At 48.5% G+C, this 60,948-nt stretch overlaps 1 protein-coding gene across 1 annotated transcript; it reads left to right on the plus strand.

Annotated features, from left to right (window-relative positions):
- The first annotated feature begins 7,600 nt into the window (after positions 1-7,600).
- Positions 7,601-47,616, plus strand: FAM166B (family with sequence similarity 166 member B). Its single transcript, XM_030191874.1, has 6 exons — positions 7,601-7,823; positions 21,604-21,842; positions 28,653-28,828; positions 38,982-39,111; positions 41,868-42,089; positions 46,787-47,616. The coding sequence occupies exons 1-6, from the start codon at positions 7,750-7,752 to the stop codon at positions 46,879-46,881; spliced, it is 936 nt and encodes a 311-aa protein (XP_030047734.1). The 5' UTR covers positions 7,601-7,749; the 3' UTR covers positions 46,882-47,616.
- The last annotated feature ends 13,332 nt before the right edge of the window (positions 47,617-60,948 follow it).

A 60,948-nucleotide genomic window follows, 5' to 3' on the forward strand; every position in this document is an offset into this window, starting at 1 on the left:
ATTAAGGCGCATAGGCCCCTACATGTGTACAATGTGCGTCAAATTAGAAGTAGCACCCAGCTATTTCGTGTGCCAGGTGGTAATTCTATTTTGATTCATGGCGTTAGCCTGGCGGTAATTGGCAGTGTACGCGCGCTGATAATTACTGCCTGGTTAACGCACGAGACCTTACCGCTAAGTCAATGGCTGGCGGTAAGGTCTCAGGGCCAAAATGGACGCGCACCAATTTTAATTTTTCCGCGTGTCCATTTTTGGCCAAAAAAAAAATAGAAAAGGCCCTTTTTGCAGGCGCGCTGAAAAATGGACCTGCGCGCATCCAGTACAATCGCCGACACCAGCGCAGGCCATTTTTCACAAGCCTCCCCTCACTGATTAAGTAGAAATACCCACTCTCTGCCATCAGACATTCCCCTGAAGTCAAAAATAAAAAAATATCTTTTAACGTGTGGGTAGCACTTGCACATTTGCAGCTTACTGCGTGATGCCACAGCACACCTCGCTGTTCGCCATTTTATGCTATGGTAAGTGCGTGTTCGTCAGTGGTATACCTAGCTTGCTTGCCATATGGGGTGGGTTGCTGCCGCGCTTCCCCTCCATGGCACCCCCCCCCTTTCCTCCTAGCAAGGGGATGCATGGACCAGTCAAGCAGCTGTCAGCTCTACCGGTTCCCTGCCCCGGAACAGGAAGTGACAGAGGGGCAGGGGACCGGCAGAGCTGACACCGTGCAACTGCTCCGTTCACCCCCTTTCTGCCTGCACCTGGGGCGGACCGCCCCCACCGCCCCTTCCTTGGTACGCTACTGTTGTTAGTGCTTACCACTGCTTAGTAAAAGGACCCCTGAGGGAGACAGTTTAACACACATGATACAGACTCTTCTTTGATGCACAAGTTACCTCAGTGGGTCAAAAAGCATTTGTTAAAAGTAGAAACGGTTGTGATTGGTTCACTCCTATTTTCAGAAGGAAGGAAGGAACAACCACAAAAGTGGAGGAACACTCAGGGGTAGATGCATTAAAAAAAAACGAGCCATTAACGTCGGTTTTAAACTGGTTCAAGCCAGTTCAACGAGCAAATAGTAAACCGTACCATGCACAAAAGGGCATTTTCCTGTCACGGTAGCAGCTAATGAAAACGGAATGCAAATGATCCAAAGGCTATTATAATGAGATGCACTACCGTTTTCCGTTTTCCTTACCGTGGAAAATCTAACGAGAGGTCTGCACCTCTCGTTGGGGCTACCTGGGATTTTTTCGCCTCTAAAGACTTCTATAAAAAAATTTTAAAAATTGGGGGGGGGGGGGGGGGGGGGATAAAAACGTCCAAGTGCTCGTCAGGGACGTCCTTTATGGACGTCCTTCACTCAACAACAAAAAAAGGACGTCCCTGACAAGCACTTGGGCAAGCTGGACATCTTCCTGCAGCTTTTGTGATGGGCAACCTTTTTTGGACGTGTTTTTCTTACCTGCCTGAATTGACCAGAACCACAGTTCTCTCAACAGCCCCTCCAAGGTTGTTTTGAGCTCGCGCCCCCCCCCCCCACACACACACAGGATAGGGACGTGCGAGGACGTCCAAATCAAAACTTTTTGGACGTCCCGCCCTTCAGGTCTCTCTCAGCCAATCACAGCGCGTTTAGCTGTCAGCTAAATGCACTGTGATTGGCTGAGAGAGACCTGGAGGGAGGGACGTCCAAAAAGTAAGAAAAACATGTCCAAGAAGGACGCCCATCACAAAAACTGCAGGAAGACGTCCACCTCATCCAAGTGCTTGTCAGGGACGTCCTTTATGGACGTCCTTCACTCAAAACGACAACAAAAAAAAGGACGTCGTACCCACGGCCTCTCAGCCAATCACAGCGCTTTTAGATGACACCAGTGACGGCTAAACACGCTGGGATAGGCTGAGAGAGACCTGGAGGAGGGGCATAATCGAGCACCGGCCAACTGTTTTCCGAGGGAATAGAGAATGCAACTGAGCTACAACGAGCAGCTCATTTGCATTCCAGTCCCTTGATGCATGGCCATTCCCTACTGATTCGCTATGGAATCGGGTAAGGGAAGGGCTCTTCCGACGACTTTAGTGCATCTGGCCCTCAATCCCTACGGTAGTCAGTCAAACGAAAGAAGGAGTAGGGGTAGGCTGGCTCTTTCCAAAGCACAAAGGAGACGTATGCGCCATTAAGGGTCTTTATTGAAAAATAACAAGTGACTCGACACAGCTGCTGTGTTTCGGCACCAGAGCACCTCCCTCAGGAGTCTATAAAGCATGTAAAAGCTAGCATAAACATAATACAATAATAAGAAAATGAATAAGCATCTTCTCATTATTGTATTATTTGCTAAGCGATGGTAAGCCCCGCTCGGGCTTACCGCTTGCTAAACTGGAAGTTCTTCCCACCCCTAGCGTGCCATCATATCCGGCACCAAAGTGTACCCGGCGGAAATTGGGCAGTGCCGCACGCTGCCCAGTTACTTCTGGGTTGGCACGGGAGCCCCTGCTGCCACTTCCATGGGTGGCGGTAAGGGCTGCCCCCGAAACGGCTGTGTGACAAGTGCTTTACTTGCTGCACAGCCATTTCCTGCAGGAAAGCGAGACTTCTCTTTTCCCCACTGCGATAAAAGGGGGCCTCGGCATGCGTGAAGGACATAGGGCCCCTTTTGCCACAGCTTGGGGAAAGGGGCCCCCTATGTTTGTAACCCGCTTTGAACCTAGAAAGGGATTTTGAGGGCTATAAAACTTCAAGCATAGTATAGCACAAGGTGTGTGGCTCTTGACAAAATATATAGAAACTAGTAAAAAAGGCCTGTTTCTCAGACAAATGAAACGGGCAGTAGCAAGGTTTTCCTTGGAGAGTGTGTGTGAGAGAGAGTGAATGTGCAAGTGTGTGTGTGACATAGAGTGAGACTGTCTGTGTGAGAGTGTGTGTGTGAGAAAGAATGAGAGTGTGCCGCAGGGCCCCCCCTCCACCTCCCGCCCTCCTTCCCCCTCCTCCCTTCCTTCCCCTCCCCCCTCCCAGCTTCAGGGTCGTTGCCCCCCTCCCTCCCTCCCTCCCTCCCACGTTCAGGCTGCCTGCCTGCCTGCCTCCCTCCCTCCTTCCCACGTTCAGGCTGGCTCCCTCCCTCCCTCCCTCCTCCCTCCCTCCCTCCCTCCCACGTTCAGGCTGACTGGCTAGCTGGCTGGCTCGCTCCCTCCCTCCCTCCCACGTTCAGGCTGCCTGCCTGCCTGCCTGCCTCCCTCCCTCCTTCCCACGTTCAGGTTGCTTTCCTCCCTCACTTCCTCCCAGTTTCAGTGAAACGTTCCCATTCACCGTGCGCTTTTACCCGGGTTCATCTATTCTTCGCGACACTCTGTTTTTCTTTGAAGCTACACCTCCGCCCCTGTGCCTGTACCCGTGTTGTATTGGTCACGACACTCTGTTTTTCTGTCTAGCTCCGCCTCTGCCCCTGTGCCTTGTCCCTTTCGCCACTCCTCCTCGCACCTCCAGCATTGTAATGAAGCTTTCGGTGAGTGTCAGTGCTCCGCCCTTGACGTCATCACGTTGTGACGCGAGGGCGGGGCAGACACTCATGGGGAAAAAGTGATCTACACAACTACATCTTCCAGTTTCAGGCGTCCTTCCGGCTTCATTAGAACGTTGGAGGTACGTTTTTTATAGAGAGTCAAGCAAAAAAGCCCGTTTCGGAACAAATGAAACGGGCTCTAGCAAGGCTATCGTCTAAGCGTTTTCTAATCTCTCTCCCCTGCCCTCCCTTCCATGTCCAACGATTCTCCCCTCTCTTCCCTGTCCAGCGATCCTCCCCTCCATACCTGAGGTCGCAGCGGCGGCAGCCTCGGCTCGCCTCCAGCCTTCCCTTGCCTTCCCTCTCAGTGTCCCGCCCTCCTCTGACGTCATTTCGTCTTTCCACGAGGGCGGGACACTGAGAGGGAAGGGAACGCCGGAGGCGAGCTGACGTAAGCTCATTAGCATACGGTTACAAACCCAGCCATCCAGGGATGCAGATTGAGAGAGATATACAAGATCTGATAAATACTAGAATCCAACTTTCTTTGACAGTATTTATTTTTGATTTCTCATAAGTACATAAGTAATGCCACACTGGGAAAAGACCAAGGGTCCATCGAGCCCAGCATCCTGTCCACGATAGTGCCAAGGGCACCTGGCAAGCTTCCCAAACGTACAAACATTCTACACGTTATTCCTGGAATTGTGGATTTTTCCCAAGTCCATTTAGTAGCGGTTTATGGACTTGTCCTTTAGGAAACCGTCTAACCCCCTTTTAAACTCTGCTAAGCTAACCGCCTTCACCACATTTTCCGGCAATTAATTCCAGAGTTTAATTACACGTTGGGTGAAGAAAACTTTTCTCTGATTTGTTTTAAATTTACTACACTCTAGTTTCATCGCATGCCCCCTAGTCCTAGTATTTTTGGAAAGCGTGAACAGAAGCTTCACATCCACCTGTTCCACTCCACTCATTATTTTATATACCTCTATCATGTCTCCCCTCAGCCGTCTCTTCTCCAAGCTGTATAGCCCCAGCCTCCTTAGTCTTTCTTCATAGGGAAGTCGTCCCATCCCCGCTATCATTTTAGTCGCCCTTCGCTGCACCTTTTCCAGTTCTACTATATCTTTCTTGAGATGCGGCGACCAGAATTGAACACAATACTCAAGGTGCGGTCGCACCATGGAGCGATACAACGGCATTATAACATCCTCACACCTGTTTTCCATACCTTTCCTAATAATACCCAACATTCTATTCGCTTTCTTAGCCGCAGCAGCACACTGAGCAGAAGGTTTCAGTGTGTTATCGACAACGACACCCAGATCCCTTTCTTGGTCCGTAACTCCTAACGTGGAACCTTGCATGACGTAGCTATAATTCGGGTTCTTTTTTCCCACATGCATCACCTTGCACTTGCTCACATGTAGGGGCCCTTTTATTAAGCTGTGGTAAAAAGAGCCCTGCGTTAGTGGAAGTGGCCCTTTCTACCACGTGCTGAGGCTGTTTTTACCACAGTGGGGAAAAAGGCTGAAAAAAGACATGGCCACGAGGTAAGATTGCTCTTACCGTGTGGCCATGCAGGGGGGGAGCCCTACTACTACTACTTAACGCTTCTAAAGCACTACTAGGGTTACGCAGCACTGTACAGTTTAACAAAGAAGGACAGTCCCTGCTCAAAGGAGCTTACAATCTAAAGGACGAAATGTCAAGTTGGGGCATTCTAGATTTCCTGAATAGAGGTATAATGGTGGTTAGGTGTCGAAGGCTACATTGAAGAGGTGGGCTTTGAGCAAGGATTTGAAGATGGGCAGGGAGGGGGCTGCGAGTGGAAAGCCCGCGTTGGACTTGCCGCAGCTTAGTAAAGGGCTCCCTTGAATAGCCCTTTCTGGTAACGGGTTAAAAGCGCTACTGCGGGGTTCACTCAGGGATCCTGCAGTACTTTTGGGATCGGCGTGTGCTACCTATGCGCTAAAATATAGAATTTAATTTTTTAGTGCTGGATGTGAATGCTAGGCGTGATCTGCGCTAATCGGTTAGAATAGCTACATCGCCACATGCTTACCGATTAGCGTGTGGTTGGCGAATGAGCCCTTACCACCTAGGGGTCAGTAAGTGGCCACATGGCCATTAATAGGAATAATGGGCCATTTTACCGCCAACACTAAAAGTGGCCTCACCGCATGGAAAAGAACCGCACTGGGGACAACGCTGGCCACTTCTTAGTGCAGCTTAGTAAAACGGCCCCTATTCATTTAATATAGAAATATGAGATTAAAGGTAAGAAAATAGCTAATAAAATATTGGAACATTTTCCTTCAAAACAATAAAGTCCATTATCATATAAGGACTTTAGGTACCGTTTCATGATTATTTAAATACCATATACAACTTTAAAGGCTGATCTTATTATGTTCAAGACGTATTGCCCTTTGTACAATGATTACAATTACGTCTTATTCATTTCTGTTACGTTATGTTCTCTTACGTAGTATCTGTTGATGTTCATCGAAATAAAATATTTGAACTAAAGGTAATAAATAAAGTTAACATTACATTGTAAAAAAAACTTCAATCAAAAAAACTTAGGGCCCTGTTTGTTAAGCCGTGCTGTAGGCACGCTAGCATTTTTAGCGCGTGCTTACACTAGAGACATCCACAGGTGTATCTAGCATTAGCGCGTGGTAAAAAAAATGGTAGCTCACCTTATTAAACAGGGCCCTTAGACTAAAAGAAAAATTATCCCGTGCATATTGAAAGTGATTTAAAATTGCTTATTTGGAGCTAACCGTGGATATTCTGCTGAGTAAATTTAGACCCCCTTTTACTAAGGCGCGCTCACGTTTTTAGCGCATGCTAAAATCGGGTGTGCGTTAAACAGAGTCGCCAATGCATTCCTATGGGCATCTCTAACATTTAGCGTACGCTAAAAACGTGAGCGTGTCTTAGTAAAAGACCCCCTTAAAGATTTGAAACTGGCTAATTTGTGGCAGGTCCGGGGGGGGGGGGGGGGCAGAGTCAGCATTTATGTGGTTAAGGGCTGATATTCATAAGTGTTAGCCAGCCATTGCCCGGACATGGCCAGGCTTTGAATATCCAGGGATAAAGTCTCCAGCGGCCAAAAAAAACACCTGCCATTTGCATGCGCTTCTCTTCTGAATCCCTCTGTTTCTAAATCGGTACGTTTTTACCGATTTGGAAAAGCAGATGGATTCTTAACGGGACCTTTGTGCATCTGGCTCTGAATGTCGCCAAGCAGGGGCGTAGCTACCCCCCTCCCGCCACCAACCCTCCCCTGTCGCTGTCGGGTACCTTTGCTGGTGGGGGTCCCCAACCCCCGCCAGCCGAAGTCCTCTTCTCCGACGCGGCCGCATTGCTGATCTGCAAGGGCAGGCTTCTGTTTCTGTGAGTCTGACGTCCTGCACGTGTGTCAGAAACAGAAGCCTACCCTTGAACGTCAGACTCACAGAAACAGAAGCCTGCGCGGCCGCGTTGCTGATCTGCAAGGGCAGGCTTCTGTTTCCGTGAGTCTGATGTCACAGAAACAGAAACCTGCCCTTTGGACGTCAGACTCACAGAAACAGAAGCCCGCCCTTGCAGATCAGCAACATGGCTGCGCCGGAGAAGAGGACTTCAGCTGGCGGGGGTTGGGGACCCCCCCGCCAGCAAAGGTACCCGGCAGCAGGAAGAGAGGGTCGAAAGGGTTGGCGCTGGGGGGGGGGGGTCAAAGGTGGTGGTGGTGGCGGCGGGGAGGTCAAAAATGGCAGGGGGGTTAAAATGGGGGGGGGGGACAAAATGTGCCCCCTCACCTCGGGCTCTGGACCCCCCTCCCGCCGAAGTCTGGCTAGCCCAAGTACCAGTAGAAAAAAAATATCCCTGAACATAGTGATGTTACTTAATTCTTATATTTAATTATTGCTACTTAAGAATAAGGAATTCCTTCAATACAGATCTTTATTGAAATTCTTCTATTAGTCGTGTCCTTCTTGTTTAACCTAGGTTATTCTGTTTGAACAGGGAGTGCATCCCACCCCGCCTGCTGACTCCACGCCTTGTTTTGCAGAAGTGTGACCGACTCCTCCCCTGCTGCCCTGGAGTCCGATCTCATTGCAAAGTGCAACAACACAGACCTCAGGGAACCTGGGATGTCCTGTCTCTCCCCTTACCGCTGCTGCAGTGTTTAGCCCCCCCACCAAAAGAGAGAGAGAGAGAGAGCAAGGGGCTTTGCAAGCAAGAGGACTGGAAGATGACAGCACAGTTTGCCTCCAAGTTCAACCCCGCCTCCCCTTTGCTGACTCCAGAACCTCATTACATACCAGGGTGAGTGAAATTCACAGATGAGGGGGAACCAGGTAGTTTTGGGGTATCATGAAAGATGCTTGGCCTCCCCCCTCCCCCTGTGCTAGTAGTGACTTGGGACACCTGCTGCTGATTTGCAGATCAGGTAGTGGCAGGGGGGAACAGACAGGAGGAGTTTCACACTTTTTTTAGTATAATAATTCCTTGGAAAGTGTCATTCATGCCTTTTATTGGTGACCAGAGCAGTGGCTCATGTCTAAAACCTACATTTAAATGCAAAAGCTAAAGCCCCTCCATAGTGCCTCTGGTGGCTGTGAGCCTGGGGAGAGGAGGAGGGGGGGCGCTGGAGAGAGCCAGGGTGCCTCTTTCCCCATTCCCACTCTGCTAAAGTGACACACTCATGCTGGGAATGAGTGTGTCACTTTAGCAGAGTTTTGCACCAAAGCTTTGGGACCTGGGATTGTCCTACCCGGCAGCAGCCTTGTGTTTAATGGTCTCCCAGGGAAACCAGCTCTGCCCACAACCTGACGTATTATCACTGCTCCCTTCCACAGACATCTAGGATTAATTAGATGCTCCGGCAGAATCCAGGCCAGGTTTTTTTGTTTTTTTAAATCACCCACTCCTGCAGAATCGAGGTTTCTGGGCATCACATCTAGGATTCATCACACAGTGGAATCCAGGCCTGGCTTTATCACATCTAAAACTTGCGCCCCAGGGCAGTGTGGGATTTGTAGTGCCTGAATCTCGCCCACTGAAGTCAGTGATGCGAGTTCCAAAATGTTCTTGATGGATTGGTCAGAAATCCTGGACTGGCTCAAAATCTCCAGCCTGGAACTGGGTAACTCGGCATCTCTGTACCCACCCCGTCAAAGTGGCTGACAATAATAACATGTACATCAATTAGAAAGGAACTACAAAATGAAAGAAAGGCTTAAAAATCACATAGGTGCATCCCCCACCTCAGAAGGCGAATGTGTGTTTTCTGTACCGTATCCCCCCCCCCCCCACCCCGTGACAAGCCTTGGGAATTGCACCTGGAGTGCAGTAAGTTTAAAACAAATAAGAGAAAATGTTTCTTTACTCAGCGCGTAATTCGACTGGAATTTGTTGCTGAAGAATGTGGTTAAGGCGGTTAGCTTAGCAGAGTTTAAGAAAGGTTTGGACGGCTTCCTGAAGGAAAAGGCCATAGAATGTTGTTAAAGGAATGTAGGGAAAAATCCACTATTCCTAAGACAAGCAGTACAAAATGCTTTGCTCCATGGATCTTGTAGGGTGATTGTGACTTGGATTGGCCACTGTCGGAGACAGGGTGCTGGGCTAGATGGACCTTTGGTCTGTCCCAATGTGGCAATGCTTACGTCTTATCTAGGTTATGTAAAGCAATCCTATGGAGGCATTCGGAGAGGTCATTTCTATAGTCCTCAAATGTGCTGATATGTCATTATTGCATATCAATGTGAGTGACTAATTTATGGAATTGTCCTTAATGGCATTTCAGAGATGAACATATGAATCTCAGAAGTATCCTGAAATCTCAGGCCATCGGGCCAAACTTGGGGCCAGTGGCATAGCCATGGGTGGGCACTGGCCCCACCTACTTTGAACTCAGGTCGACCCAGCAGCGGCAAAGCTGTGATGTGGCTGTTGGAGATTCCCAAGCTTTTGCCTAGTGGTTAGTGCAGCGGACATTGATCCTGGGGAACTGAGTTCGATTCCCACTGCAGCTCCTTGTGACTCTGGGCAAGTCACTTAACCCTCCATTGCCCCTGGTACAAAATAAGTACCTGAATATATGTAAACCGCTTTGAATGTAGATGCAAAAACCTCAGAAAGGCGGTATGTCAAGTCCCATTTCCCTTTCTCTTATGACATCACAATATCTGAGCCAAGTATCGAGCAATCAAGCCATTGTGACATCACTGATGAGGTTGGCTCTTATTGGTGGAATGAGTGGAGGAGTAGCCTAGTGGTTAGTGCAGTGGACTTTGATCCTGGTGAACTGAGTTCAATTCCCACTGCAGCTCCCTGTGACTCTGGGCAAGTCACTTAACCCTCCATTGCCCCTGGTACAAAATAAGTACCTGAATATATGTAAACCGCTTTGAATGTAGTTGCAAAAACCTCAGAAAGGCGGTATATCAAGTCCCATTTCCCTTTCCCTCCCATCTCCCCCAACCCCCTGGTACATTTGAAGTCCTTCAGTTTTTCACAGGCAGCGAGCAATGATTCATACCTGCTGCTCATACTGCCCCTCCCCCCCCCTCCCCCGACGAGCCTTCTCTCTGATGCAGCTTCTGTTCGCAGGACCAGGAAGTTGCATCAGAGGGGAGACTTGTGGCTGGCGCTAGCATGAGCAACAAGTATGAGTCTTGGTTTGCTGCCAGCAAAGAACTGAAGGAGTTAAAATGTACCAGGGGGTTCGGGGAGTGGACTTAAGAGACTCCCCCCCCCTCACCAATATAAACAATAAGAAAGCACTGTTGAATCAGGGTGGAAAAAGATACAAGCAAGAATAAATCAGAGCAGGGCTTCTAGCCATACCTCCATGTCAACAGAATGCACCCTATTACAATGAACACCTCTTCCCCCCTCAAGTAAAATAAAATAATAATAAGAAAAATAAATAAACAAATCACAATAAGCTGAGGATGCAAACAGCCAATCCAGACCAGAAAGATACCAGCTCTGAGCCCTTGGTGAAATAGAATGTATTTATGGATCCCAAATAGATGAAATCTGTTTCTTCCGTCTAAATCAGTGGTTCCCAAACTTTCTTGGGCCACAGTGCCCCTAGGCTATACATTTTCTCTCGTCTTCCCCCCTCCCCCCCCCCGCTGCCACCACCACCAATGGTATCAAGTCCTTCCTTCCATCCACCTTCTGCCCACCTTCTCTCCCCCCTTCAATCCAGCTTCTGCCCTCCTTCTCTCCCCCTTTCCATCCAGCTTCTGCCCTCCTTCTCTCCCCCTTTCAATCCAGCTTCTGCCCTCCTTCTCTCCCCCCTTCAATCCAGCTTCTGCCCACCTTCTCTCCCCCTTTCCATCCACCTTCTGCCCACCTTCTCTCCCCCTTTCCATCCAGCTTCTGCCCTCCTTCTCTCCCCCTTTCAATCCAGCTTCTGCCCTCCTTCTCTCCCCCCTTCAATCCAGCTTCTGCCCACCTTCTCTCCCCCTTTCCATCCACCTTCTGCCCACCTTCTCTCCCCCTTTCCATCCAGCTTCTGCCCACCTTCTCTCCCCCTTCAATCCAGCTTCTGCCCTCCTTCTCGCCTCCTTTCCATCCAGCTTCTGCACTCCTTCTCTCCCCCCTTCAATCCAGCTTCTGCCCTCCTTCTCTCCCCCTTTCCATCCAGCTTCTGCCCTCCTTCTCTCCCCCTTTCAATCCAGCTTCTGCCCTCCTTCTCTCCCCCCTTCAATCCAGCTTCTGCCCACCTTCTCTCCCCCTTTCCATCCACCTTCTGCCCACCTTCTCTCCCCCTTTCCATCCAGCTTCTGCCCACCTTCTCTCCCCCTTCAATCCAGCTTCTGCCCTCCTTCTCGCCTCCTTTCCATCCAGCTTCTGCACTCCTTCTCTCCCCCCTTCAATCCAGCTTCTGCCCACCTTATCTCCCCCTTTCCATCCACCTTCTGCCCACCTTCTCTCCCCCTTTCCATCCACCTTCTGCCCACCTTCTCTCCCCCTTCAATCCAGCTTCTGCCCACCTTCTCTCCCCCTTCCATCCAGCTTCTGCCCTCCTTCTCTCCCCCTTTCCATCTAGCTTCTGCACTCCTCTCCCCCCTTCAATCCAGCTTCTGCCCACCTTATCTCCCCCTTTCCATCCACCTTCTGCCCACCTTCTCTCCCCCTTTCCATCCACCTTCTGCCCACCTTCTCTCCCCCTTTCCATCCACCTTCTCTCCCCCTTTCCATCCAGCTTCTGCTCACCTTCTCTCCCCCCCTTCCATCCAGCTTCTGCCCTCCTTCTCTCCCCCCTTCAATCCAGCTTCTGCCCACCTTCTCTCCCCCTTTCCATCCACCTTCTGCCCACCTTCTCTCCCCCTTTCCATCCACCTTCTGCCCACCTTTTCTCCCCCCCTTTCCATCAAGTTTCTGCCATCTTCTCTCCCTCCTCCATCCAGCTTCTGTCCACCTCTCTCCCCTGCACTCGGGGCTGCTCCTCACCCTCCAGTAGCAGCATGGCCCACGATTCGCTGCTTTTTCATCCTTTGGCCTTCTGGGTTCTGTTAGTCAGCCAAAAAAGACTCTTCACATTTCTTGAATAATGTAACTCTCCCTCCCCCTCCAACCTTATGTCAAACATTTCTCCCACTCTCAACCCCTCTCCCTTCTCCATGCAGCATCTCTCCCTCCCCCTGTACCCCTATGTCCAACAATTCTGCCCCTTATCAACCATCTCCCCTCTCCATGCTGCATGTGGCCTTCCCACCCTCACAGCCTGGTTTATAGTGAAAAAGCATTTCAAAATATAAAGACCATGCCCCTGCTTCAACGGGTCCATGACAGCGATTCACACACGCTGTCTGCCGCAAGCCTGGAAACAGGAAGCGGCAAGCAGCATGTGAGAATCGCTGCCGCTGATATGCTGCAGTTACTTGAAAAACCCCAGCGTTTGAAAGTCTAAATAACATGCAGACCCTTCAGGTAACTGAAACACAACAGCGGCAGTGATTCTGCCTGCAGCTTCCTGCCCCCTGGGGTAGCGGCAAAGAGTGTGTTTGAATCGCTGCCGCAGACCTGTTGAAGCAGAAGCAGCAGGAGCTTGAGCAAGCGGTCACCACAAGAAAAGTAAATCAAGTCATAAGGCTTCGGGAAACGCTCATATAATAAGTATTAAGAACTTCCCTGGCCCTTCCAGGCCCACCCATGGCTACACGATGCATTAACTTTGTACAGCCATAGCCACCGAGAGGGGGGGCAGGGGGGACAAAATTCCCCGGGCCCAGGCCTCCAAGGGGGACCCGGCGCCGCAGTCCCACCCACCCTCCGTCGTCGACCGTCGGCCAACAGGCCGGACCCCCTGCATTGAAATTGCAGTGCCTCTCACCTCCGTGTGAAAGCGCTGCAGGCAGCAGATCACCTCCCTTCAGGCCTCCTTACCTCCCTGTGTCCCGCCATTGTCTGATGTAACTTCCGAGAGGGCGGGACACAAGGAGGGAAGGAGGGCCGAAGGGAGGCAATCTGCTGCCTGCAGCGCTTTCACACGGAGGTGAGAGGCGCTGCGATTTCATGGGGCCCGGCCCGGTGGCGGACGGAGGGGGCAGCGGCGGCAGTGACCTCGGGGGGGGGGGGGCGGCCCAGTGTACAGCTTCAACCTCCGGCGGTGGCGGGGCCCGAGATTAACTGCGGCTTGCGTGTGGCACATGCCCTTGATAAGGATTTAATTTAATTTGGCATGTATAACCCGCTTTAGCGACAAGTTCTAAGCAGTTTACATTTAACAGTATGTTATCAAAAGATTAGCTGACATTAATTAGTAATAACTTACAGTAGAACTGTTCAGTATACAGTAAGCAATATTGCATGAGATGTTATTAACTAGCTAGACATGGTTGAGCAAAATTTGTCAATCTGCATCCCTGGCTGGCTGGGTTCGTAACCGTATGCAAATGAGCTACTACGTAATCGACTCACCTCCTGCCTTCCCTTCCTTCTCAGTGTCCCGTCCTCGCGGAAAGAGGAAATGATGTCAGAGGAGGGCGGAACACTGAGAGGGAAGGAAACGGGAAGGCTGGAGGCGAGCTGAGCCTAGCCTGCCGCTTTCACTGCCGCCTCTGCGACTTGAGGTAATGTGAATTTTAAAGGCAGGGCGGCAGGAAGGAAAAGAGGGCTGTTGTGGGAGAAGAGGGCGGGCAGCTGAGGGCTGAACTGCAAACTTGGATGCTTAAAAGGGGGGCAGGTGGGGGCTGGGGCGTGTCACTGGACATGGATGGGATGGGAGGAGAAGGCAGAGGAGAATCGCTGGACAGGGATGGGATGGGAGGGGAGAATCGCTGCACATGGAGGGGAGGGGAGGGCAGGGGAGAGAGGAGAAATCGCTTAGACGATAGGCTTCCTAGGGCCCGGTGAAACGGGCTTTTTGGCTTGTTTAACAATGAGACTTGATAGTCTTTGCAACTAGTGTTGGCCCTTTGCCATTTTTATCGGGACAAGTTTAGGTTCCGCGTGAGTGTTCTGCTAGGTTTAGCAGGTGGTTTCGTCTTTCATCTTCCGTGTCTTGTGTAGATGTGGGGCCAGTTTTCCTGAGGTTGAGCCAAAATGTTTCTGTAACAACCAAGTTTCAACTGGTTAGTTAAGTGAACTCCCGTCTTCCCCCACGGCACCCCTGTGAGTTTGCAGCGGCACACTAGGGCGCCACACCACGCAGTTTGGGAAACGCTGATCTAAAGGATAGCCCGACCCGCCGTTTCTCCAGAAGAATGATATTATGTAACATGATCCGCCATTCCCAATAAGAAGGTGAGTCAGGGACTGTCCAAACCTTTAGAATAGATTTTTTTACCTAAAAGAGCTGCCTTTCGGATAAACAGTTGGCCACCCCCCGCTCTCCAATGAAAACACTTCATATTTATCCAGCAATAAACTTGCTCCTGACAAAGGTATAGCAGACCCCAATAGGGATTCCAAATAGCGGACAACCTGTGGCGTATCTGGCTTTAAAAAAGGTTTGGACAAGTTCCTGGAGGAAAAGTCCATAGTCTGTTATTGAGATGGACATAGGGGAATCCAATGCTTGCCCCGGGATTGGACAAGTTCCTGGAGGAAAAGTCCATAGTCTGTTATTGAGATGGACATAGGGGAATCCAATGCTTGCCCCGGGATTGGACAAGTTCCTGGAGGAAAAGTCCATAGTCTGTTATTGAGATGGAAAGAGGGGAATCCACTGCTTGCCCCGGGATTGGTAGCATGGAATGGGGCTACTATTTGGGTTTCTGCCAGATACTTGTAACCTGGATTGGACACTGCTAGAAACAGGATACTGGGGGTCTGACCCAGTATGACTATTCTTATGTTCTTAAATATCATTAATAAAAAATGACTAGAAATGATAAATACAATTATAAAATCTATTGAAATGCATTTGACCAGATCTTGGACTACAGGGAACATTCAATTTATTTCTGTGGAATCCCTGGTCCAAAACAACCCTTTTAAGATTAGTATCTTTTCCCAATTTTTCCCGTATGACAAATTTGATCCCGTTCCGTTCAGTTTTCAGGGAGTTATTTTCAGTGGTGTAGGCAGGACTGATATTTTGTTGGGGCCTGAGTTTAATATGGGTGGGCATTAGGGCAGGGTAGATGTTGACATCGCCTCTAGTTCGTTTACCCATTGGCCTGGGTGGTCTGATTCCAAAGTGGGAGGAGGCAGTGGCCCACCTGTGGCTTATGCCTCCTGGTTATTCAGCCCACGGACAGACAGACTGAGTTCTCAAACTCCTTACGTAGAATTTCTTTTCAACATTCCATTGGGTTGAAAAGAATAAAAAGAGAACGGATTAGACCTTGTCAGTTGCAAATGATTAATTGAAGTCTCATTAAGACTAGTTAATCTACTTTGTAGAATTGCTAGGAAGAGTTTTCTGTTTAGAAATAAACAAATTGCTTTACAGAATCAATGTCAAGCTGAACTTTGAGCAATTTGTTGGCAGCGACAGGATGATGGAACCTCCTTACGAGACGGGGAGACTGAAATGGCAGCTGACGTTTAATTTCATAAGTGATGCCTGTGGGAAAGAGGAACCCGAACTGTAGTTACATGATGCAAGGTTCCCCATTAGAAGTCAAAGATCAGAAAAGGAATCTAGGTAGCATCGTTGAAGATACGTTGAAACCCTCTGCTCAGTGTGTAGAGGCGGCTAAGAAAGCAAATAGAATGTTAGGTATTATTAGGAAAGGAATGGAAAACAAAAATGAGGATGTTATAATGCCTTTGTATCGCTCCATGGTGCGACCGCACCTCGAATACTGTACACAATTTTGGTCACCGCATCTCAAAAAAGATATAGTGGAATTAGAAAAGGTACAGAGAAGGGCGATGAAAATGACAAAGGGGATGCGAAAACTTCCCTATGAGGAAAGGCTAAAAAGGCTAGGGCTCTTCAGCTTGGAGAAAAGATGGCTGAGGGGAGATATGATAAGAGGTGTGTGAAATATTGAGTGGAGTGGAACGGGTAGATGTGAATTGCTTGTTTACTCTTTCTAAAAATACTAGGACTAGGGGGCTTGCAATGAAGCTACAAAGTAGCAAGTTTAAAGCAAATGTGAGAATATTTCTTCACTCAACGTGTAATTAAACTCTGGTATTCGTTTGCCAGAGAATGTTGTAAAAGGTCTGGATAGCGTCCTAAAAGAAAAGTCCATAAAACAAGCAGCATAAAATGTATTGTACTGTTCTGGGATCTTGCCAGGTATTTGTGACCTGGGTTGGCCACTGCTAGAAACAGGATACTGGGCTTGATGGGCCTTTGGTCTGTCCCAGTGTGGCAAACACTTACGTTCTTATGTCCAGGAGGGTGACCTGCATATTCCAGGTCATCCTGGTCTTGCTCCCTTGCCTCTGTAGGACTGGTAGTGCTGATACTGAAACTATAAGGGATCCTTTTTGCCAAGCTGCGGTACAAAGGGCCCTGCGTTAGCAGCCGGAGCCCTTTTTACTGCAGTGGGTAAAAAAGGCTGAAAATAGCCATGGCCATGCGGTAAGATCGCTCTTTCCACATGGCTGTGCGGAGGGGGGGGGGCACTTATCTCCACCCTCTGAGGTGGCGATCAGGGCTCTCGTTCTGGTAATCGGTTAGAGCGTAGCGCTGCTTGATTACCGCTGGGTTTGCGCCACGCTAAACGATATGAGCTGATTTTTCCAGGAATTGGCGCGCGCTGGGGCTGGGAATTACCACGAGTGCCCATGTTGGGCGGGAGCTCCAGATTAGCGTGCAGTTAGCCCTCGTTGGGTTTACTGCCGCATTGTAAAAGGAACCCTAAGTCATTAGATATCGGGGCCAGTGGCATAGCCACGGGTGGGCCGGGGCCCACCCACTTAGGGCTCAGGCCCACCCAACAGTGGCACAAGTTTAACAGTAGCTGATGGGGATTCCAAGCTCTGCCAGCTGAAGACTTCCCCCTGATGGTAATGAAAATGGTGTGCTTTACGCTACTCAGAAGGTAAAAGTTGAGGCTGACCAAGGACGATTCACCACTGGAGACTTGAATCCAACAGTCTTTATTCGTATAAGTAAAATAAGGACCCGACACGGGCCGTGTTTCGACGCATGCATGAAAAATCATGACATAACCATAAACAACAAACATGTACAGCGGAATCCCCAGCTGTAAAGGAATTAAATACAAGCAGGCATACGCCACGTCCTTCTCCTATAGGAGCACACAGCTATAGAACGCACTACCCACAGCCCTGAAAACCATGGATGATCTAAGTAACTTTTGCAAATCTTTGAAGACGCATCTCTTCAACAAAGCCTACAAAGAGAACCCTTAACGACACAAAATCACCAGTGGAGGAGTGGCCTAGTGGTTAGGGTGGTGGGCTTTGGTCCTGGGGAACTGAGGAACTGAGTTCAATTCCTGGCACAGGCAGCTCCTTGTGACTCTGGGCAAGTCACTTAACCCTCCATTGCCCCATGTAAGCCGCATTGAGACTGCCATGAGTGGGAAAGCGCAGGGTACAAATGTAACAAAAATAAAATAGATACTATTGGAGATTCTACATGGAATGTTGCTACTACTGAGATTCTGTTGCTACTATTGGAGATTCTACATGGAATGTTGCTATTCCACTAGCAACATTCCATGTAGAAGGCTGCGCAGGCTTCTGTTTCTGTGAGTCTGACGTCCTGCATGTACGTCCTGAGGAACTGAGTTTGATTCCCACTTCAGGCACAGGCAGCTCCTTGTGACTCTGGGCAAGTCACTTAACCCTCCATTGCCCCATGTAAGCCGCATTGAGCCTGCCATGAGTGGGAAAGCGCAGGGTACAAATGTAACAAAAAATAAAATAGATACTATTGGAGATTCTACATGGAATGTTGCTACTATTGGAGATTCTACATGGAATGTTGCTATTCCACTAGCAACATTCCATGTAGAAGGCTGCGCAGGCTTCTGTTTCTGTGAGTCTGACGTCCTGCATGTACGTCCTGAGGAACTGAGTTTGATTCCCACTTCAGGCACAGGCAGCTCCTTGTGACTCTGGGCAAGTCACTTAACCCTCCATTGCCCCATGTAAGCCGCATTGAGCCTGCCATGAGTGGGAAAGCGCAGGGTACAAATGTAACAACAACAACACCAACCCTCCCAGATACCAAAATACACCTTTAACACTACCCTATCTTATCACATTCTTCTCTAATTCCTCATCCAATCTCTGCTTATCACTAATTGTAGCTAAGATCCTGTCATGACTATGTCATAACAACACCCTGGAAGCCACATTGAGCCTGCAAATAGGCGGGATAATGTGGGGTACAAGTGCAATAAATAAATTCAAAAGCATATGATTATTGAACATTGAAATTCAAACCAATCTACATAATGATCAACATGTAAATTGAAATTGATATGTAAAAGATTTCAAAATATAACAGTGCACATATATCTTTAAATGAAAAAAAATCATAATAAATTATTAAAAATTCATGGTTATTTCATGATTATTTTATGATTTTTCATGCATGCGTCGAAACACGGCCCGTGTCGGGTCCTTATTTTACTTATCTACTATAATAAAACTCACCCTCAACGTTCTGAGGACACTGACGTCAGTGAAGCCAAGCCCTGACTTCCTTCAAAAAGGTTCGAAGGTTCATGGTGGTGAAGCCACCAAAATCGCTCCGGGCCCCGCCCTCGAGGGCGGAGCAATAGCAGAACAACGAAGGGGTTGGCAGGGAGGGAGGCGGGGTGAGGTGGGAAATCGCTCCGGGCCCCGCCCTCACGTCAAACGTCATGACGTTGGGGGCGGAGCAATGGCACAACAACGAAGGGGTTGGCCAGGGAGGGAGGGGATCTTGGCGACGAAAACCTTGCTAGCGCCCGTTTCATTTGCTCTGAAACGGGCCTCTTTTACTAGTATACTAATAAAGACTGTTGGATTCAAGTCTCCAGTGGTGAATCGTCGTTGGTCAGCCTCTACTTTTTACCTTCTGTGATTCGTCAACGTAGAGGATTCCCCCTGTTCTGCACTTTGTGCTCCACGATACTGACACCTGCGAATGCTCTGTTTTCAGCGCACGCCTGCTGCAGACTGCCAAGGTGGAGAGAAGCATTTTCCCACCAGCTTAGATATTTTTTGGGGGGGGAGGGGGGGAACACTTGGTGCCCACCCAAATTCTGCTGTCTGGCTACGCTCCTGATTGGGGCACAAACTAATACAATCTTAGCCTGCTCTCAAGGTTCAAGGTTACTTGTATTTGATGAATCACCTAAGGCAGTACCGTGACTGCAATTTATATATGATAAGAGCATTATCACACAATGCAATAAACCTGCTGCTGACAAAGGTATAGCAGACTCCAATAGGGATTCCAAATACTGGACGACCTTTGGCGTCTCCGGGTTTAAAAAAGGTTTGGGCAAGTTCCTGGAGGAAAAGTCCATAGTCTGTTATTGAGATGGAAATAGGGGAATCCGCTGCGTGCCCTGGGATTGCTAGCATGGAATGGTGCTACTATTTGGGTTTCTGCCAGGTACTTGTAACCTGAATTGGACACTGCTGGAAACGGGATACTGGGCTAGATGGACCATTGGTCTGACCCAGTATGGCTACTCTTATGTTCTTAATGTGAATGGAGTTGTACGGTAGAGGCAAAACCAAACAGAACATAGTCTGTACCTCGCAGTACCTCAAGGCTACTGCAGACCCATAGTTCGGGAAGACAAGTTTAATTGGCGAAAGCTAAGCAAAAAAGATGTGTTTTGAGTAGGGCCTTAAATGGAAAGACAGAAGGCACTCAAAAAAAACAAAACAAAGTTCAATGCTCTTCTATAATGGACACTCAGAGATGAGCACCCATTATAGAACTGCGTTGAGAGCCAATTTTGGCACCCAGGAGTTAACGCTTACTGAAACCAGGTGTAATTTCTGGCGCCCAGTTCGGGCGCACATCCTCGGTATTCTATAACACTGTGCACCTATTTTAGGAATGCCCTGACCCGTCCGTGCAACTTCAATGGCTGCGCCCCCCCCATTTTTTGTCACGCATGATGGGACTTGGACGCACGTGGTTTTAGAATAGTGCGTAGCAAGATTGGTGCCAGTGTGTGCCAAGTAGCACGTAATTATTGGTTCTAATTGGCCACTTAGCCAATTTAATTACCACTTTATCTCTTATGTTGAAAATGATCTCTCTATAGCTTCAAACTGCTCAAAACACAGCAGCCAGACTCATATTTGGGAAAACGAAATACGAAAGCGCAAAACCCCTAAGAGAAAAACTACACTGGCTCCCATTAAAAGAACGAATTGCGTTCAAAGTTTGCACCCTGGTCCATAAAATCGTCCACGGGGAAGCTCCGACCTATACGTCAGACCTCATAGACCTGCCTACTAGGAACGCTAAAAGATTCAGCACGCACATTCCTCAACCTCCACTACCCCAGCTGTAAAAGACTAAAATATAAATCCACATATGCATCCAGCTTCTCCATCATATGCACGCAACTATGGAACGCATTACCGAAGGCCATAAAAACAATGCATGACCTAACAATCTTCCGTAGACTTCTGAAAACTGACCTGTTCAAGAAGGCTTACCATAACGATCCATCCTAACTACAAATAATTAGACTTTACATAAACTAGACAAAACCGAACTTTTGATACTTAATCGTTTAACCTCATTGCTATTAATGAAAGATACGCAATACGCACTACCACTTTATTTCTTACTAGTAAAAATGCCCCGTTTCTGATGCAAATGAAACGGGGGCTAGCAAGGTTTTCTTCACAGTGTGCATGTGGGAGTGTGTGTGTCCCTGCCTTCTGCCCTTTCTCCCTTCCCCTCTGCTCTCCGTCCCCCCCCCCCCCACCCCAGTCCTTCAGTGTTAAGTTTCCTGCTGTGCTGTGTTTGTTTGTGTTACAGAGAGAGTGAAGGTGTCTGCCCTCTCTCCCCTCCCTCCTCCAGTCCTTCACTGTTACAAAGAGAGCGATTTCGTGCTGTGCTGTCTTTTCCTTCACTGTGTTACAGAGAGAGCGAGGGCGGGGCAGACACTCATGGGGAAACTGGATATCTCTGCCGCTTCACACTTCCGGCTGAAGGCTTCATTAGAACGTTGGTGCTGCCTTTTATATATAGAGATGTTGAAAATGATCTCTCTATAGTCGGTGACCTAATTTATGCTACAACTCACTCTATCACTCAGAAACCTCTATGCAATACCATAATGCATTCTTATTTACCATGTATGTATGCACCTTAATGCAATACCATTTGTAATTCAGTACCCGGAAATGGCGATCGCCATCACGGCATAATGTAAGCCACATTGAGCCTGCAAATTGGTGGGAAAATGTGGGATACAAATGCTACAAATAAATAAATTGGGCTCCGATCTAGATTGGCGCCATGTCTAGAATGTGGAGGAGAGTCAGTCATGTAGTCACTCAGAATTTTGAAATGCCTCCTTTCTCTTAAGTTTTAAAGCGCTCTCTCTTTCTTACCACGTGGGAACAGAGGGTGGATAGACCGTGCCCTGCTAGGCCTGGTTTGTTTCTTGCTGCCCTGGTATGAGAACCTTCTGTCGGGTCACTGGAGTAAGACAGAGCTGTTTGTGATGCGTTTGTGATGCAGATATGGAGGTTTCTGCCCTCAGTACAAATACCACTTGGGAAGATCGTATGGAAAGCTGACCTCAAAGCTGCTCAGTGATCCTAAAATCCCTCATTCGCAACAGCTGGTGCTGCAGAGCTTACGGTATCCGGTCACCGAGGAAGAGAAGAAGGCCGAGCCTCCAGGAGCGTTGTTAAAGGACCAAAGACATCACTGGAGAGAAGAGTTATTCGCAGGCAGTATGATCCCTGGATACACAGGTAGGAAGGCATGAGTGTCTAACAGCTGTTCTTAAAGGGGGCGTCTACATACCAGCTGCACGCCTACCGGAACCTATTCTGTAAAGAAAAGTAGGCACGTACTTTTCTTTAAAGAATACTAGTGTAACGTATCAAACACACGTCCAGATTCTACGTACGAGCATTTACACCAGCCTGGTAAGTCCTCACACCTTGTCCGCTGAAGAATGTGCATACATCATAGTGTTCTCTAATGTACGTGTGTTAATGTGTGTCCCGCCCACATTCTGCCTAACCCCACCCACACTCCACACAGTCTCCACCTACATTCTGCCCAAACTCCGCCCACATTCCACCCACACCCTGCCCGAACTCCGCCCACATTCCACACAGTCTCTACCTACATTCTGCCCAAACTCCACCTACATTCCATCCTTGCACATGCCCTGAAACGTACATGCCATCGCTTCTCTGTGGCATAAATGCACAGGACACAGGTCTCTTTCAACCGAAAGGAAGCTCTGGAACGAGAGGGCATAAGATGAGGTTGAAGGGGGACAGACTCAAAAGTAATCTAAGGAAATACTTCTTTACGGAAAGGGTGGGGGATGCATGGAATGGGAGCAACTTTGGGAATGGTGAGGCAAGTGCGGGGGTAGTCTTGTGAGTGGGGCAATTTAGGTTTGGTGGGGTAGCTGTGGGAGGGAGGGTTGTTTGAGAGTAGTGGGATAGTTGGGCGTAGTGTTATGGGGAAGAGGAATGCTTGAGTGTGGTAGGGCAGTTGCAGGTGGTCCTTTTGGGGTGGGAGCAATTTGGGGGTGCTGGGAAAGTTGCAAAGGGTAGTGTTGGGGGTGGTAGGTCAGTTGGGGAGGGTAGTTTGGAGGGTTGGACAGTTTAAGGGTGGTGGGCCATTGTGGGGGGTTAGTTTTGGGGGTAGGCGATTGTGGGGGTAGTTTTCAGGTGAGGGCAGTTTGTGGAGCAGTTGAGTGTAGTTTTGAGGATGGGAGCAGTTCGGAGAATGGGGTGGCAGAGAACAAGGGAAAGGCATTTAGAAGGAAAGAATTCCTTTACTGCTGTCATTCATTGTATGCAAGTTTTTATTGCTGTCGAAGCTGGAGCTGCACTGGGGCTATATTTTGGGGGAGTTTATTTTCCGGAACCCCCAGTTCAGTCTGGCCCATTTCTGAACTTGATGTGTCTTTTCACTGGTTTTTCCCACATGCCAAGTTTCATTTTGTTAAAATTCTAGAAAATTATTTTCTCCCAGGCAGATAGGGAATGGGATTTACTACTACTAATCATTAAAAGCAGTTAGCTTAGCGGGGCTTAAGAAAGGTTTGGATAGCTTCTTAAAAGAAAAGTCCATAAGCCATTATTAAAATGGACTTGGGAAAAATCCACTGCTTATTTCTGGGATAAGCAGCATAAAGTGTATTGTACTTTTTGGGATCTTGCCAGGCACTTGTGACCTGGATTGGCCACTGTTGGAAACAGGATGCTGGGCTTGATGGACCTTCGGTCTGTCCCAGTATGGCAACACGTATGTACTTATGTACTATAGCGCTACTAGGTGTATGCAGGGCTGTACATGTTATATGCAGGTACTTTGTCCCTAGAGGGCTCACAATCTGTTTTTGTACCTGGGCAATGAAGGGTTAAGTGACTTGTCCAAGGTCACAAGGAGCTACAGTAGGAATTGAGCCCAGGTTACTAGGATCAAAGCCCACTGCACTAACCATTAAGCTACTCCACACGGTTTGATATACTGTGGTTACATGTATTTATTACATTTTTATTCCACATTTTCCCTCCTCTTTGCAGGCTCAATGTGGCTTACAGAGTACCGTAAAGGCGTTCGCCAATTCCGGTATGAACAAATACAGTAATGTTGTGGTAGAATAAGGTTCATGTGTACAGACACATTAGGGGATCACATACAGGTACTTATTTTGTAGCCGGGGCAACGAAAGGTTAAGTGACTTTCCCAGAGTCACAAGGAGCAGCGGCGGGAATTGACCCAATTCCCCAGCTTCTCAGGCACTGCACTAAACCATTAGGCTGCTGCTCCATTCTCAACCCCTTGTCTCTCTATATAAAAAGCAACACCAACGTTCTATGAAGCCTCCAGCCGGAAGTGTGAAGGGGGCGAGATATCCGGTTTCCCTATGAGTGTCTGCCCCGCCCTCTCTGTAACACAGTCAGTGAAGGAAAACAGCAGAGCACGAAATCAAATCACTGGCTCTGTAACAGTGAAGGACTCAGAGGGGGGAGGGGAGAGAGGCCAGAGGGCAGGGACACACACACTCCCACATGCACACAGAAGAAAACATTGCTAGCCCCCGTTTCATTTGCATCAGAAACGGGGCTTTTTTACTAGTATATATATATTTTTAAACTTCTGCTGGATTGGAAAGAATAAAAAGCAACAAATTTGAAAGAAAGAACAACTGAAAAAGGATTTTTACAAGATGCGGTAATAAAAAAAAAAGGCAATAAAGTCCAAAAAAATAGATTAAACACCAACATACCTAAAAATGGTTACAGGGACAAAACTACATTGCCCTGGTTCTAACAGCATCTGTGGCTGATGCTTAGACTAGCCTAATGATTAGAGCAGCGGTCTGAAGAGCAGAGAAGTCGGAGACATAGGAGCCAACCTTTCAAAATGATTGGGGGTGCTGAAATTTTTTTTTTTACAGGTGGTGCATTCCCCCCTCCCGCTCCTCCCCTTCCTCCTCCTTCCAAGTTCCAGGCCTTCCTCCCTCCGAGTTCCAGGCCCTCCCTCTGTCTCTCCCTCCCGGTTCCAGGCCCTCTCTCCCACTCTCCCTGTTCCAGGCCTCCCTCCCAGGGGCGTATCTGCGTGGGGCCACTGGGGCCTGGGCCCCCGCAGATTTCGCCCTGGACCCCCCTGCCGCCATCACCCACCTTTGCTGGCGGGGGACCCCAACAAACCCCCACCAGCCGAGGTCCGCTTCCTCCTGCCGCTGCCTTTAAAAATATTCCTTCGACTGGTGGGGGATCCCAACCCCCCCAACCCCCGCCAGCCGAGCCGAGGTCTTTTAAAGTTCTTTTTCATCCTCTGGAGTCCATGCTGTTCAAACTTGCTCCTTTTGGAGTCTGATGTCGCTGCACGTTGTACGTGCAGGAGACGTCCTGTACGTACAACGTGCAGTGACGTCAGACTCCAAAAGGAGCAAGTTTGAACAGCATGGACTCCGGAGGACGAAAAAGAACTTTAAAAGACCTCGGCTCGGCTGGTGGGGGTTGGGGTCCCCCGCCAGCAAAGGTAGGTGACGGCGACGACGGCGGGGGGGGGGGGGACGGCAGTGGTGACCGGGGGGGGGGGGCTATAATGTGCCCCCTCACTCTGGCCTTGGCCCCCCCTACCACCGCATTTCAGGTACGCCTCTGGTCCCTCCCTCCGAGTTCCAGGCCCTCCCTCCCTCCCTCCCTCCGAATTTTAAAAGTTATCTTACCTCATTGGGGTTACGGCGGCAGCAGCAGCAGTGAAAAGCGTGCAGGCCTTCCCTTCTCTCAGCTCTGGTCCCGCCCTAATTTCCTGTTTCCGCAAGGGTGGGACCAGAGCTGAGAGAAGGGAAGGCTGAAGCGCTGAGCCTGCACGCTTTTCACTGCTGCTGCCGCCATAACCCCGACGAGGTAAGATGACTTTTAAAATTCGGAGGGAGGGGGCCTGGAACTCGAAGGGAGGGAGGGAGGGGGGCCCTGGAACTCGGAGGGAGAGAGGGATGGGGGCGGGCCTGGAACTCGGAGGGAGGGACGGAGGGACTTTTAAAATTCTGGGCTGGCAAAGGGAACTTCTGGTGGGTGAAATATTGGGGGTGCTCGAGCACCCACGGAGTCGGCGCCTATGGCGGGGGAGAAATCCCACTGCTGCAGCCTGTAATCTTGGGTAAGTCACTTGACTGTCCATTGCCTCATAAGAACAAAAACTTTGCCATACTGGGACAGACCAAAGGTCCATCAAGCCCAGTATCCTGTTTCCAAAAGAGGCCAATCCAGGTCACAAGTGCCTGGCAAGATCTCAGAACAGTAAAACTGATTTTATGCTGCTTATCCTAGAAATAATACAAAAAATAAATCGGGAATGGCTCCGCTTTGTCTAATCTATCTTTGTAGAAATACACAACGTTTAAAAGACAAAGCAATTTATTACACCAGAGATATGTTAATTATTGAAGGCGTCTCATACTGTCACAAAGACATACTTATGTCATACTTCTTTCGAGCTTGTATGCTTGTGACTTTGTATAATCATAGACCACCTCCAGCCAACCAGTAGTTCACACTATCTGCCTATAATGAAAACATCAGTGTCCATATACCCGTGCACTTGCGCAAATAAATATATTTTTTTTAATTTTTGTGCGCTACTATTCAAAAATTCAAGCACTGTTGGAATAAATTTAATTGTAGTACAAAAAATCAACTTATCTTAATGTCTCTGGTAGTTGCAAGCCATGTTTTAATCTTCTTAGGCTTATCGCATTTCCAGAGTTTTTTTATTTATTTTATTTCTGTTACATTTGTACCCCGCGCTTTCCCACTCATGGCAGGCTCAGTTCAGCTTATCAGACATTAATAGAGTCTCCGGTTTCGTTGTTAGCCCATTGTTTTCATTATAGGCAGATAGTGTGAACTACTGGTTGGCTGGAGGTGGTCTATGATTATACAAAGTCACAAGCAAACAAGCTCGAAAGAAGTATGACATAAGTATGTCTTTGTGACAGTATGAGACGCCTTCAATAATTAATATATCTCTGTTGTAATAAATTGCTTCGTCTTTTATCCTAGAAATAAGCAGTGGATTTTTCAAAGTCCATCTTAATAGTGGCGTATTGACTTTTCTTTTAGGAAATTATCTAAACCTTTTTTAAACCCCGCTAAACTAACTGCATGTACCATTTTATTTTCTAATGTGTGGTGCTAGCCGGCAGTGTACGCACGCTGACAATTCAGGAGCGTAGCCAGACACCCAATTTTGAGTGGTCCTGGGCCCAAGATAGGTGGACAGAAGAATTCCGCCATGTCCCACAAGTGATTTGGTATCTCCCTCTCTTGCCTGCATGCCGTATGGTTTCTGAAACATCCACCGCCCTCCCCCCCCCCCCCCCCCCCGGTCCCCTGCATAACTTAAATAGCAGATTTTCACAGGCAGCGAGCAGCAACTAATACACACTGCTCATGTTGGCCCCACAGCCTTTCCTCTGATGCAACTTCCTGTTTCCGCATAGACAGGAATACATCACAGGGGGGGTGGGGCTGTGGGGCCAACATCAGCAGTGTGTATTAGTTGCTGCTCGCTGCAGGCAAAGATCTGCTATTTACAAGGTTTGCAGGAGGGACAGTTGTTGGGAGTTTTGGGTTGTGAGAATCCCTGCCATCCACATCATAGGTGAGCTGCTACTGGGTGGGCCTGGGCTCACCCTTGGCTACGCCACTGTGACAATTACTGCCCAGTTAATGCATGAGACCTTACCACTAATGGCTGGTGGTGAGGTCTCAGGCCCAAAATAGACGCATGTCATTTTTTATTCTAACGTACGTCCATTTTTGGCCCCCCAAAAAAGGCCTTTTCTCCAGCGCAGGCCATTACTACTACTACAACTATTTAACATTTCTAAAGCGCTACCAGGCAGTGGCGTACCAAGGAGGGGGCGGTGGGGGCGGTCCGCCCCGGGTGCATGCCGCTGGGGGGGGGGGGGGGTGCCGCGCGCAGGTCAGCGTCGTTCGTTTCCATGCTCCCTCTGCCCCGGAACAGGTTACTTCCTGTTCCGGGGCAGAGGGAGCATGGAAACGAACAACGCTGACCGGCGCGCGGCACCCCACCCCCCCAGTGGCATGCACCCGGGGGGGGGAGGGGATTCTTTCGCCGGGGGGGCGGGGCGCATCGGCGATCCGCCCCGGGTGTCAGCGCCCTTAGGAACGCCACTGCTACCAGGGTTACGCAGCGCTGTACAATCTAAGAAAGAAGGACAGTCCCTGCTCAAAGGAGCTTACAATCTAAAGGACGAAATGTCAAGTTGGGGCAGTCTAGATTTCCTGAATAGAAGTATAATGGTTAGGTGCCGAAGGTGACATTGAAGAGGTGGGCTTTGAGCAAGGATTTGAAGATGGGCAGGGAGGGGGCTTGGCGTATGAGCGCAGGGAGTTTATTCCAAGCATAGGGTGAGGCGAGGCAGAAAGGGCGGAGCCTGGAGTTGGCGGTGGTGGAGAAGGGTACTGAGAGGAGGGATTTGTCCTGTGAGCGGAGGTTACGGGTAGGAACGTAAGGGGAGATGAGGGTAGAGAGGTAATGAGGGGCTGCAGATTGAGTGCATTTGTAGGTTAGTAGGAGAAGCTTGAACTGTATGCGGTACCTGATCGGAAGCCAGTGAAGTGACTTGAGGAGAGGGGTGATATGAGCATATCGGTCTAGGCGGAAGATAAGACGCACAGCAGAGTTCTGAACGGATTGAAGGGGGGGATAGATGGTTAAGTGGGAGGCCAGTGAGGAGTAGGTTGCAGTAGTCAAGGCGAGAGGTGATGAGAGTTCGGGTGGTGTGCTCGGAGAGGAAGCACCTTAGTAAAAGGACACCTAAGCCAGTCTGGTTTTCAAGATATCCACAGTGAATATGCATGAGACAGGTTTGCATACAGTGGAGGCAGTGAATATCCTGAAATCGGACTGGCTGGGTGTATTTACATTAGGCTTTGTGGGATCACTAAAGCCTCCCACAGAACTCCTAGTTGAAGCTTTGCTACTGAGCTTCAATAACCCTGTCTTGCCTTCTTTCCCTTCTTTCCACGGGGCTACGGACATGCTGCCCTTAGGCTTCATCCCGAGAACTCAGCACCACTTTGCAAAGACTTACGCCCAGGTCAGTCAAGATGCCCTGAATGACTTTATGAATCAACAGCACAAAGTGACCTCCCGAGAGGAGGAACTGGCCTTCCTGAGGACACTGCAGGCAGGAACCACAGAACAGAGCAAAGAAGAGGAAAAAAAAGTAAGACCAGGCTTTTTTTGGGTTTTTTTAGGTTCAGTTATTTGTTATAGTAACTTACTGTCAGAACAAAATCATTGAATTTACTGTCTGTACCTTAGTGACTCTGTGGCTCAGAGCCGCCGAGAGACTAGGCCAGGCCCGGGGCAAGGGCGCCCCCCCCCGTCGCTCCCCCCCCCCCCCTGTCGCTGCAGTCCCCGGTCTCACCTGCCTGCCTCCACGGCTCTGGGCCCCCTGCATTTGAAGCAGCAGTCGCAGACAGTGTTGCCATATAAAAAAAAAATTCCCACCCAAAACAGCCCAAAACCTGCCCAAAAACCGCACACACCCCACCCCCGACGTCATCACCCCCGCCCCTTCCGTCATCACCCCCACCCCCACCGCCATCAACCCCGCCCCTTCCGTCATCAGCCCCGCCCCCGCCGTCATCGCCCCGCCCAATACATCACCAAACCCCGCCTCTGTCACCGTTAGCCCAACCCCCCGCCGTCCGAAAAGCCGCCCAAAACCTGCACGAAAAAAAAAAACAAGCCCAAAAAACCGCAACCCGCCGCGGGCAAAAGTTTCCCACGGCGGGTTGCAGAAAACCGCCCAATTGGGCGGGGAAAACCACCCATCTGGCAACCCTGGTCGCAGATCTCCTCTCCTCTGGCCTTCCCTCCCTGTGTCCCGCCCTTGTCTGATGTAACTTCCGGTTTCCGCGAGGGCGGGACACAGGGAGGGAAGGCCAGAAGAGAGGAGATCTGCGACTGCTGCTTCGATTGCAGGAGGCCCGGAGCCAAGGAGGCAGGCAGGTGAGTCCGGGGACTGCAGCGCCAGCGGCCTGACCCCGGCGCCGGGGAATTTTGTCCCCCCCCTGCCCCCCCCCTCGGCGGCTCTGCTGTGGCTCAAAACCGACAAGTACCAAACTGTTGTTTTTGTGCTTTTTGGGGGATTTGATTGGATTTCTTATGACTTGAATAACTAAGGGGCCTTTTACCGAGTCACGTAGGCGCCTACGCGCATCCAACGCGTGTCAGTTTGGAGCTACCGTGTGCCTCAGGTGGTAATTCCATTTTTTACACGCGTCCGAAAATATTTTGTGTACGCATGCTGACGATTACTGCGTGAGACCTTACTGCTAAGTCAGTGGGTGGCGCCAAGGTCTCAGGCCCAAAATGGACACGCACCAATTTTTATTTCACGTCCATTTTCAGCCCCCCCCCCCAAAAAAGGTGTTTTTTGCAGGCGCGCTGAAAAAAGGGCCTGCGCGCGTCCAATACACGTGCCTACAACAGTGCAGGCCATTTTTTGGTGCACCTTAGTAAAAGCACACCTAATTACCGGATTCTATATATGGCAACTAAAGATGCGCGCATAAATTAAGGAGTATGTTTACTAAGGCACGCTATAGGCGCATTAGCATTTTAACATACGGTAATGGCTAATTCGCCCATAGGAATGAATTGGTGCGGTAAAAATGCTAATGCGCCTTAATAAACATTCCCCTAATTGTTTAACAAGCCAATCAGCGCTGATAATTGGCCACTAATGAGCAATTTTCGGCACTAATTAGAATTTACACGGGCAACTTTCTAAGCGTATTCTGTAAAGCGGTGCATGTAAATTCTAATACGTGGACCTCAAAAAGGGGGTGTGGCCATAGGAGGGTCATGGGCATTTCATGGGCATTTCTAAAAATTACACGCACCAGTGGCGTATCTACGTGGGGCCTGGGGGGCCTGGGCCCCCGTAGATTTGGCCATGGACCTCCTACCGACAACCCTCTCGACCCCCCCTCCCGCCGCCAACCCTCCCCTGCCGTCGCCGTGGGCTACCTTTGCTGGTGGGGGACCCCAATCCCCGCCAGCCGAGGAGATCCTCGTGTTCCCGCGAAGGCTTCGTTCTGTTTCTGTGAGTCTGACGTCCTGCACGTACACAGACTCACAGAAACAGAACGAAGCCTTGCAGATCAGCCAGCGAGGTCCTTTTCTTCCGGCGCAAGGCTTCGTTCTGTTTCTGTGAGTCTGACGTCCTGCACATACAACGTGCAGGACGTCAGAAACAGAACGAAGCCTTCGCAGGAAGAAGAGGACCTCGGCTGGCGGGGATTGGGGTCCCCCGCCAGCAAAGGTAGGCGATGGTGGGGGAGGGTTGGTGGCGGGAGGGAGGGGTCGAGAGGGTCATCGGCAGGGGTCGTCAAAGTTGGTGGCGGCGGGGGGATGGCAGCGGTGGGGGGGTTGGTAATGGTGGGGGGCGGCAGCGCCAGGGGGGAGCTAAAATGTGCCCCCTCACCTCGAGCTCTGGAACCCCCTCCCGCCGAAGTCTGGCTACGCCCCTGACACGCACTGTTATAGAATAAGCCCAATCTGTGTCTAAGTTAGGCGCGGGCATTTACACCAGGGTTTTAGTTGGCGTAAATGTTAATGCCTAACCGCGCCTAACTTAGGCAAGGTTTATAGAATAGCGCTAAGGGCCCGATTCTATATATGGCGCTTAAAATTAATGCGCGTCGTTGGGCACTCACATCTAAGCGTATTCTAAATTTTACGCATGGTATTTAGAATACGCTTAGGCGTAGTTCATGCGACTAAATCTACGCGCGTCCGTTTATGCCAACGAAAAGCTGGCGTAAATCCCTGCGTGTAGATTTACGCACACTGGCCCATTTATAAGATGTGCGTAGATTTTGGAACGCCCACAAAACGCTCATTTCCCTAAGCACACCTTTTTTTCCTGCGTGCGTTAGAATTTAGGCGCAGTACATTACAGAATACGCTTAGCAACGTACGTGCATAAATTCTAATTTTTCCCAATTAGTGCTCGTTATTGCTTGTTAAGAGCTGTAAACAACGCCTGGCCTGTTAAAACAATCTACGCATTAGGTGCTTCATTTTATCTTAATTATCCTTGTAAATCCTATATAATAAAATGCACCTCCAACATTCTGAAGCTGACTGCATGGCTGAGGCATTCCTGCTCTCTGTATCCATCTCCTGAATTGACATCACGTACTTCCGGGTTCATCACAAGCAGAAGTGACCAACCACACGAGGTTTCTTGGCTTCAGAATGTTGGAGGTGCATTCTATTAAATAGGATTGGTCAGTTCCTTGAAGCACAGCCAGAGCTCAGCGTCCTGCACAGTAACACTCAGACACCAGAGAGAGGGGAGGGGGGAGGTATCTCTGTCACACACACACTTTCTCTCTCACACACTCTCTCTCTCTCACAGTCAATGTCTTTCTCTCTCTCACTCTCACACACTCTATGTCTCACACTGTATCACATTCACTCTCTATGTGTCACACAGTCACTCACACGTTCTCTTGGTCTCATACACTCAGTCTCACAGAGGGTCTGTGCCTCACACACAATCTCTCTTTGCACACACTGTATCTGTGTGAAACACACACTCTCTCTCTCACACTGTGTCTCACATACGCACTTGCACACACTCTCATTCTCACACACACACTCTCTCTCTCACAGACACACTTGCACCCAGACTCACTCTCTCTGTCTCTCACACACACACTCGCACATTCACTCACTCTCTCACACACACTCTCTCAAACATACACACTCCAAGTAAAACCTTGCTAGCGCCCGTTTCATTTGTGTCAGAAACGGGCCTTTTTTACTAGTGTGTAATAAAATATCTATGTCTTAAATATATCTTTTTCTATCCAGAACAGTTAAGAACTTTTGTAGAATCTAAGAAATTAGTAGCAACTTGACGTCTGAGATTGAGATTAAGATTTTTAAGGTCTGAGTAAGGTCCTATTCCTAAGTTTTTCTCCTGAATAATACGTTAACTCCTCCCTTATTTTTGTGGTCTAAAGAAGATTAATAATGTTTTTCTTTATTATCTTACTAGTAAATCATGCCCGTTTCTGGCGCAAATGAAACGGGCGCTAGCACGGTTTTCCTCCCGAACCCCCCCTCCCTACTCATCCCTTCGGCGTTGTGAAGGCACTGACCGCCATTGTTGCGGACCTCGGCACGCCACCTTCAATCTGCTGAGTCGTTGGTTGTGAAGCCACTGACGCCATTGCTCTGCCCTCGACGTCATCACATTTGACGCGAGGGCGGGGCCCCAACACAGTGATTTCGGTGGCTTCACCACCACGAACCCTTCGAACCGGAAGGAAGTGCCCGGAGGACCTGACAGTGACGTCAGTGTCCTCAGAACGTTGAGGGTGAGTTTTATTATATAGGATTTCCTTAACTGCTGTTAAAATACAGAAAATATATGTCTGTTTTGCTTATCAAGTATCTACTTGTAAATTAAATTATAATCTTGCAAAATAAAAAAAAAACCCCAATCTACGCATGTAGTTGTAGAATACTAGCCAGAACCGCATAAATGGCCTGTCTCTGTAGCCTCCCATCTACGCCCGGAAACCTACCCAGCCCCCCACTTCCACCCCTACAAAACCCAGCAGATACTTCCCTCCCTCCTCCCCAAGCAGACAAAAGAACCCATCCCCAAATCCCATCCCCTACATCCTGAATCCTGTATACCCCAATCCACCAACGCCCAGAGCCCACTCCCACCCCAATCAAACAACCAACAGTTCTCACACACCCAAAGAATCCCCACCCACACCAACTGTGCCAAACCACACATTCACACAGGCCTCTCCACCAACCACGGTAACCCATTGAACCACCCAATGCGTTTTTTTCTATTGAAAAAGGTGCCGGTACTCAAATGCCAGGCCACCTTTTAGGGGTGGGGTGATCACTGAGGAACCCACCCCACAATCGCCAGCCCCCACCCACCACCCCACACATACAATAGCCAGGGCCCCTGCAACCGTCACAGAATCTATGACAAGGCAGAATTGGTGTGTAGAGCCTGAGCGCTTTCATTAAAACTTGGGGACCATGAGTCAATTTTAGCAGACAATGGAAAAGGTGCCGATACTCAGTACCCCCAAGTACCCCCTCAAAAAAAGCCCTGGAACCACCCTAGAGCAACAACTTTTGCCCCCAGGTAAAGGAGATTTATTTGTATTTATTTAAAAATGTATAGACTACCCAGGGGCGTAGCCAGACAACAGATTTTGGGTGGGCTTAGGCAAGAATTGGGTGGGCACCAAGTGTTCTGCCCCCCCCCCCCCCACCCCACAACCACCATCCAAAAAAGATCTCAGCTGTTGAGAAAACGCTTCTTTCCATCTTGGCAGTCTGCAGCAGGCATGCACTGAAAACTGAGCATGCGCAGGTGCCATTAGAGTAGCATTTTTGTCACCATCAGGGGGAAATCTTGAGCTGGTCGAGCTTGGGATCCCCACCAGCTACCACTAAACGTGTGCTACTGTTGGGCGGGCCTGTACACATCACAATCCAGTACACATCATGGAACAAATACAATACACATCAAAAGATAACAAGCAATCCACCAAAGCACATGTGAAAGCAAGGTTCATAGCAGTTTAAAACAAAAAGGTTCAATATGGGCAGAGCAGGATACCGGGACGTAGCCAGCGGTATCAGGTGGAATACACAGATGCCACTGATGAAGCTGGCCGAACTTGAAGCGGGAGTCCCAGCCCGCCAACTAGCGACAAAAAAAAATCTCAAAAGCACCAGGGTTGACAAAGGTCAGGTGACTAACAGATGTCACTGGGGCCGCATTCAAACAATTCTTCCAGGGTACATCTGATCCCGTGGCAAGGGTGATATGCAATGTGAGAGAGAAGGCTCAGCCACAGAAGAACATAAGAGTAGCCCTACTGGGTCAGACCAATAGTCCATGTAGCCCAGTATCCTATTTTCCAAGCAGTGACCAAGCCAGGTCACAAGTACCTGGCAGAAACCCAAATCGTGGCAACATTCCATTCAGAATCTCAAAGAGTAACAAGATTCCATGTAGAACCCCAAAGAACAGCAACATTCTGGAATCCTAAAGAGTAACAAGATTCCATACAGAATCCCACAGAACATAAGAGTAGCCACACTGGGTCAGAGTGGAGTGGAACAGGTGGACGTGAAGCGTCTGTTCACGCTTTCCAAAAATACTAGGACTAGGGGGCATGCGATGAAACTACAGTGTAGTAAATTTAAAACAAATCGGAGAAAATTTTTCTTCACCCAACGTGTAATTAAACTCTGGAATTCGTTGCCGGAGAAAGTGGTGAAGGCGGTTAGCTTAGCAGAGTTTAAAAAGGGGTTGGACGGTTTCCTAAAGGACAAGTCCATAAACCGCTACTAAACGAACTTGGAAAACTCCAAAATTCCAGGAATAACATGTATAGAATGTTTGTACGTTTGGGAAGCTTGCCAGGTGCCCTTGGCCTGGATTTGCCGCTGTCGTGGACAGGATGCTGGGCTCGATGGACCCTTGGTCTTTTCCCAGTATGGCATTACTTATGTACTTATGTACTTATAATGGTCCATCGAGCCCAGTATCCTGTTTTCCAAACAGTGGCCAAGCCAGGTCATAAGTACCTGGCAGAAACCCAAATTGTGGCAACGTTCCATTCAGAATCTCAAAGAGTAACAAGATTCCATGTAGAACCCCAAAGAATAGCAAGATTCCAGAATCCTAAAGAGTGACAAGATTCCATTCAGAATCTCAAAGAGTAGCAACATTCCATACTACCAATCCCAGGGCAAGCAGTTGCTTCCTCCATGTCTGTCTCAATAGCAGACTATGGACTTTTCTTCCAGGAACTTGTCCAAACCACTACTACTACTTGACATGTCTATAGCTGTACTAGGGTTACGCAGCGCTGTACAATTTAACAAAAAGGGGCAGTCCCTGCTCAAAGGAGCTTACAATCTAAACCTTGTTTAAACCCAGATACGCTAACCGCTGTTACCGCATCCTCCGGCAAAGATGCAAGCAAGGCCAGGGAACATTAAGGAACAGCTAGCTTGTAAAAAAAAGAGCAAGCCTGTTTGACAGAATTCAAACAAAGCAACTTGCCCTCATGACGGATGCGCAGCTTAACAGGGTACAAAAAAATGAAAACAGAATGTTCCGATTATGGAGTTCTGAACAGATGGGTACCATTTTCTTTCTGCTCTGTGCCACCGAAGCCGAGTAACCGTTAAACGAGAGCTATCGATGGCCATGATAATTCAAGGGGCCATGGCGCTGGTAGGCTACCACCATTAGCCTCTGCTTTTCAGTCCATTTTAACATACGAGCTATGACCGACCTGGGACGCAGCAAACGAGCTTTCACAGGCCCCAGCCTATGGCCACACTCGCATGTTGCTGAAGCATGCTCTCCTTCCAGGCACAGACAGTGGCGTAGCTACGTGGGTCCTGAGGGGGCCTGGGCCCCTGTAGATTTGGCCCTGCCCCCCTGCCGACGATGCCCTTGAACCCCCCTCCCGCCACCAACCCTTCCCCGCCCCCTCATCAGATACCTTGTTTCCTGGTGGGGGTCCCTGAACCCCGCCAGCCGAAGACAGTCTTCTTCAGCGCCGGAGTAGCGCCTTCGTTCAACAAAGTTCCTGGTGTGATCAGCTGTTTCTGACTCCTTACGTCCTGCACGGGGCTACATGCACGGTGCAGGACGTAAGGCGTCAGAAACAGCTGATCGCACCAGGAGCTTTGTTGAACGAAGGCGCTACTCCGGCGCTGAAGAAGACTCTCTTTGGCTGGCGGGGTTCGGGGGACCCCGCCAGCAAACAAGGTATCTGATGCGGCGGCGGGGCAGGCAGCGACGGCGAGTGAGGGTTGGTGGCGGGAGGGGGGGTTCAAGGGGGTTGTCGGCAGGGGGTGCCCAATGTGGCGGCTGCGGCGGCGGGGGGGGGTGGCTAAACGGTGCCCCCCCACCTCGGGCTCTGCCCCCCTCCTCCCGGTGAGGTCTGGCTACGCCCCTGGGCACAGGAACTCTGGCAACCATTCTTCAAAGGTTCCCTATAGGTCTCTATCACATATCTCTTCGGGTAGACCAGTAAGTCTAACATTATTCCTCCTGGCTCTGTTTTCTTGATCCTCTAAGCGCTCAGTAAGCTTTGCGTTCTCCACCTGCAATTGGACCACGGATTCCTCCAGCCGCACTGTCAAGTCTTCTTGTGCCGAGACCCGGGATTCCATTTTTCTTGAAGCGATTTGTATTTGAGTTGAAGCGCTCAAGGATTTCCTCAATCCCTGCATCCGCTTATGGAGCTTTTCCTCCAGTGCTGCAAAATGATTTTTGATATTTCCTGCGTAAAGTCCCCAATCAGCAAAACCATCGCCCGCTCGATGTCCTGTGCCATCTTAAGAGAAGCAGGCCTGGTTTTTTCATGCTACAGGTTCCGGGTCTGCGATAGCATTGACTCACCAATGCAGGGAGCAGCCAAAGCCACACAGGCACGAGCTCCACACAAGTACTGACCCTCAGAGGGAAACAAGAAAAGAGGGAGACCTCAGGGCTGGTAAAGTTCAAGCTTTGTTGGCTGGGGTATGCGGGAGCCCCCGCTACGTGCATCTTGCTTAGTTCTGCATCACACCAGAAATGATAAGTACATGAGTATTGCCACACTGGGACAGATCAAAGATCCATCAAGACCAGCATCCTGTTTCCTGCAGTGGCCAATCCAGGTCACAAATACCTGGCAAGATCCAAAAAAAAGTACAAAACATTTTATGCTGCTTATCCCAGAAATAGTGGATTTTCCCCAAGAGTGGCCTAGTGGTTAGGGTGGTGGACTTTGGTCCTGGGGAACTGAGGAACTGAGTTCGATTCCCGGCACAGGCAGCTCCTTGTGACTCTGGGCAAGTCACTTAACCCTCCTTTGCCTGCCGCATTGAGCCTGCCATGAATGGGAAAGCACGGGGTACAAATGTAACAAAAATAAAATAATGGTCTATGGACTTTTTCTTTAGGAAGCCGTCCAGACCTTTTTTTAAACCCCGCTAATCTTACCGCCTTTACCACATTCTCTGGCAACGAATTCCAGAGATTAATTACACGTTGAGTGAAGAAAAGGTTTCTCCCGTTAGTTTTAAATTTACCACTTTGTAGCTTCATCACATGCCCCCTAATCCTAGTATTTTTGGGAAAGAGTAAACAAGCGATTCACGTCTACCCGTTCTACTCCACTCATTATTTTATAGACCTCTATCATATCTCCCCTTACCCATCTTTTCTCCAAGTTGAAGAGCCCTAGCCGCTTTAGCCTTTCCTCATAGGGAAGTCGTCCCATCCCCTTTATCATTCTCGTCGCCCTTCTCTGCACCTTTCCTAATTCTACTATATCCTTTTGAGATGCGACGACCAGGATTGAACACAATATTCGAGGTGCTCAGTGGTGGTAGAAGAAAACCTAGTAAACTGTAGTGACAAGTCATGCAGCAGAATTTTGAACAGATTGAAGGGGAGAAAAATGGTTCAGTAGCAAACCTGTGAGGAGCAGTTGCATTATTCTATGTGGAAGGTGATAAGAGTGCGGATAAGGGTTTTAATAGTGTGTTCAAAAAGAAAGAGAAGCTACTTAACCCTAAGTTGCTTCAGGTGCAAAGTAAGCCCTCCAGAGACTGGAAGACACCAGCTGTTCCTGAACATAAATTTATTTATTTATTGCATTTGTACCCCACATTATCCCACCTTTTTACAGGCTCAATGTGGCTTACAGAGTAAGGTTATGATAAAGTCAATACATGATTTAAAAACAGTTGATCATAAGCTGATGTAAGAGAGGTAGTAGATGGGCGGATGTTGGGTAGCTTGTGTGCGAAGTATTTTAGGTGTGTTCGGGTGATTTGGGGAATGGATTGTGTGCAAAGTCTTTTAGGTGTGTTCGGGTGATTTGGGGAATGAATTGTATCATTGAGAGTGACTTTTGTAAGCTTTGTTAAAGAGGTGTGTTTTCAGAGCTTTGTGGAAGCTGGGTAGATTGTTCATGGTTTTCAGGGTTTTGGGTAGCGCATTCCAGAACTGTGTGCTTTTGTATGCAAAGGTCGTAGCATAAGCCTGTTTGTATTTCACTCCTTTGCAGCTGGGGAAATTCAGATTAAGGAATTTGCGGGCTGATCTTTTGGCGTTTCTGGGCGGTAAGTCCACTAGGTTTAGCATATAGAGTGGGGCATCTGCCTTGAATTACCAATGAAAAAGTGCAAACTAAAAGCAGTTAAATAATACTGGTTCCTAAGTTCATATGTTATCTCAGGCTTTTTGTATAGTGACTACGTTCTGCCTCTGATGAATATTAATATTAATCTTTCAGCTCCCCAACGCCAAGTACAGGATCCAACTTCCTCCTGTGACCAAAGAAGTCGCCTCACCAAATGCCTTCTATGAGGACATCTCCCCCTACTCCATGGAGGATAACAACCCCCATAAATACTTCATGCCAGGTCAGCAGCAGTAGAGCCTCTTAAGCATGGTGGACAGAGGCAGGGCCGTGCCAACACGGTAAGCAGGGTAAGCACCGCAGGGGGGCGCCGACCTATGGAGGGCGCCGCCACTGTGCTTACCCTCGCCGCTTACCCCAGCTCCGCGCAGCCCTGGGGGCTTTAAATCTGTTATCTAAATTTACCTCCGACGTCGCAGCAGCTGAGCAGCGTCAGTGAAAGCGCAGCTGACGTCTTCAGCCTTCCCTTCGCGCTTGTTCGTTCCCTCAGAGTCCCGCCCTCCCAAGGAAATGACGTCAGAAGAAGGTGGGACACTGAGGGAACGAATGAGCGTGAAGGGAAGGCTGGAGGTAAATTTAAATGAAAGATGGACATGGATGGGAGGACCCAGGAAGAGGAGAAATTGCTGGAAATGGAGGGGAGGGGAGAGCGGAGAATTGCAGGATATGGATGGAGGAGGGAAGGGCAGAGAGGGACAAGGATGGACATGGATGGGAGGGCAGGGCCCAGGGAGAGAGGAGAAATTGCTGGAAATGGAGGGGAGGGGAGAGCTGAATTGCCGGCTCATTTTCAAAAGAGAAAAACGTCCAAAAAGCGGAATAAGTCTACATTTGGACGTTTTTCTCACAAAAAAAGTCCAAATCAGTATTTTCGAAACCTACTTTTAGACGTTTTTCTCTGAAGTCTGTCAGAAGTGCGTCCAAATCTCAAGGGGGCATGTTCAGGGCGGAACTTGGGCGTTCCTAAGACTGTCCAGGACTAAAACTTCGACGTTTCGAGGTAGACCTGTTTTTATTATGAGTAAGGCACTAAATAACCAGGTGACCGCTGGAGGAAATCAGGAATGACCTCCCTTTATTCCCACAGTGGTCCCTAACCCCCTCCCACCCACCCCCAAAAATGTGATGAAAAACATTACTTGCCAGCCTCAGATGTTATACTCCGGTCCATTAGACCAGCATGCAGGTCCCTGGAGTAGTCTAGTGGTGGGTACAGTGCACTGCAGACAGGTGGACCCAGGCTCCTACCTCCCCCCCCCTACCTGTTATACTTGTGGTGGAAACTGTGAGCCCTCCAAAATTCACCAGAAACCCACTGTACCCACATATAGGTGCCCCCTTCACCCTTAAGGGCTATGGTAGTGGTGTACAGTTGGAGGTAGTGGGTTTTGAGGGGCTCAGCAGACAAGGTAAGGGAGCAATGGTGAGATGTGTACCTGGGAGCTTTTTATGAAGTCCACTGCAGTGCCCCCTAGGGTGTCCTATTGCTTTCCTGGGATGTCAGGGGGACCAGTCTACTAAAAATACTGGCTCCTACCACATCCCAATGGTTTGATTTTGTGCGTTTTGCACTTGGACGTTTTCTTTTCAAAAATGGACCAAAAAACAAAACGTCCAAATCACAAAACCTTCTATTTTTGAAAGCAAAAGATAGACGGTTTTTTTTTTTTTTAATTAACCACAAAGTTAAAGGTGAGTAGTGGAGTGCCTCAGGGATCGGTGCTGGGGCCGATTCTGTTCATTATATTTGTGAGTGACATTGCCGAAGGGTTACACGGTAAAGTTTGCCTTTTTGCAGACGATACTAAGATTTGTAACAGAGTGGACACCAGGGAGGGAGTGGAAAACATGAAAAAGGATCTGGGGAATGGTCTGAGGTTTGGCAATTAAAATTCAATGTGAAGAAATGCAAAGTGATGCACTTAGGGAATAGAAATCCACGGGAGACGTATGTGTTAAGCGGTGAGAGTCTGATATGTACGAACGGGGAGAGGGATCTTGGGGTGATAGTATCTGAGGATCTGAAGGCGATGAAACAGTGCGACAATGCGGTGGCCGTAGCCAGAAGGATGCTAGGCTGTATAGAGAGAGGTGTGACCAGCAGAAGAAAGGAGGTTTTAATGCCCCTGTATAAGTCCTTGGTGAGGCCCCACCTGGAGTATTGCGTTCAGTTTTGGAGGCCGTATCTTGCTAAGGATGTAAAAAGAATTGAAGCGGTGCAAAGAAAAGCTACGAGAATGGTATGGGATTTGCGTTACAAGACGTATGAGGAGAGACTTGCTGACCTGAACACGTATACCCTGGAGGAAAGGAGAAACAGGGGTGATATAATACAGACGTTCAAATATTTGAAAGATATTAATCCGCAAACGAACCTTTTCTGGAGATGGGAAGGCGGTAGAACTAGAGGACATGAAACGAGATTGAAGGGGGGCAGACTCAAGAAAGATGTCAGGAAGTACTTTTTCACGGAGAGCGTAGTGGATGCTTGGAATGCCCTCCCGCGGGAGGTGGTGGAGATGAAAACGGTAATGGAATTCAAAAAAGCGTGGGATAAACATAAAGGAATCCTGTTCAGAAGGAATGGATCCTCAGAAGCTTAGCGGAGATTGGGTGGCAGAGCCAGTGGTGGGGGGCGGGGCTAGTGCTGGGCAGACTTCTACGGTCTGTGCCATGAAAATGGCAGATACTAATCAAGGTCAGGTATACACAAAAGGTAGCACATATGAGTTTATCTTGTTGGGCAGACTGGATGGACCGTGCAGGTCTTTCTCTGCCGTCATCTACTATGTTACTATATGAAAATGACCTTCTTTGCTATTCAGATTTTGGACGTTTTTTTGCAAAACGTCCAAAGTCAGACTTAGATGTCATATGGAAAATGCCCCTCTTGGTCATGCATATTACACGTATGTAAAACATGGTCTCCAGCCTTACTGTCTTTAACTTCTGTTGCCTGCTCTTCTGTGCCATCTACAGGTTTCACCGGGTATATACCACGTGCACGTTTCCTATTTGGTGCTGGCTATTCAGTGACTACAAACCGTGCACTGGTGGAGTTTGGCCAGAAGATATGGAAGAGGAACAAGGCTTCCGGCAGGGCTCAGGAGACTGGGAAAGGAGACCACAGTCTGCCTGACGTTTGCAGGATCTATCCCAATGACCTGGGCTTGCTACCGCAGTATACAGGTTATGTGCCAGGTAAGTTCTTCCAGCGTACAGGCTGATCAGCTGTACAGTTCATCAAAGTGAGCAAAGCAGATGGTTGAAGTATTCTATACTCTCTATATAGGACTCTTTTTTTTTTTGTTACGTTATAGTAACATAATAGATGACGGCAGATAACGACCTGTATGGTCCATCCAGTCTGCCCAGCGATTCTCCTCTTCCCTGCCCTCCCATCCGTGTCCCGCGATTCTCTCCTCTACTGTCCTCCCATCCCATCCATGTCCATCAATTCTCCTCCCCTCGATTTGTACCTGAATATTCTTTGGCTGGCTGGCGTTGGCTTCCGTTCCATTCGTAACATCCCTCCTGACGTCAGCTCACCTCCAGCATTCCCTTCCCTCTGATTGTTCCACCCTCTTGACGTCATTATGTCTTGATGCGAGGGCGGGACAGTGAGGGGAAATGGAACGCTGGAGGTTGGCTGATGTCAGGAGATGTTACGAACCCAGGCAGCCAGACATGGAACGTTGGAGGTGCAAATTATTATACAGGATGGTATGTGATGCTTTATACCTGAGTTTGATTTGTCCTTGCCATTTTCCGGGCACAGACTGTAGAAGTCCGCCCAGCACTGTTCTTGTACTAAAAGTTCTGAAGATTCTGGAATCCCAATTAGTAGCAACATTCCATGTAGAACTCCAGAGAGTAACATAGTAAATGACGACAGATAAAGACCTGATTGGAACACCCAGTCTGCCCAACAAGATAGACTCATTTTACATGGTATGTGATACTTTATACCTGAGTTTGATTTGTCCTTGCCTTTCTCAGGACACAGACCGTAGAAGTCTGCCCAGCTCTGTTCTTGTACTAAGTTCTGGAGCTAACGTTGAAGCCCCTTAAAATTTACACTCCAGCCCATCCCTATCTATTCAGTCACGATCAGGGCATAGACCGTAGAAGTCTGCCCAGCACTGTTCTCGTACTAAAAGTTCTAAAGATTCTGGAATCCTAAAGAGTTACAAGATTCCAGAATCCCAATTAGTAGCAACATTCCATGTAGAACCCCAGAGAGTAACATAGTAAATGACGGCAGATAAAGACCTCAACGGTCCATTCAGTCTGCCCAACAAGATAAACTCATTTACATGGTATGTGATACTTTATACCTGAGTTTGATTTGTCCTCGCCATATTCTCAGGGCATAGACCATAGAAGTCTGCCCAGCACTAGTTTTGCTTCCCAGTTACCGGTGTTGCCACCCAATCTCCGCTAAGCTTCTGTGGATCAATTGTTTTAATTTAAAGACCACCTTTTTCACTAATCCATTTAACTGAGGCTCAAAGGATAAATGGGTTAATTTACACGCGCTAACGTTAGAGACACCTAATGGAATATAATGGGTGTCTCTATTGCTAGTGTGCACTAATTTTTAGCGTGCGCTAAAAAGTGTAGAACGAGTAGAAGTAAATCGATTTTTTACTCGTTCCAAAAGTACAAAGACTAGGGGACATTCGAGGAAGTTACATGGAAATACTTTTAAAACAAATAGAAGGAAATATTTTTCCACTGAATGAATAGTTAAGTTCTAGAACTCTTTGCCAGACGATGTGGTAACAGCGGTTAGCTTATCTGGGTTTAAAAAAGGTTTGGACAAATTCCTGGAGGAAAAGTCCATAGTCTGCTATTGAGGCAGACATAGGAAGCAACTGTTTGCCCTGGGATTTGTAGTATGGAGTGTTGGTACTCTGAGATTCTGAATGGAATCATGTCACTCTTTAGGATTCCAGAATCTTGTTACTCTTTGAGATTCTGCATGGAATCTTGTCACTTTAGGATTCCGGAATCTTGCTATTCTTTGGGGTTCTACATGAAGTGTTGCCACGATTTGGGTTTCTGCCAGGTACTTGTGACCTGGCTTGGCCATAGTTTGGAAAACAGGATACTGGGCTAGATGGACCATTGGTCTGACCCAGTATGGCTAACTCTTATGTTCTCTTACATTCTATTCCTTTGTGTTTATCCCGTACATTTTTTAATTCCGTTACCGTTTTCATTTCCACCACCTCCAGCGGGAGGGCATTCCACATATCCACCACTCTCTCCGTGAAAAAATACTTCCTGACACTTCTCCTGAGTCTGCCCCCCTTTCAAACTCAAGAAAAATGTCAGGCCGTATTTTTTCACGGAGAGAGTGGTGGATTTGTTCATTTTTATTAACCAATCCAGGTATAGCTTCACTATGCAAATCATGCCAAGACTAATCAAAGCAATTGTGTGAACATAGCAAGCTTATAATTTTATTTTTGTTACATTTGTACCCCGTGCTTTCCCACTCATGGCAGGCTCAATGCTGCTTACATGGGGCAATGGAGGGTTAAGTGACTTGCCCAGAGTCACAAGGAGCTGCCTGTGCCTGAAGTGGGAATCGAACTCAGTTCCTCAGGACCAAAGTCCACCGCCCTAACCACTAGGCCACTCCTCCACTGTTGCTACTATTGGAGATTCTACGTGGAATGTTGCTATTCCACTAGCAACATTCCATGTAGAAGTCGGCCCTTGCAGTTCACCAATGTGGCCGCGCAGGCTTCTGCTTCTGTGAGTCTGAACGTGCAGGACGTCAGACTCACAGAAACAGAAGCCTGCGCAGCCTTCTACATGGAATGTTGCTAGTGGAATAGCAACATTCCATGTAGAATCTCCAATAGTATCTATTTTATTTTTGTTACATTTGTACCCTGCGCTTTCCCACTCATGGCAGGCTCAATGCTGCTTACATGGGGCAATGGAGGGTTAAGTGACTTGCCCAGAGTCACAAGGAGCTGCCTGTGCCTGAAGTGGGAATCAAACTCAGTTCCTCAGGACCAAAGTCCACCACCCTAACCACTAGGCCACTCCTCCACTGTTGCTACTATTGGAGATTCTACATGGAATGTTGCTATTCCACTAGCAACATCGGACCTTGCAGATTACCAATGTGGCCGCGCAGGTATAACTTGTCTGGAATGTTTTTACGTTTGGGGAGCGTGCCAGGTGCCCTTGACCTGGATTGGCCACTGTCGGTGACAGGATGCTGGGCTAGATGGACCTTTGGTCTTTCCCAGTATGGCACTACTTATGTACTTATGTACTTATGAGTCTGACGTCCTGCACGTATGTGCAGGACGTCAGACTCACAGAAACAGAAGCCTGCGCAGCCTTGTACATGGAATGTTGCTAGTGGACTAGCAACATTCCATGTAGAATCTCCAATAGTAGCAACATTCCATGTAGAATCTCCAATAGTATCCTAACCACTAGGCCACTCCTCCACTCCTAATTGTAAACCTCTCACAAACTCGAGATGCTTCTTCCTCTCATTAATGCATGACAGCCATTTCCACTCTCATTATGCGGTTCTTACTGGAATGGTCATTATGCGCTTCCTGACCCAGAGAAGGGCGCATACCGGTGCCTACAAGGACCTGATTTTGGAACCTCTAAAGCTTAATCATTCATCCCAAACAAACACAACCCATGAAAATCGAACACCAACTGTAACCTGTCCCGCAACGTCCTGGTGAAGGATGCTAGGCTGCATAGAGAGGGGTATAACCAGCAGAAAAAATGAGGTGTTGATGCCCCTGTACTAGTCGTTGGTGAGGTCCCACCTGGAGTATTGTGTTCAGTTTTAGAGGCCGTATCTTGCTAAGGATGTAAAAAGAATTGAAGCAATGCAAAGAAAAGCTACGAGAATGGTATGGGATTTGCGTTGCAAATCGTATGAGGAGAGACTTGCCGACCTGAACATACAGGGCTTTTTTTGAGGGGGTACTTGGGGGTACTGAGTACCGGCACCTTTTTCATTGTCTGCTAAAATTGACTCATGGACCCCAAGGTTTAATGAAAGAGCTGAGGCTCTACACACCAATTCTGCCTTGTCATAGATTCTGTGACTGGTTGCAGGGGGCCTGGCTATTGTAGGCTGGGGAGGGGAGTTGAGGAAGGAAGGGGGAAAGATGCCGCTCTATACAGAGTGCCGCCTGAAGCCCCCACCTCAGTTGGCCCTAATGGTAGCTTCTCTGGTTAAGTGCTGACTCCGCTCCCAGACTGCCCACAAAATTAGTTAGGCCTGGACAAGCTTTTGAAATGGTCAGGAACCTCTCCTGGACGTTTAAATTGCTTTGGATATCAACCAGGGACGTAGCCAGACTTTGCGGTGGGAGGGGACCAGAGCCCGAGGTGGAGAGGCACATTTTAGTCTGTCTCCTCGCCCCCCCCACCTTGCCTCCCCCCACCACCTCGCTGCTCCCCCTGCCGCACTCCACAGCAGCAAATACCTTTGTTGGCGGGGGTCCTCAACCCCCGCCAGCCGAAGCCTTGTTCAGCACCGGTTTCCAACGCCGCCGCGTTCGCTGCCCTGCTGTTTCTTCCTCCTGACGTCCTGTGCACGCGCTTTTAAGTGAAACTGAGCATGCTCAGTTTCACTTAAAGGGACGTCAGGAGGAAGAAAGAGCACAGGGCAGGGAACGCGGCACGCTGGAGACCAGCGCTGAAGAAGGCTTCGGCTGGCGGAGGTTGGGGAGCCCCACCAGCAAAACCAGGGGCCTGGATGAAATTTGGGGGGGAGGGGCCCAGGCCCCCGTGGCCCCACCTAGCTACGCCACTGATATCAACCTCTCTGTGTTCTTCTCTCCCGTTTTGACTTCAGCATTTATCCTGTAAACGTTTCTCTCTCTCTCTCTTCGCAGGCTACAAGTTCCAGTATGGCAAAACGTACGGCCAGCTTACCCGCAACGTGCTGGGTTTAAACGCTGCACAGAAAGAAGTCGCTGCTTCCATGTAGCCGGAGTGCTTTCCTGAAATTCTGTTCTTATAAAATCATGAGAATATAGCACGGTCAACTTTCCAAGCTGGGTTCTGTAAGGTGGGAGCGACACCCAGTGGGCAACAGAGAGACACTCGGAGACCCGTGTGGTGGGAACGAAGAACTCGTCATACAGCCTACTCTGAATTGGTGATCATACAAGATATAGTGTAAAAAAAAAAACACGGTAAATGTTGAAAACCAAATCAAAGGATTTTCCTTCCAGATGCAGGAGAGAGGGTCACCTTAGACTTATTGTTTAAAATCAATCTGATCTCAGTTTTTGACTGTATGTGAAAAATAAAAAAAACTCATGTATTCCAGGGCTCGACTTTAGGGCGTTACTTCATCAACCTTCGAAGCACATTGTCCAAAGAATCCAGTTTGGCTAGCCGGGCGGCAGACTCCATTATAATATGTTTTCTAAGTAACAAAGTCATTGCTTAGCTCGCTCCCCATCCATGGGATGATAAACAGCACTCCTGTAAGTTCTTTGGTGGCTTTCCTTGTAAATAGAGGGTGAACACTCGTCACTTCTGTAGCCCTAGATGTATTGCAGTGCCGTACAGGTATACATGAGAGAAGGCCCCTGCTGTGTGAAGCTTACAGTCTAGTCAAGATGCCAACCTAAGACTGAGAAAATGGCTGCAGGAGTTTAGTCGTGGGATAAGCCGCGGCATAAAATGTTTTGTACTTTTGGGGGATCTTGTCAGGTACTTGTGACCTGGATTGGCCACTGTTGGAAACAGGATGCTGGGCTTGATGGACCTTTGATCTGTCCCAGTGTGGCAATACTCATATGTGCTACTTTTTGTGTATACCCTACTTTGATTTGTACCTGTCCTCTTCAGGGCACAGACCGTATAAGTCTGCCCAGCACTATCCCCGCCTCCTGCCACCGGCTCTGCCACCCAATCTCGGCTAAGCTCCTTAGGATCCATTCCTTCTGAACAGGATTCCTTTATGTTTATCCCACGCGTGTTTGAAAACGGTAACAGAATTCAAACACGCGTGGGATAAACATAAAGGAATCCTGTTCAGAAGGAATGGATCCTAAGGAGCTTAGCCGATATTGGGTGGCAGAGCCGGAGGCAGGGATAGTGCTGGGCAGACATACGGTCTGTGCCCTGAAGAGGACAGGTACAAATCAAGGTAAGGTATACACAAAAAGTAGCACATATGAGTTTATCTTGTAGGACAGACTGGATGGACCATGCAGGTCTTTTTCTGCCGTCATTTACTATGTTACTATGTTATGTACTTGGGATTCTGAATGGAACGTTGCTACTCTTTGGGGTTCTGCCAGTCACTTGTGACTTGGATTGGCGACTGTTGGAAACAGGATGCTGGGCTTGATGGACCTTTGGTCTGTCCCAGTGTGGCAATACTTATGTACTTGGGATTCTGAATGGAACGTTGCTACTCTTTGGGGTTCTACATGGAATCTTGTTACTCTTTAGGATTCCGGAATCTTGCTAGTCTTTGGGGTTCTACATGGAATGTTGCTACTCTTTGGGGATCTTGTCAGGTATTTGTGACCTGGATTGGCCACTGTTGGAAACAGGATGCTGGGCTTGATGGATCTTTGGTCTGTCCCAGTGTGGCAATACTTTTGTACATAAACAAGGACTTCCTAATTCCAGTGTCTCTCAGTCCATCATTCTGTGAGTCTCGTAAACACTCATGGTCTATCCCAGCAGCTGATTGGGCCACTCCCAGCTCCACTCCCCCCTCTCCAGTATTTCCTGGGGGGGGGGGGGGGGGGTAGAAACAGCATTGCTTTTCGAACAGAATTTGAAGTTTGAGTAGTAAGAGAAGATATCCTCGCTTGATGTATCATACTATGTGTTTCTGTAATGAACTTGCTGTAAACTTGCTTTGGATTGAACTTTGTTTAGGAAATGGGATCTATATATATAAACTAATGCAAAGTACAGGCGTCGGTTTGGCATCTTTTGCCCTGGATAAACTGCAATAGCAGAGCTGGATGTGACTTTTTTTAATCCCTGAACGGTGTCTGGAGATGGTTGATTCTCCCTACAGGGAGTGTTATCTTGAGCCTCCGTACAGTACCAGGTAGAGAAATAGCTCTTAGAGCTGCAGGCTGAGAACTAGGGTTCACACCCCACTAACACTTCCTGTGACTTTGGGTAAGTCGCTTCACTCTTCATTAACCCAGGGACAAATTTAGGCCTCATTAACATACGTTAAGTGCATAGCTGGTAAATAGGCCCCACTGAGCGTGGTATGGTGTACTTTATGTAACGTATCTTAAATTGCATTAATGTACGTTAATTTGTTAGCAAGTGAGGCCCTTAGATAGTAGCCTTCAGAGGCAAAGAAATATCTACTGTACCTCAAAGCACCTCACCTTGAGCTACAAATGAACAGGCATCAGCTAAGTCAAAATCATGAGCCCCCTCTCCTCCGGTGACAGTACCAGGTGACATTTGTAGCCCACCACAAGGTGTGTTATCACAGAGTCCTAAACAGTACCGGGTGATATTAAGCTCCCCCCCCCCCCCCCCCCCCCCCACCAAAGTGTGTTATCACCAGTGCGTTTTTTCTAGCAAAAAAGGTGCTGGTACTCAAATGCTAGGCCACCCTTCAGGGGTGGGGTGATCACTGAAGGACCCACCCCCACAGTAGCCAGGACCCTGCAACCAGTCACAGAATGTATGACAAGGCAGAATTGGTGTGTAGAGCCTGAGCTCTTTCATTAAAACTTGGGGTCCATGGGTCAATTTTAGCAGATAATAGAAAAGGTGCCGGTGCTCAGTACCCCCAAGTACCCCCTCAAAAAAAGCCCTTGTTATCACAGAGGCCTTCCTGGAGCCTCCCACAGGCTATATTATCACAGTGCCCTGTACCAGTACCAAGCAGGGGCATAGCCAGACCTCGGTGGGAGGGGGGTCCAGAGCCCAAGGTGAGGGAGCACATCTTAGACCCCTGACCCACCGCCGCCACAAGGTATCCTTGCTGGCGGGGGTCCCCAACCCCCACCAGCCAAAGTCTTCTTCAGTGCCGGTCTCTGGCGCGTTTGCTGATCTGTGCTGCTGTCTTCTTGAGTCCTGACGTTCCTTTAAGTTCGCTGATCTGTGTTTTCTTCCTCCTGACATCAGGACGTCATGCTCAGTTTCACTTAAAGGAACGTGAGGAAGTCAGGACTCAAGAAGACAGCAGCACAGATCAGCGAACACGCTGGAAATCAGCGCTGAAGAAGCCTTAGGCTGGTGGGGGGTTGGGGACCCCTGCCAGCAAAACTTGGGGCCAGGACTAAATCTGTGGGGGCCCTAGCCCCACCTAGCTACACCCCTGGCACCAAGTGACATTAGGATCCTCCCACAGGGTGTGTTGCCAAGGCCTCTGAGCAATACCAGCTGACATAAGGACCTCTCTGCAGCAGGGACAGACTGACCATTCAGGCAGCCGGGCAGTACCCGAGGGCCCAGATGCTCTGCCCGGATGCCCGGCACACCACTGGTGATCTAGTGTCCTCAGTGGTGGGGGAATATGTTCTTTCCTGCCTGGCCTGCTGAGCTGCCGCCATTCCCCCCACCCCCGGCCTGACACCACCATATCTGTTGAGACCCACGAGACTACCACTGGAAGTCTCGGCCGCTATTTTGAAAACACAGCAGCGCCGGCAGGTGGGGGAGTAGCAGCAGCACCGTGAGCAGGAAAGAACATGGCCCCCGCAGAGGCCACCAGACTACCAGGACCCCTCAGGTAGGACCGAGGCAGCGGGGGCGTCAGCTGTGGCGGCAGGGCGGGGGGGGGGGGGGGGCCCAGACAACCCTCAGTGCCCGGGGGCCAAGACCATCCTCAGTCCGCCCCTGCTCTGCAGGATGTGTTATTACATCCTCTAAGCAGTACCAGGTGACATCAGAGGCCTCCCATTTTCACAAGGCCCTGAGTGGTATCAGAAGACATAAGGAGGTCTCTGCAGGGTGTATTATCACAAAACCTCTTTGAGCAGTACCAGGTGACCCAGTCTTTTCCTGGGTTTATATCTCATTCTTGTTGTAAAGCATTACAGGTCATATGACATGCTGCTGTACAGCTGGTCGTGGGATTGCAATGTACCGAGCATGTGCCATCTTCTTTGAAGTCTACGTTGGCTACCTGTGAGCTTCAGGAGAACATTTAAAGTACCGAGGATTATTTTTTTAAGACTTTGATTAATGGTGTTGCTGAATATTTGAAGTTCTATGAACCAGCTCACTCCTTGAGATCAACTGGAACTTTGGCTATGGGTGGAGCCTTCTGTAGTGAAGGTTCAATATGTTGATACTTCTAATGGTGTTATGGACAGTGGCGATCCTAGCCGGCATGACACCCAGGGCGGATCGCCGATGCGCCCCCCCCCGGGGTGCAGCGCGCCCCCCCCCCTGGCGAAATGACACCCCCCCGGGTGCATGCCGCTGGGGGGGGGATGCCACGGCGCACGCCTGTCAGCTGCGTTCACTGACTTCGCTAACAGGAAGTAACCTGTTCCGGGGCAGAGGGAGCTGCAGCGAAGTTAGCGAACTCAGCTGACAGGCGCGCGCTGCGGCACCCCCCCCCAGCGGCGTGCACCCGGGGTGGACTGCCCCCCCCGGTACGCCACTGGTTATGGAACAAACTCCCTGGAAGTATTCGGATGTTAACATCTGTTACTGAATTTAAGCCTTTATGGAGTAAGAAAGCTTGGGACTGGTTCTACTTTACCAGAACAAGTTAACATTGAACTCTCTTATTTGGTTACTTTAATCACATTGTCATTACTGAACGTTATACATTAACCCTTGATCTCAAATACCTGAAATGAATTGTATATCTAATTACTTCTAATTTACTTTATATTTTCTGTATTTTAATTGCAATAATATTCTGTACTTCTCATTCCGGAAATGGCGATCGCCACTACGGCATAGTGTAAGCCACATTGAGCCTGCAAAGAGGTGGGAAAAATGTGGGATACAAACAGGGGTGTAGCCAGGCACCCAATTTTGGGTGGGCCTGGGCCCAAGATAGGTGGGCAGAAGAACCCCACCCCATGCCACAGGTGATTTGGTCTCTCCTCTCGCCTGCATGCCATATGGTCTCTCAAATATCCCTCCTCTCCTGCACACCTTTTACATTTTTTGTTTTGTTCCATTTGTACCCTGCGCTTTCCCACGCATGGCAGGCTCAATGCGGCTTACATGGGGCAATGGAGGGTTAAGTGACTTACCCAGAGTCACAAGGAGCTGCCTGTGCCTGAAGTGGGAATCAAACTCAGGACCAAAGTCCACCACCCTAACCACTAGGCCACTCCTCCACTGTTGCTACTATTTGAGATTCTACATGGAATGTTGCTATTCCACTAGCAACATTCCATGTAGAAGTCGGCCCTTGCAGATCACCAATGTGGCCGCGCAGGACGTCAGACTCACAGAAACAGAAGCCAGCGCAGCCTTCTACATGGAATGTTGCTAGTGGAATAGCAACATTCCATGTAGAATCTCCAATAGTAGCAACATTCCATGTAGAATCTCCAATAGTATCTATTTTATTTTTGTTACATTTGTACCCCACCCCATGCTTTCCCATGTCCTGCCAAGCTCTGATTGATAGGAAGAGAGAGGAGAGGCTGTTAAAACAGCATTGAATTCATTTGAGACTCAAAAGTAACATTTTACACAGCTGTAATTATTGGGAATATTTAGATTAAAAAGTTAGATTCTTAGACAATTTTAAAGGTTAATTCAATTGGAAATTCTTTGGTCCTGGTCCCACCCAGCTACAGAATTCCCTTGATAAAACAGCAGTTAGCTGACACTTGGGGACTTATAATCCTACCCACCCACCCACTCCAGGGTTTGCCACTCATTTATAGACAAACCAGTCCTCATTAACTTTACCCAATCATACACAGGCAGTCTTGCAGACTATTACTCCAACATAGTACACCTGTTCATACCCATTTCAACCAATCAGGATGACTTTTATTCTCTGCAATAATTGTGATGCTTTAGTTTCAAGGCCAATCATCTGGAGACTTAAAGCTTGTCCTATCTGTCTTCAGCTATCTACTTTAAAACAAGAGCTCTGTAAAGTAATGCAAGAATTAGAAGCAATTAAAGCAACTTATAGGACTGTGCAGAATCATAACTTCTCACCACTGCCTCAAAGAATAAAACCACATAAGAACAGATGGTTCACAGTAGGCTCGGGCAGACTTCATCATGTGACACAGAAGCATCCGCCCGCACAAGTGTTACCACTACAAAATTCTTTTGCTCCACTACAGCACTGTGATGTTCCTGAAAATAAAACTGAAGCGGAAAAAAAAAGAAAAAGCAAGGAAGGGGGAACAAAAATATGAGAAGATACCCAAAGAAAAAACACCCTCACAAATCACTAAAACCAAAACACATACTAGGAAATGTACATGGAAAGCGATGACCACAAATGCTCGCAGTCTAAGTAATAAAATTCCTGACCTTCAAGCCCTGATTTTGGAGGCTGACTTGGACATAGTTGCAGTCACAGAGACATGGCTCAATGGTTCCCATGAATGGGATGTAAACATACCAGGCTATAATCTTTTTAGGAAGGATAGAGAGGGACGTACAGGTGGAGGAGTAGCTCTGTATGTGAGAAATGATATCCCAGCGACTGAAATGACAGGGAACTGGGGAAAGGAAGAAGCGATATGGATCACCTTAAAAAGAGAGGATAGAACCTTGGTCCACGTGGGTGTTGTCTATAGACCCCCGACACAATTGGAAGAACTAAAGATCTGATCGCTGATATTCAAAAGTTGGGGAAGAAAAGAGAGGTGCTGTTGTTGGGAGATTTTAATCTGCCGGATGTAGATTGGAAGGATCCTTCTGCGAAATCGGAAAGAAGTAGAGAGATTGTGGATGCTTTCCAAAGTGCTCTGCTCAGACAAATGGTGAACGAACCCACGAGGGAGGCAGCCACGTTGGATCTGGTGCTCACGAATGGGGATAGTGTGTCAAATGTCCGAGTAGCTGCGCACCTTGGAAACAGTGACCATCAAACGGTTTGTTTTGATGTAACGGCTCATGTGGATGGCGGCCACTCTAAACTCAAAGTCCTGGATTTCAAGCGAGCTGACTTTAACAAAATGGGAGAATACCTGAGGAAGGAGCTGATGGGCTGGGAGGACATACGAGAAGTGGAAGGACAGTGGTCCAGGCTAAAAGAAGTAATAAACAGGGCCACAGACCTTTATGTAAGGAGAGTAAATAAAAGCAAGAGAAAAAGGAAACCGATATGGTTCTCAAAGCAAGTGGCTGAGAAAATAAAGATTAAAGAGTTAGTGTTCCAGAAATATAGAAAATCTCAAGAGGAGGAACATGGGGAGGAATACCGGATGAAACTGAAAGAAGCCAAGAGAGAGGTACGTCTGGTGAAGGCGCAAGCGGAAGAACAAATGGCTAGAAATGTAAGGAGGGGAGACAAAAACTTCTTCAGGTATATTAGTGAAAGGAGAAAGACTATAAAGGGAATTGTGAGACTAAAAGATACAACAAAACGCTATGTAGAAAATGATGAAGAAAAAGCCAATTTGTTAAATAGATACTTTTGTTCTGTTTTCACTGAAGAAAACCCTGGGGAAGGACCGAGAGAGACTGGCAAAAGTACACCTGAAAATGAGATGGATAGAGCGCCGTTCACGGAAGAGAGTGTGTATCAACAACTTGGAAAGCTAAAGGTGGACAAAGCCATGGGGCCGGACGGGATCCACCCCAGAATACTGAGGGAGCTCAGAGAGGTTCTGGCGGGTCCTCTTAAAGACTTGTTTAATAAATCCTTGGAGACGGGAGAGGTTCCGAGGGATTGGAGAACGGTGGAGGTGGTCCCTCTTCACAAAAGTGGGGATAGGGAAGAAGCTGGAAACTACAGGCCGGTAAGCCTCACTTCGGTTATTGGAAAAGTAATGGAAGCCATGCTGAAGGAAAGGATAGTGAATTTCCTGGAAGCCAATAAGTTGCAAGATCCAAGACAACATGGTTTCACCAAAGGGAAATCGTGCCAAACGAATCTCATTGAATTCTTTGACTGGGTGACAGGAGAATTAAATCAAGGACGTGCTATGGATGTCATCTACTTAGATTTCAGCAAGGCTTTCGACACTGTTCCCCACAGGAGGCTCTTAAATAAACTAGACAGCCTGAAAATAGGACCCGAAGTGGTGAACTGGATTAGGAACTGGTTGACGGACAGACGCCAGAGGGTGGTGGTGAATGGAGTTTGCTCGGAGGAGGGAAAGGTGAGTAGTGGAGTGCCTCAGGGATCGGTGCTGGGGCCGATTCTGTTCAATATATTTGTGAGTGACATTGCCGAAGGATTACAAGGTAAAGTTTGCCTTTTTGCGGATGACACCAAGATTTCCAACAGAGTGGACACCCCGGAGGGTGTGGAAAACATGAAAAAGATCTGAAGAAGCTAGAAGAATGGTCTAACGTTTGGCAATTAAAATTCAATGCTAAGAAATGCAAAGTGATGCACTTAGGGAGTAGAAATCCAAGGGAGACGTATGTGTTAGGCAGGGAGAGTCTGATAGGCACGGACGGGGAGAGGGATCTTGGGGTGATAGTATCTGAGGACCTGAAGGCGACGAAACAGTGCGACAAGGCGGTGGCAGTAGCGAGAAGATTGCTAGGCTGTATAGAGAGAGGAGTGACCAGCAGAAGAAAGGAGGTTTTAATGCCCCTGTATAAGACATTGGTGAGGCCCCACCTGGAGTATTGTGTTCAGTTTTGGAGGCCATATCTTGCGAAGGATGTTAAAAAAATGGAAGCGGTGCAAAGAAAAGCTACGAGGATGGTATGGGATTTACGTTCCAAGACGTATGAAGAGAGGCTTGCTGACCTGAACATGTACACCCTGGAGGAAAGGAGGAACAGGGGTGATATGATACAGACGTTCAAATATTTGAAAGGTATTAATCCGCAAACGAATCTTTTCCGGAGATGGGAAGGCGGTAGAACGAGAGGACATGAAATGAGATTGAAGGGGGGCAGACTCAGGAAAGATGTCAGGAAGTATTTTTTCACGGAGAGGGTGGTGGACGCTTGGAATGCCCTCCCGCCGGAGGTGGTGGAGATGAAAACGGTAACGGAGTTCAAACATGCGTGGGATATGCATAGAGGAATCCTGTGCAGAAGGAATGGATCCTCAGAAGCTTAGCTGAAATTGGGTGGCGGAGCAGTTGGGGGGAAGAGGGGGTGGTGGTTGGGAGGCGGGAAATACTGCTGGGCAGACTTATATGGTCTGTGCCATGAAAAGGACAGTACAAATTCAAGGTAAGGTATACACATATGAGTTTGTCATGGGCAGACTGGATGGACCATGCAGGTCTTTTTCTGCCGTCATCTACTATGAGGGTTAAGTGACTTGCCCAGAGTCACAAGGAGTTGCCTGTGCCTGAAGTGGGAATCAAACTCAGGTCCTCAGTTCCCCAGGACCAAAGTCCACCACCCTAACCACTAGGCCACTCCTCCACTGTTGCTACTATTTGAGATTCCACCAGCAACATTCCATGTAGAAGTCGGCCCTTGCAGATCACCAATGTGGCCGCGCAGGCACGTGCAGGACGTCAGACTCACAGAGACAGAAGCCTGCGCAGCCTTCTACATGAAATGTTGCTAGTGGAATAGCAACATTCCATGTAGAATGTCCAACAGTATCTATTTTATTTTTGTTACATTTGTACCCCACCCCATGCTTTCCCACTCATGGCAGGCTCAGTTAAGTGATTTGCCCAGAGTCACAAGGAGTTGCCTGTGCCTGAAGTGGGAATCAAACTCAGTTCCTCAGGACCAAAGTCCACCACCCTAACCACTAGGCCACTCCTCCACCACCCTAACCACTAGGTCACTCCTCCACTCCAATTTTCTGATTTTCAGTGAGAAGCAACTAATACACACTACTCATGTAGGCCCCACATCCTTCCCGCTGATGCAGCTTCCTGTTTCCTCATAGGCGGGAATACGTCAGAGGGAAGGCTGTGGGGCCGGTGTAAGCAGTATGTATCAGTCGCTGCTTCCTGCAGGCGAAGATCTGCTATTTATAAGGTATGCAGGAGGGACAGTTGTTGGGAGTTTTCAGCTTGGGAATCTCTGCCGGCCACATCATAGGCGTGCTGCTACTGGTGGGCCTGAGCTCAGAGCGGGTGGGCCTGGGCCCACCCAAGCCCACCCTTGGCTACGCCACTGGATACAAATGCAGCAAATAAATCAATCAATCATGCTGCCATAGTATTGTCTGCAAACTACCGGTCCAAAGGAGCAGTTAAGCTGACTCCCCTTTGTCAGAGTGGGTGTAAATGAACATTTTTTTTAATACGGTATGTGTACTGCTGTTGCAAAATTAGAACTACACTCGTACTTTTCATCTCGCCAAAACACCCCTTTGAAATTTCTCATGGTGCGGGGTCAGAAATACATCCACGCTTTTTCATCTCGCCTAAAACGCGCCCCCTTCAGAACTCTGCATGATGCAGTAGTGGCATGTCTGAAACCACTACTTATGTATGTAGTATGTTAATATATGTAAACACTATTATTTAAAGATGCAAATGCTGTGCAAGACTCTCATAATGATCTCCTTCTATTACCAAAGCGACCGTGCATTTTGCCACCTCCTCAAAGGACTTTGGGTCTGCTAAAAATTTCACTCTGTCTTTGCGTCTCAAATTCTTTAAGCAGTTCTCCCCCTTGTATCTGACTCCTGTCAGGATCCGTTGTAGAGGTGATGATGGTTGTTCTGTCCTTTGACATCCTTTCACTAGTTTATAATGTGACCCTAAAATGTGTTTAATGCTTTTACTGTTATTCTCACTTCTAAGGATTTTCACTGCTGCATGTCTCACTGCAAAGATATGTGAGCATTGCATTGTGTGTAATGTAGTTCACAGGTAATGCAGCCACACCTGCCTGTCTGTATGTTACTATTGGTCTATCCTGCTGCAAAGACCTCCTCTTTCTCAGCCAAGTTTGGCTCTTTTGTCTACCTGCTATCATTTCCTGGTCATTCTTACTATCTCTGTCCTGAAAGGTCAGCCAGGTATAAGCTTTCCCTCCAATCGAGGGCCGTCCTCTAGGACCAACCTTGCCACCTGGTGGCTGGCTCTGTCCCCATTGGTCTTTACCTCCTCCTCCCTGGGCCTGTGTGAACCTTCTTGACCTCCCTGTCTCTCTCGCCATGAGGCATTCTCCATCTTGCTTCAGACAGCACTTGTCCTGCTAAACTCCCTGGAACGAACTTGTTTTTTTTTTTACCTTGAATATATCTTCCTAATGAGATACTGCACTTTCCAGTCACCCAGCTCTGAGCTATTTCTACCTGTTCAACTATTTTCCCACCTCTGCAATAAAGCTGCCTTTCTTCAGATTTCTACCTCCAACCACTGATACAGCTCTCAGAATTACGGAGTCTCTGTGCCCTGGGGCAACACTTCTGAACATCTGACTGTGAGTAAATTATCTGTCTTTATTCAATAAAGGAAACTTCAGAAAAGAAAGAGACTTCAGGTGTGTTCTGGTGTGCCAAGGTTATAGTTCAAAACATTGAGACTTTACAGTTAACAAGTCTTAAGAGGCTTGACAATGGTTACTCAAGGTGGGGGGTCCCCCCATCAACGCTTACAGAGGAAATATCAGTTGTAGATCACTCACCAAAATAGAGGCAAGGGCTGGTTCTAATATCTGTTACTTGTTGAGGGCTGAGTTAATGTTTTTTTCTCTGAGATTTTTGGTAATGTGGTTTCAGGATTTAAAAAATGTTCTATGATTTTTTTTAGAGTGCAGGGGATATATGAGTGTTTGCTGAGCAGTCAAATGACCTTTGAATACCATAATAACAAGTTGTGACCAAAATCTGAATAAAACTATCTTCTACAAGATGGCAAACGGAGTCCCAGAGATGCAGACAAAAGAGTTAGCAGGGGGGACAAGGGACACTACAGAGTGAGACAGAGGATGAGTTTTGAGTAAGGATGAAGGGGCCCTACGGAGAGAAGCAGAGGATGAGTTGGCAGTGAGAATGAACGGGAATGGGACTTGATATACCACTTTTCTGTGTTTTTTTGCAACTCCATTCAAAGCGGTTTACATATATTCAGGTACTTATTTTGTACCTAGGGCAATGGAGGATTAAGTGATTTGCCCAGAGTCACAAGGAGCTGCAGTGGGAATTGAACTCAGGTCCCCAGGATCATAGTCTGCTGCACTAATCACTAGGCTACTCCTCCACTCATTCCACCAATAAGAGCCAACCTCATCAGTGATGTCACAATGGCTTGATTGCCCAATACAGTTCCCCAGGATCAAAGTCCACTGCACTAACCACTAGGCTACTCCTCCACTCATTCCACCAATAAGAGCCAACCTCATCAGTGATGTCACAATGGCTTGATTGCCCGATACTTGGCTCACTTCTGATATTGTGATGTCATAAGTGAAAGGGGGAAAGGGAAATGGGACTTGATACACCGCCTTTCTGAGGTTTTTGCAACTACATTCAAAGCGGTTTACATATATTCAGGTACTTATTTTGTACCAGGGGCAATGGAGGGTTAAGTGACTTGCCCAGAGTCACAAGGAGCTGCAGTGGGAATTGAACTCAGTTCCCTAGGATCAAAGTCTGCTGCACTAACCACTAGGCTACTCCTCCACTCCACACAAAGCCGCTCGGGCTTGAGAAAAGGACAGGTCAATGGCTGGCATCGGCGGGCATGCAGCATGTACAAGTGACTGTTTCTATAAGATGCATGTGTGTCGTTTGGTGACCCACCCGTGTGCATAAATCCAAACAGTACTGCAGGCTAATTGATTTAGGCATTTTGGGATCGATATTCAAACGATTTAATCAGCCACAAATGGCTCCTGGCCGGTTAATTCACCTCTTCGGCGCTAACCACTCGTTTTCAGCAGCACTTAACCGGTTATTGCTGAACTGAAAAACGGTTATTTTGGGGGCGTTCCGGCCCACAGCCTGTTAAGTAACGTGGAGGGGCATAATCGAACGGGGCGCCCAAGTTTTCATGAGGGCGTCCTTGCAGGACGGCCCCGTGAAGGGGCGGGGAAACCCGTATTATCTAAACAAGATGGGTGTCCATCTTTCGTTTCAATAATACGGCCGGGGACGCCCAAATCTCAACATTTAGGTCGACCTTAGAGATGATCGACCTAAATGTTGAGATGGTCGTCCCCAGTTTTCGGCCATAATGGAAACCGAGGACGCCCATCTCAAAAACGACCAAATCCAAGCACTTTGGTCATGGGAGGAGCCAGAATTCATAGTTCACTGGTCCCCCTGACATGCCAGGACACCCAACCGGGCACCCTAAGGGGCACTGCAGTGGACTTCACAAATTGCTCCCAGGTGTATATCTCCCTTACCTTGGGTGCTGAGCCCCCCCCAAAACCCACTACCCACAACTCTACACCACTACCATAGCCCTAAGGGGTGAAGGAGGGCACCTACATGTGGGTACAGTGGGTTTCGGGTGGGTTTTGGAGGGCTCACAGGTAGGGGGGTGGGGCTGGGTCTGCCTGCCTGACGTGCACTGCACCCACTAAAACTGCTCCAGGGACCTGCATACTGCTGTTATAGAGCTGGGTATGACATTTGAGGCTGACAAAAATTTTTTTTTTACATTTTTTTAGGGTGGGAGGGGGTTAGTGACCACTGGGGGAGTAAGGGGAGGTCATTCCCGATTCCCTCCAGTGGTCATCTGGTCAGTTCGGGCTTGGTCGCAAGAAAAAATGGACCAAGTAAAGTCGGCCAAGTGCTCATCAGAGACGCCCTTCTTTTTTCCATTATCGGCCGAGGATGCCCATCTCTTAATCACGCCCCAGTCCCGCCTTCGCTACGGTGCCAACACGCACCCGTGAACTTTGGCCATCCCCGTGACGGAAAGCAGTTGAGGATGCCCAAAATCGGCTTTTGATTATGCTGATTTGGGTGACCCTGAGAAAAGGACGCCCATCTCCCGATTTGTGTCGGAAGATGGGTGCCCTTCTCTTTCGAAAATAAGCCTGATAG

This window comes from Microcaecilia unicolor, chromosome 2 (assembly GCF_901765095.1).
Source record: "Microcaecilia unicolor chromosome 2, aMicUni1.1, whole genome shotgun sequence".
Lineage (NCBI taxonomy): Eukaryota > Metazoa > Chordata > Amphibia > Gymnophiona > Siphonopidae > Microcaecilia > Microcaecilia unicolor.

Bases quoted from the DNA above. Each gene is read 5' to 3' on its own strand.
- FAM166B (XM_030191874.1), top strand. From the start codon at position 7,750: ATGACAGCACAGTTTGCCTCCAAGTTCAACCCCGCCTCCCCTTTGCTG. The intron at 21,843-28,652 runs GTAGGAAGGCAT...TGCTGCCCTTAG, and splicing joins TATGATCCCTGGATACACAG to GCTTCATCCCGAGAACTCAG. The intron at 42,090-46,786 runs GTAAGTTCTTCC...CTCTCTTCGCAG, and splicing joins GTATACAGGTTATGTGCCAG to GCTACAAGTTCCAGTATGGC.